Consider the following 60,941-nt stretch of genomic DNA (forward strand, 5'->3'; position numbering starts at 1 on the left):
GGTCCAACGATATTTTGTAACAGTAAAACCTAACGGTTGGTCAGTAACGTTTTGCGATGATAAAACCTGACGGTTGGTCAGTAACGTTTTGCGATGATAAAACCTGGCAGGTGGTCCAGCGATATTTTGTGTTGATAAAACCTGGCGGGTGGTCCAGCGATGTTTTGTGGTGATAGAACTAGTGGGAGCCCTGTGGTGATTTTAATGTGGTGATTAAGATAGGCAAACCCTAGTTATGGTCTGGGCATGACTAGATTTTCCTTGTTGTTAGGTTATCGATCAATAGTGAATAGATTTATGGGTGTTTTACTTTTCTGCATTGATGATATATTGTTACCTGCTAGCTGTAACTTAAGGAGGGTGATTGAGTTGGATTATATTACGGGGTGAACTCTTTCACTCAAACACGGATTTGTCTGGCATCCGTGTCAGATTTTGCAAAAAATCTGGTGGAGACTCAGGACCCTGAAGGAGGGCAATACTATCCAAGGATGAACCCAGAGATGGAGACAGAACCCGAGTATGCTTGGGATCCGTATCAAGCTTGGGAATCAGCTTTAAGTTTTGTCAACATTCAATACCACAGTCAAATTTAGTATTTTCACATTTGGTTGTAATAAACAATTTCTTATGTCGAATTATCTATTTTAGTCATTATTAAAGCAAACTTTTCTTTATATTAATATTTAATGCCTCCGAAAGTTATTTGAAAAATCGGAGCGTTACACAGAGAGAGAGAGAGAGAGAGAGAGAGAGAGAGAGAAAGAGAGAGAGAATTTGGGAATTTACTCACAAAGAGGATAGGTTTAATTTTTAGTCTTCATATAGAGCAATGCTCCACACCAATCTCAACACATCATTTTGTTCTCTTATTTACCAACGCAAAATTATGGGTCTCGTAGTATTTACCAATAGCAACACATGTGTAGTACCACTTGCCCTTGCTCCGAGAGAAAATAATATTGTCCACAAAAAGCCCATAAAGTTTGACTCTAATTGTAACATGTCGAATCAAATCCTAGGCTTCTAAACCCTTCAAATGAAAATACAAACTCTTATAGGGCGTTTAGGAGCTTATTTTATTTTACGTTTTGCATGTTGGATATAAGTTTAGGCATGGACAATTCCTAGTTTCATACTCCCCCCATCCCCTTTTCATTGTCCATTTTTGAATTACGTGTCATTTTTTAATTGCTTATATCTTTCAATTTAAAATATTTTTTGTAACGCCCCGATTTTCCAAATAATTTCAAAAGCATTAACCCTAAAATACACTGAATTTTATAAACTACTAGGCCCCTATTTGTCGTTATACAAAATGTACATAAAAAAAAATACAACAAAAAGAATCCAACATTTTATTTAAATATCTTCAGAGCAACTCTAGTCTTGATTCAGATCTCAAGCATACTTGGTCTCCGCTCTTGGTATTCTTCCTGTGTCAAACAGCTCCACCATTGAACCCTGCACCCTCTGGTAAATTGATCGCCGAAGCAAACGATTTACCAGGATACAAACGTATCCGTGAGTGATAATTCACCCAGTAGAATAATCCCAATCCTACCAACCCCTTACTCTACATTTAGTAGATCAACAATATATCAATTCATAGAAGGTACAAAATAATAACACATCGCCCTTTCCTTTACTATCCATTATCTTACATGAAATCTAAGGATCCTTTTCATAAGGTCATTTCCTTCCATATCCACTAACTTTGACCGTCCCATGGAATAACTCTCCCTTTATTTGTCCTGCACCAGGGTTCTAAGCGAATACTACTAAATTATGTATCCAGTCTGGATTCGATTACAACCATAATAAAGGAATAACTCACCATGACAACTCAGCATTAGCGGTCGCACTATCTCATTGTCAGGGTCCTTTACCGTCTCCCAACTCTACACACTGGGTACTTTACCATACCCCTAATCTATACACTGGGTACTATACCGTATTTAAGGATCCTTTACCGTTTTCCAACATACTGTACCCGGAGTCCTTTACCGTTCTCCACACACACACTGGGTACTGTACCGTATTTAGGATCATTTACCGTATCCCAAATAATGTACTCGGAGTCCTTTACCATCCTCCACACACACACTGGGTACTGTACCGTATTTAGGATCCTTTACCGTATCTCAAATACTGTATCCGGAGTCCTTTACCTTCCTGCACACACACACTGGGTACTGTACCGTATTTAGGATCCTTTACTATATCTCAAATACTGTATCCGGAGTCCTTTACCTTTCTGCACACACACTGGGTACTGTACCGTATTTAGGATCCTTTACTGTATCCCAAATACTGTACCCGGAGTCCTTTACCGTCCTCCACACACTCTGAGTACTTTACCGTACTTGGAGTCTTTTACCGTTCCCCAACTCAACTAAAAGTACTTTACCGTACTAGGGTCCTTTACCGGCACCCAACATCCTCAATCAACTTTACCATTTTATATTTTACTTAACAATGTCTACGTGTTCACTACTCGAAATCACCATGAACCCAAACCCATTCCAACATAAACAACATGATACAATGAATAACAGCTCGATTCATAACATAATACATTTCAATGAGATAAAAAGTACATATCAAATAATATTGTGCGAGTAAGTAAACACATAATATTTTATGATTGGACCAATGCCCTTAAGATTCGTTGAACAAGTAAATTAATTAATTATAGCATGCGCTTATTCTACTAAAAATAAATCAACCACATAGTTTAGGTTCAAATTGAGAGCTAAAGTATATTCAGGGGGCAAACTGCAATTTCATAATATCTCACTTTAAAAGAAAAACATGCATGCTACAGTAGCCTTCGGTTTTCAGTTTTTTAGAAAACGGAGTACTTCTGGTTTGATTCGCGAGTATGATAAATTCCATTATAATTTTTCAAATTCATCATATAGAAATTATTTAATACTTAGGAGAAAATAGGGAAGCAATTATTCTACCTTAAATTCGGCCGGAAGAGCGGGTACTACTTTGCGGACGATTTCGGTAAAATGAAAAAGATGGCGGCGGCAGCATAGAAATCTCTCTCTCTCTCTCTCTCTATATTCTAGACTCAATAATAGAATTGAAAGTGAAATAATATACTGGTGTTCAATTTTTGGATTTATGTGGGTATGTGTAATGGGAGAGAATAAGGTAGTGAGAATGTGAAAAGATAAGTGTGGAAGTGGTAGAATGGGGAAGGAAAGTGAATGAGAAAGATACTGATAATGATAAGAGAGATAGAGGACAAGTGCCACATTTGGTAGGATTTTCTTTAATCTAATGTATGTGGACGCGTATATGTATAAGATAAGAATATATGTGGACGCGTTTATGTATAATGTGAGAATGTATGTGGACGCATATATGTATAGGATGAGAGAGGAGTGGAGAGTTAGTTTGAATAGAGTTCTAGTTAGGATTTAGATAGGAAAGATAAGAGATGAATATGAATCCTTAATTTCCTGTATATCTAAAGTTTAAATATATATCTTAAACAATAACGCAAATAATATCAATTGTACACGTAATAATATATTTTAATTATTCAATCTAATTAATTATTAAATTAGAAATTTAACAATATAAATTTGTATTAAAAAAAATTAGGTCAAAAATTCGGATCGTTACATTCTATCCTCCTTAAAATAATTTCGTCCTCGAAATTGTGTGTTTACGAATTTCAAACTAAAACAATAATTTTTTTTTTCAAAATAAAGAATATACGGGTTGTTGCATTCTATCCCCTTTAAAATAAAAATACGAACATCAATCTATTCCTAATATGATGTCGAGATTTGTCATGTTGGTTAGATCATATACGGATGTTGTTAAGCTTTAAAAAAAAATTATAACTCATTTACGTTGATAAAAGATATTTTCAAAGTTTATATATATATATATATATATATATATATATATATATATATATTTTTTTTTTTTTTTTTTTTTTTTTTTTGAAAAAGAATCCATTTTAAGAATCCCTGAAAGATATATTTAGATTCCAAAAATACATTTGTTCAAAGAGATTAAGGATGATAAGTAACCGTATGTCAAATAAAAGTTTTTCATAAAAATTAATTTTGATCACAAACATGAAATTATAGTTTTCAAATTATTATTTTTTGATCTTAAAACCATTGGAGTCAAACGACAGCACTGCACTCATTTCATTAGAAAAATTCCTGAAAAGTTAATTTTTTTTTTTTTAAGATTATAAAGTAACAAAACTTGTATTCGCTTGGTGGATTTATGCAAAACTAATCGAATGAGGCTAACATAATAGGGTCCATTTTAACGAGGGGTCCTACCATTTTTTTTGTTTGTTTCACATCATACTCTCCGACTTATAGTACAAGTAGTTGATTACATATATAGAATCATACTAATATTTAACTATACAAGTAACCTCACAAAAGTAGGTAACGTATCACATAAAAGTCAAGCAAGTAAGACCTATGTTTCTCTCAGTGCGCTCTCGAAGTCTAAGTTGAACAACGGCTAAATAGTACTTATAGTTTAGATTTAAAATAAGTAATAACCACAACTAGTAACTCAGGTTGACGCTCTCGGAAAGTGATCTACCCAATCTACCCAAAGCCGAGAGTTGAACCTATTCTCTGATACTATTCTGTAACGCCCCGATTTTTTAAAGAATTTCGAAAGCATTAACCCTAAAATACATTGAATTTTATAAACTACTAGGTCCCTATTTGTCGTTATACAAAATGTACATTAAAAAAAAAATACAACAAAAAAAATCCAACATTTTATTTAAATATCTTCAGAGCAACTCTAGTCTTGATTCAGATCTCAAGCATACTTGGTCTTCGCTCTTGGTATTCTTCCTGTGTCAAACAGCTCCACCATTGAACCCTGCACCCTCTAGCAAATTGATCGCCGAAGCAAACGATTTACCAGGATACAAACGTATCCGTGAGCGATAATTCACCCAGTAGAATAATCCCAATCCTACCTACCCCTTACTCTATATTTAGCAGATCAACAATATATCAATTCATAAGAGGTACAGAATAATAACGCATCGCCCTTTCCTTTACTATCCATTATCTTACATGAAATCTAAGGATCCTTTCCATAAGGTCCTTTCCTCCCATATCCATTAACTTTGACCGTCCCATGGAATAACTCTCCCTTTATTTGTCCTGCACCAGGGTTCTAAGCGAATACTACTAAATTATGTATTCAGTTTGGATTCGCTTACAATCATAATAAAGGAACACCTCACCATGACAACTCAGCATTAGCGGTCGCACTATCTCATTGTCAGGATCCTTTACCGTCTCCCAACTCTACGCACTGGGTACTTTACCATACCCCTAATCTATACACTGGGTACTATACCGTATTTAAGGATCCTTTACCATTTTCCAAAATACTGTACCCCGAGTCCTTTACCGTCCTCCACACACACTGGGTACTGTACCGTATTTAGGATCATTTACCGTATCTCAAATACTGTACCCGGAGTCCTTTATCGTCCTCCACACACACACTGGGTACTGTACCGTATTTAGGATCCTTTACCGTATCCCAAATACTGTACCCGGAGTCCTTTACCGTCCTCCACACACATACTGGGTACTGTACCGTATTTAGGATCCTTTACCGTATCCCAAATACTGTATCCGGAGTCCTTTACCTTCCTCCACACACACATTGGGTACTGTACCGTATTTAGGATCCTTTACCGTATCCCAAATACTGTACCCGGAGTCCTTTACCGTCCTCCACACACTCTGAGTACTTTACCGTACTCGGGGTCTTTTACCGTTCCCCAACTCAACTAAAAGTACTTTACCGTACTAGGGTCCTTTACCGGCACCCAACATCCTCAATCAACTTTACCATTTTATCCTTTACTTAACCATGCCTACGTGTTCACTACTCGAAACCACCATGAACCCAAACCCATTCCAACATAAACAACATGATACAATGAATAACAACTCGATTCATAACATAGTACATTTCAATGATATAAAAAGTACATATCAAATAATATTGTACGAGTAAGTAAACACATAATATTTTATGATTGAACCAATGCCCTTAAGATTCGTTGAACAAGTAAATTAATTAATTATAGCATGCGCTTATTCTACTAAAAATAAATCAACCACATAGTTTAGGTTCAAATTGAGAGCTAAAGTATATTCAGGGGGCAAACTGCAATTTCATAATATCTCACTTTAAAAGAAAAACATGCATGCTACAGTAGCCTTCGGTTTTCAATTTTTTAGAAAACAGAGTACTTCTGGTTTGATTCGTGAGTATGATAAATTCCATTATAACTTTTCAAATTCATCATATAGAAATTATTTAAAACTTAGGAGAAAATAGAAAGCAATTATTCTACCTTAAATCCGGCTGGAAGAGCGGGTACTAGTTTGCGGACGATTTCGGTAAAATGAAAAAGACGGCGGCGGCAGCATAGAAATCCGTCTCTCTCTCTCTCTCTCTCTCTCTCTCTCTCTCTCTCTCTCTCTATTCTAGACTCAATAATAGAATTGAAAGTGAAATAATATACTAGTGTTCAATTTTTGAATTTATGTGGGTATGTATAATGGGAGAGAATAAGGTAGTGAGAATGTGAGGATAAGTGTGGAGGTGGTAGAATGGGGAAGGAGAGTGAATGAGGAAGATACTGATAATGATAAGAGAGATAGAGGAGAAGTGCCACATTTGGTGGGATTTTCTTTAATCTAATGTATGTGGATGCGTATATGTATAAGATAAGAATATATGTGGACGCGTTTATGTATAATGTGAGAATGTATGTGGACGCTGTTACCAAAAATTCTTGTTTTCTTTCCAATCGACGTATAATCGACGGGAAATCGTATTGTAAAGCTTGCTGGAATGTGGATGTGAAAAGTGGAGTTTGGTTCCTTGCCGTATTTCAGGACTTCTTTGGAAACAAACAATGAAGTGGATGAAGTATGGAAGAAGATTAACAAAATGGACTTTATTAACCCTCAAAGTAGAAGAACAATCAATCGAGAAGATTGAGTGAACAATTACAAGTTAATTCTACTCCTAGAAAAGAAAAGATAAAGGCCTGATTGGCGTTGTTTGTGTGTCCTTACAATGAAACCTAAAAAGGCTATTTATAGAAAAACAAAGATGTGCAGGAAATAACTTCCAAACTTCCCACTACTCTTTATTCTTTTCTTTGCTTCCACTTGTCCAAATAACTTCCCACTTCCCTTCAAATGTGTAGGAGCATGACAAGTGTCATTTTAACTTCCAAATGTGTAAGAACAAGCCAAGTGTCTTTTTAACCTCCAAGTAAATAGAGATACGCCAAGTGTCCTGCACATGTTATTTAAAATACAAATACAAATACCAATTCTAATAATAATAAAATAGGTTGCATTTCCATAATCGCCACCCTTCGGTCGATTATCGACGGGCGGTGAATATATGGTCCAAACAATGCCCCCCTTATTCATTTGGGTGAAGTGCTAACGTAACCCAAGTGAATAATGAACTAGTACGTTTTAAATCACCCCTCTGTCTATATCGACGGGTATTTACTCTATACGGTGTAAACATTTGCCCCCCAACTCTCGAAGCGTTTTTAGATAAATTTTACACCAATCTTTTTACTTTTTGGCTGAACAAAGCCTTCAAGGCTGAATTCTGCCGTCGAAAACCAAGTTTGACTTTTAAGAGGCAATATTCCCTCTGTCGATAATGATGAGATAATATTGCTTCCGTCGATTAGTTTGCTTCACCTATATATCCTACTGATTACTGAAGGAAAACAGGAAATATGGTCTAAGCATATCATAGACATACTATTAGGCATCAACTTCCTTAGCCTTGTCCATTATCGACGTAAGAGTATTCCCATCAACGGTAACAAAAACCATGGGTAACTGGGTCTAATTACAGAATTTAATAGCACGTGGATTGAATACATTTACTCAACGAAGCCTATATGCATGCCAATTGATGAGAATCTGCTTTTATAATATCCATGCATGAACCCATAGTGGATCATTTTGTACATCGACTATTTATGGTCTAAATTAAAAACTCTAGTCTAATTATCCTCATAACTTGACTTGCTTTGAGTTTCACACTTTCGAGCCACATTGGCTCTTCGAAAGATGAGTTTGCCCCTCATGCAAACTCGATATCAAAAGAGGATTATTTCTCATTTCAATCATACTTACTAAAATCTGGATGAAGATGTAGATGCCAACAAGACCTTTCAAAATTTTCCAATCTCTAATGATAAACCATGGCCTCTTTTAAAACAGTACAATCATAAACTAGAAGGCCTTTTAAGATCATGAGTAGCGCCCAAAATCATAATCCCTACTTTTGTTTTCTGGCATTCTTTTGAGTATTCTGCCTTTCCAAACAAAGCCATGAGGGCCTTTAAAAGATAACCGTCTACATCTTGCCGTGTACGTAATTGATTAAGAACCTTTTTTTTGTGTACAGATTTAAGGCCAAACATCTACATACCACACATGGCTTCGACTCATTCCCATTGGACCTTTGTCGATTCCAAAATTTTCCAACCCAGAATGGTCCAATAAATGGCCAATGCATGGCCGACGTAACCCTTTTGTCTTTTATTCATATTAACAACAGATAGAAGGCAATCGATAGAACGGCTGAGGTTGGGGAGGATTCTCTGTCGATTCGTTTTTAATCGGAGAAGATATCCGTATGGGATAGGCCGTAATGGTCTTATCCTTCTTCCGAGCATTGAACAGGCCAACAAATGGCTTTCTTTGCCCATAAATTGTTCAAGCCTTGCAAGACTTTTCTGTCGAATTATATTCAACTCCCGTTGAGTTTCAACACCAAAGCCATTTACATTGCGTAATTTGGCTTGAGTTTGCCCCCCATGCAAATTCCATATCAAAAGAGGGCTATTTCTCATTTCATAATTGGCCACATGTGTTCTGATTTTCTTGTAAAATCTGGACCGAAAAATTTATTGAGTAGCCATTGGCCTATCTTTGGCCAAATATAAGAGCGAGCCATTTTCATTATTGGCTTCTGTTTCTCCTCCACATCCTTAAACAATATAGACGTGTGTATAAATATAAGCCATTATTATTTTGTTTTATCGGAAAACGAATTGTTCAAAAGATGAACTTGAAGAATTTTTTGCCTCATTCAAAGGCAAAACTTTTCAGAACCACAGTTATGGCTTTCTATATTTTAATGTTCATGGCTATAAAGCCCACAGGTTGCTTGAATTAATGTTCAACCTTTATAAACGACAAATCTTAGCAAGAGGCAAAGACAACATTGATCACGCTTTCAATTAAATAGTCACAGTTTCTGTCGAAATTTTTCAATGCACGACGGTAAACAGTTTTGGTTCTTTTCTGATGTAAACCACTGAGAATTAGCCAACGAATGGCTTTTCTTTGCATGAATAAATTGTCAAGCCTTGTGAGGCTTTTATTAATATTTGATCTTGCTTTTTCCAGAAATCAACCATATATGCAAACAGAGTTAAGAATTGGCCATTATTTAATCAAGCCATTATCCATTTCTGTTGGCTCTTTTCCTTTTTCCAGAGCGATCCCAAAATTGGCCAACACATGGCCGTTATTCCGTTTTCGCAAATTACTCAAGCCTTATGTGCAAGGCTTTCATTTTCACATCGATCTCCACCATTACTTCAGATTTAGTAATGACACAGACAAAACTGTAGCCAAATTGGCCACTTATATTTGCCAAAAATTGTAGAAAAGCAATGAACATTATCTATACCTTTTAACCAAAATTGGGCATGTTTCAACCAAAACCAATACGGATACCAATATAGATGGCTTCTAAAAAATCCATACCTCTTCCGAATATTGTTGATCAATAATTGTACAAATAATTTTTGGGTTCTTGTGGTTGATGTGTAGTGTGCCATAAGAGGCACATATTGACTTTGATTAGTACCAAATCCATGCGGTACTTTGAAACCAATGGGAATGGTTTCATTTTGGTCATTACCACATTGACTTCCAACCCCATTACTTCCACTAGTATTTGGAAGTGGTTGATAAAAATCCGTTGGCCTTGTTGGGCTAGGCCTAGGTTCAAAAATTGAATTTTCAAATACTTGAGAAAAATGTAACTCAGTAACATGATTTGGACATCCACTGCTTTGTCCAAGGTTAACGTTTACGTTAATTGGTACTTCCATTATTGGCTGATTTCGAGCCATTGCAACTTTAAACATAGCCATCAATGTTTTGGCTATTTCACTCTCTAGATCATTTAAAACCCTCGCAAATCGTTGAATCAAGTCAGACGATTCAATCTCTGAGCCATTTGGTGCCATTGCTCACTTCCAAATTAGTAATGAGCCCTCCTTCTAGCGCCAAAATTGTTACCAAAAATTCTTGTTTTCTTTCCAATCGACGTATAATCGACGGGAAATCGTATTGTAAAGCTTGCTGGAATGTGGATGTGAAAAGTGGAGTTTGGTTCCTTGCCGTATTTCAGGACTTCTTTGGAAACAAACAATGAAGTGGATGAAGTATGGAAGAAGATTAACAAAATGGACTTTATTAACCCTCAAAGTAGAAGAACAATCAATCGAGAAGATTGAGTGAACAATTACAAGTTAATTCTACTCCTAGAAAAGAAAAGATAAAGGCCTGATTGGCGTTGTTTGTGTGTCCTTACAATGAAGCCTAAAAAGGCTATTTATAGAAAAACAAAGATGTGCAGGAAATAACTTCCAAACTTCCCACTACTCTTTATTCTTTTCTTTGCTTCCACTTGTCCAAATAACTTTCCACTTCCCTTCAAATGTGTAGGAGCATGACAAGTGTCATTTTAACTTCCAAATGTGTAAGAACAAGCCAAGTGTCTTTTTAACCTCCAAGTAAATAGAGTACGCCAAGTGTCCTGCACATGTTATTTAAAATACAAATACAAATACCAATTCTAATAATAATAAAATAGGTTGCATTTCCATAATCGCCACCCTTCGGTCGATTATCGACGGGCGGTGAATATATGGTCCAAACAGACGCATATATGTATAGGATGAGAGAGGAGTGGAGAGTTAGTTTGAATAGAGTTCTAGTTAGGATTTAGATAGGAAAGATAAGAGATGAATATGAATTCCTAATTTCCTATATATCTAAAGTTTAAATATATATCTTAAACAATAACTCAAATAATATCAATTGTACACGTAATAATATATTTTAATTATTCAATCTAATTAATTATTAAATTAAAATTTTAATAATATAAATTTGTATTAAAAAAATTATGTCAAAAATCCGGGTCGTTACATTTTTCATAATTTTAAAAATTTTGTATTATAGAACTAATTGAGATATATCAAACAAGATTCTTATTGCATATTTTCTAAGATCCGCACTAAAAGATATAGGCAAAAGATATAAAAAAAAACAAAAAAACAAACAGAATAATAGACAATAAAAATGGAAAGATGGGAGTATAAATTTTGACAGTTCTGGACATTTCAAGCCAAGTAGCAGTATCCAATTTCCACTTGTATATATGGTAGAGTGTGGTCCTAACTTGTTTTTTTTGTTTTGTTTTTATAAGCCCTAACTTGTTTGTTAATCCAGAGAAGCATTACAAAAGTACAAACAGAACTCTTCACTGTTCTGGCTTTTTTCCCGACGGTTATCTGACTCAGTTTACACATACCGTAATTAATTCTTTCTCCAATAAGATCGAAGGTAGACTATTCATGTCGTGACCAAGAAATTGAAAAGAAAATAATTTCTCCAGACCTAAATCCAAAAACTGAACACGGGTCGATCGTATAAAGAGGAAACCTTCTAACCAACCGGACTAACCCGGGGCTACTGTTTTGGATCTAGACCGTTCAAAACACATTTTGATGGCCCGGATTTTCTGCCCGATACCATGTATACAATATCCTATTTTGGATCTAGACTGACCCGGGGCTACTATTTTGGATTTGGACAATCCAAAACGCATTTGGACGGCCAGAATTCTCCGCTGAGTACCACGTATACAATACCCTATTTGCATTCAAAAATTTCTCGCTCATTAGATAGTGACATTCAGTTTTGGACTCTAATGGTAGTGGGGTGGGCTCAAGTTGCGCCCCTTTGCCCTCCCATCAGCTAATTGGCTCCTGGCCTTCGGCACACTCACGCCTGAACAACTTGTCTTTTGTTCTTTACACTTTTTAATTTTTTTCTGCCCAAAAATCAACTACGGCCCCCACACTGTAAATAAACGGAAAGAATATAGGTACAGCAAACGCTGTACGGACAGTGCGCGTAGTACGCTTTTGAGCCTATTTTGGGTCGGTAAAGATTGAGGTACAGCAGTGGGTGTACAGCAGCCCCGTACAGATGGGTTTTGCGCCCGTCTCGGGTCCCGCAAAGATGATCGGAGCCGCTCATTTTGTTCAAAACATATTGTTTACGGTCCCTGTAAAAAATCATCTCAATCCGATATCGGAAAAGGCGTTTACGAATCATCCAACTTTGCTTCAGAATTTAGCCTAAACAATATGTTTTGAACAAAATGAGCGGCTCCGATCATCTTTGCGGGACCCGAGACGGGCGCAAAACTCATCTGTACGGGGCTGCTGTACACCCACTGCTGTACCATTAGCAGCTCTCATTTTGGGTTTTATAAATAATCGGAATCGTTCATTTTGTTTGAAATATTTTGTTTATAGTTCCCATAATTAAAATATTCCATCCGATATCAGTCTTCGTGTTTACAAAACGTTCAACTTTGCTTTAGAATTCCAGCCAAATTTTGTTGGATGTTTTGTAGACATCCTTACAGATATCGGATGCAAATGATTTTTCTCAAGAACAAGTAAAATATTTCCAATAAAATAAGGGACTCTGATCATTTTTGTGGAATCCAATATGAGCCCAAAAGTGCGTTTCGCATGCTGTCTGTACAGAGCTTGATGTACCCAGAGCAGCTCCCAATTATTTCTCTTTCTTTTTTATTTTTATAAGAAAAAGAAATTCCTATTCCTTGTTAAAGTAGGAGTATTTTTTAAATGTGCGTTACAACGTCATCTAAACGTCACATGTGACCTCTTGTTTTTGGTGGCTTCCCTAGCCGTCTCACCCTTTTGCGACTAACCCCTTGATAAAATAATATTCTTATTCTTATTATTCAAGTGAATAAATTTAATGTATACTGGGTTTTAAAAAAAAAAGTCTTTGTCGTTTAACATCTGAATTCTTCCGTCTTTGATAAACTATTTTCTAATATGATTTATTTTTTCTTTTTTAGAAAATAACTTTTTAATCGCTCAGCGTCTAAATTACTCCCTTTGTTCCTAAATGAGAGTCTATGTTACTATTTCGGACACTTCAAAAATTTGTTTATATGTTTTAATCTGTACTGCTAAAATATTCAATATGGATCTCCATCAGTTCTATTAGAAAAAAAAATTAATTATAAAAAATGTTACTCCCTCCGTTCCTTATTTATAGTCCGGTATTTCATTTTGGGCTGTCCCTTAATAAGTGTCCATTTTGTAAAGTTAGTGAGTAAAAGTTGGTGAATTATCTATTTTGTCCCTAAAAGTAGATTCCATTTTGAAAAGTAAGTAAGTAAAAATATAATGATGATGGGTAAGTAGGGAAAGTTGAGGAAAAAGTTGATGTGAAAGGTATAATGATGATGTCTTTTTAATAAGTTGGAATTACGAAGCAGTACACTTAAAAAGGGACGGAAGGAGTATAAATTAAAAGATATAAACAAGATAAAAATAGCAGGAAGAAGTGACAGTGGACTCTCATTTAGAAATGGGAGGAGTAAATTATAATGTAAGTTTCTTATTTGATATGTCTTTTAATAGTAGTACAATGAACTCAATAGTCACAAAATCAGATTTTATGTTTCCAAAAGTTTTTTGACCTTTTTGATGTATGTCTCTCATTTCTTGTTTATTACTAGTATTTATTAAAATACTTTGTTATTACTTTGGAATTATCTCCGAATAACTTAAGGGTATGTTTAGTTTGATAGAATCAACGTTGAAATGGAATGGTCATTCCATGAAAAATTCTCATGTTTGGTTCACCATTAAATGATGGAATGATCATTCCAAATGGAATCACTATGCATCTTAGTAAAAGAATTGCTATTCCACTCAAAAAATTAAGAAATTGTCATTCTATTTCTTTGCCACACCAAAATTATTAATGTCACTCCAAAATTCACTATTGTCACACCGAAAATTACTATTGCCACTCCAAAAATCACTATCATCACTCCAAAATTACTATTGCCACTCCCAAAACTACTGTTGTCACACATTTCCATTGTGGATGAGAATGGCTATTCCTAAGTACAACCAAACTTAAGAATGGAAAGGATATTCCAATTCCATTTCAACCTCAATTCCATTCCATTGTCAATTTCATTCCCCATCAAACCAAACATACCCTAAAAGGATTTGCGCGCATCAATGGCATCGACAAAAGTTGAAACTTTAGATGGAACTTCGAAAAATTGTAGCATGTCTAGACAAAAAAATAAGGCATTCAGGCAAGAACGTAACGTATTGGAACAGAGAATTAATAGTTGATTTGGGGGATTGAAGACCGTAAAACCTTTAGGAAAGGACTAACACTTGTGGATTTCAAGATCAATTTGTAAAGATCTAGCAGTCGTCCGGTCCTAAGGGAACGCGATACATTCGATTTGAAGGCCTTAAGAGTGGGACAAAGTGAGGAACACTTTGAGGCAAATAATATTCAGAGGATATGGGGGAATAGTGAGGTTGAATATGCAGTTTCTGAGGCTGAAGGTTCATCTGGAGGATTGCTTATGATGTGGGACAAAGTTGTCTTGCATTTGTCCTGAGTCTATTTCTGGCTCCCTTGCTGGCTCAGGTGCTTCTGTGATTTTATCGATCTCTTTTGCAACTCCTAGTTTTGGAGGGCGAAGAGATCTTTGAGCTGTTTTCTGGTGTTATGGGATGCTGTAAAAATTTGAAGAGCTTTGTTGTTGCTGGAAATCTTTCAACTTCTATGTTTTTGAGGGCTTTGAATCTTTTCAGGATTATTAGTCTATGAGTTATGTCATCTCTTTCAACTCCTAATCTGTGGAGGGCTAAGAGATCATTGGGTTGCAACTTGTTTTTCTGTTGCAAATTTCTGTTCATCTTTCAACTCCAAATCTTGGAGGGCTAAGAGCTGGTTTTTGGGCTGCTGTTTCCAGGATTAAACTAGTTGGGGCTGTTCATGCTCGAAGGTTGGTCTGTTTCTTTCCCCCTCTGAGTAGTAACTGATGGTTTCTGTCAGCAACTTGAATAGTTTTACTCTCTTGTCAACTCCTAATCTATGGAGGGCTAAGAGAAGGTGATATATAATGCTGTGATATGCTTGTGGTTCTGCGGATATTGTGTGCTGCTGTTTTTTCCCATCTTATTGCTGATGACTGAGGAAACGGATTCATGTAGCCGACCCCAAGTGATTGGGACGTAAGGCTCGGTTTGGTTTGATTTATTGCTGATGACTGAGGATATTGATGATACTGGATGTCCATCGAATTTATTGAAGTATGCTGTATAAGTTTTTGATGACTGAATAATGAGGTAATGAGGTGGTTATGCTGGTTTTGGCCTCACATAAAAGTTTCAATCAATCTTAGAATAGAAGGATGGTTTGGAGGCGACTGAAATCCTTATGGTTTCTGGATGTTTGAATTGGTATACTGTACCAAGTTTTGTTGTTTCTCTTCTCAACTTCTAGTTGGAAGTCCCTCCCCCCTTCTCTTCTTTCTTCCTCGATGTACCCATTATCGAGTTTATCCTTAATAATATTTTTGCCATTTCAAAAAAAAAAAAAATATATATATATATATATATATAGGACAACTGTAGACAATCCGATTTGGTTCTAGAAATGTTTAAGTTCTGCCTCGAGCAATTCTCGATCACGAAAGATTACTCAAAGATCAAATGATAAAGCTTAGGAAAGAAAAAGGATAACCAGAATACCTTAGTACTACTAAGTCTGCATTGTGGTTCTGAGCATGACACGATTCCACGTTAAGCTTAGCGGCAAAGTTAGAGCAAAAATGTACGAATGTAGATAGAATACGTTAGTAGATAGGTTTTGAAACTTGATAGGGTCCAGTGACACCTACAAATGCATGCGGTGACGCTGCTGCATAAGCTACCGATCCAGGTCTTGACTCTCGACAATGTTGTGGTTGTTGATCTAGAAGGGAAAAAAAGACAATGTTGGAATGGCATCGTATGTTATTGTCGTTCGATCACAATCGTCTTATTCTAGCACTAGTTAATTGCTTCATTTTGGTTTCAACTCGTTTGCTTCGTGTCTGATCGGATTGATATTGCTGCGGCTGCATAGGGAGGGACGTCCTTGTTAGGTTTTTAGGTAGCGAATCACCAATTTACGCGGATGTAAAGGAATATGTCGCTATTCAGTAAAAAAAACACAAGAAGCAGACGCAGAAACAGCAATCGCATTTTATTACCTCTTCCATGGAAACGTTCCAGCGTACGTATCGTTTAAAGTGAACTACAAAATGCATAGTTAAACCCGTAAATAAGGAGAAAAAAGAGTATAGAGTATACAAAAAACGAAATACAAAAAATGTCAAAGCAGGTTGACAGTGGGGAGCCTTCCTAGCTAATTAGCTAGCAGGCTCAGTTGTTCCCAAAAAAAATATAGTGGTTGGCTTATATCTATAATGCCTGGGGGTGCGCGCGAGATGAAACGAATGGTTTCGCTAGATGGAGTAAGGCGCGGGCTTGGGCAAGTGTTGAACGATTCCGCACAGCAGGGCGGTGTCAGGGATGTTATATTCGTCGCGAAGAGAGTGTTCAGGGGAGAGGACGCTGATGTAGAGCTGCTGCCCCAAGTAATGCCTATCCAATGCCATGGACCTCAAGTTCCACATTCCTGCGTTGTCGAATGTTGTCATGATGGCTGCCCACGAGTTCGGGTACACTTGGATCGTGTTCCTGCTCACCGCGTCCAACAGGTTGTAGTTCTTCCTCTTCTCTGGGCTCCACGTCCCCGGTTCGATACTGCACAACAAAAGTATGCTACGTTCTTGTCATCTATAATTCAAGATCCTGAGAAAACAGAACTACTATCTTTTGTACTTTCGCGGAAAGGTCAAGTAATATACTCCATCAGTCCCAATTTGTTTGTCTGATTTGGAAAACCGTTGGGGAGATAATCAGTACACTTCGCAAAATTGAACTTTCCAAAAATGTCCTCCAATTCAATTTGCAGTTATCGCATCGGATCAAGAGACCAGAAAGGTAGAAGGGTATTTTCGTATGACTTTGTTCTTGAACTTTTTAAAACAGAAACAATTTGGGACGTTAAAAAGTCAAAAAGTGGACATCCAAAATGGGACGGATGGTGTTCATAAATTAATAGTACATACATACAGAGAGAGAGCCAACTTACGCGACGGGAAAGAAGGAATAACCGGACAAGTGCCATGACTGGATGCTCTTCTCATGGTTCTCGAATATGATCTCTACAAAATTTCGGAATGTGGCATCAATCACGTTGGTTGCCACTGTGGTAATCTTGCTACCATCGGCAGCTGGCTGATCTTCGATGATGTTATATTTGAAAACCTTATCTGCAACGCCATAGTACTCAGCAAGCTTCATGGGAGTTTCCGAAACAGGGTCCGTGTGGGAGACTCCGTTTATGGCGTACCGTAGCTTGCCGTCCACACTCGTAGCCGAGTTTACAAGCTTGATGGTACGGGTTATGTTGATTTGCCCGTAGTGGTAGGAGCCCTGCGGGTTAGGCCGTGCAGCGCTGGCAGTGAGATTCCAGCGGAACGAGCGGAACTGGTTGAGAGACCAGGCCCAGCCGACCGGTGCCTCAGGCAGCACCGGTGAGGCTGGGGCCCCCTTGCCATTACCCGTGGCGTAGGTGATGGTGGCCGTTGCGGTTAGTACTGTCTTGGTGAATCGAGTCGAAGCCACCATGTAGTAATCTTGTTTCGGGTCCTGGTCAGCGGTTACCAGCACCGAGAAGCATTGCCCCAGGTGCACATCGAGGGAATCGTACACGTTCTGGATCGTGTGCGAACCCTCTATCTCCACCAATTTCATCGAGTGGCCTTGGATTCGGACATTGATCGAGTTTTTCAATCCCACGTTACAGAACCTGTACCTATAGGTCTTCCCTGGCTTCATGGTGAACGTGGCGCCACCATCGTCATTGTTCTTGCCATTAATAAGCACTCCACTGGGCTTTCCAATGGATCGGCGGCCTGTGTCCAGGGTCTTCTTCAAGGCCGAAAGGCTCGTGTTATACCAATCACCTATGAGGACGTCGTACTCGTCTTCAGGGTCCGGGAAAGGGACCGGGATGAGTAAGCGGCTGTGGACGCGGATGCTGCCGAAACCACCAGCAGCCCTGTGGATGGAAGTGGTGGGGTAGTAAAAGTAGGTCCCGATCTGGTCCTTGACCTGGAAGTGGTAGGTGTAATTGCTCCCCGCCGGGATCGGGCAGCTGGTTCCGGGCAAGCCTTCTTCCCAAGAGTTCTTCCTCTGCTGGATACCGTTCCACGTGAGAAGGAACGGCTCGTCCAGGTTGTTAAAGACGTTGACAACGATGTTGTTGTTGGACGAGCAGTTTATGGTCGGTCCCGGAAGCTGACCGTTGATGAGGATGACTTGTTGAGGGACGCCGAGCGGGGAGAGGGTGCCATAAGTCACGTTCCATGTGAAGAACAAGTATGGGTCCTCTCCTTGAACCACGACCGTCGCGGCAAAGAGGCAGGATAACAATGTCACAAGAGCCAACGGCAACCTAGCATTGCTAGTACTGCTCATTATCTCTCTCTCTCTCTCTCTCTCAACAATGTTTGTTTCGATCCGTTCGAGTTTCAATTCCTTCTCCCAACAAGATTACTACTTGGGTGTTCTGTGGAAGGGATGCCCAGGAGGATGTGATTGTGGGTGGTGGATTACTGATCTTTCAGACCTCTTTATATAAAAGATATTCTTCCATTTGAGGGTGAAGAAAATGAGAGCCGTTTATTCCCTACCATTCATGTCTGTCGTTCTTCTCGACGGTTCCTTGCCATACGCTCTCTCTTTCATTTCTCGCGCTTCTATATATGTCCCCCTCTTTTGACGGACACTCTCTCTCTCTCTCCCAAATTCTTGCGCACTAATGGATATAAAGGAAAGACAAGGATTCATTGCCGTTTCCTTCTTTTCTATTTTTAGTACATATTATGTTTTCAAGCGCGTTAATCGTTGCCTTAAAACTCATTCTTGCCTAGCCTCTTGACCTGAAGGTTTTAGCAGACACTGATGACTTGAAGATCCAACAAAATGTTCGCAGCCTCGCCCTCGAGGAGGTAAAGAACCGTTCCGGTCGAAATTGCCCATAAATCATGTCGAAAATACAGAAAAGTCCACTTTCACCCCCACGTTGTTATCCTCATGTGCGGATACCCTCCTCATAATTCAAAATTGATCACATAAGCTACATGTAATTTAGAAAATGTACAAATAGACTTCATGCCGTCATGTTTTTCATTCATATTAACGGAGGTGTATCTCACACGCCTCTAGAATGTAACATGAGTCGTTCATAATGTATTAATAAAGAATAGAGTATCTCTATAAAAAAATCATCTCGATCAGGCATCAATAACCCAGTAATCTAATTTTTAGTAAATTCAAATTTAAAATTTTAATTTCATAACAAAATCGATTCGACCATGAGCTTTTCAGTTTTTGATTGACTTGAATTTTGGCATAGATGTAATACTCGTCAAAATTTACAATATCAACGGTTTGGATTCAATATTTGGTATAAGGGATGGTGTGGTTAGATTTAAAAAATAAGAAGAATCAAGGGACATGATGAGGGTATATCGGTCTTTTAATGTTGTATCAATTACTATGGATGGAAAACATGACGGCAGGGAGTCTATCCGCATATTTTCAAAACCACAGGTAGGTTATGTGGTCAATTTTGAACCATGAGGAGAATATTCACACATGACGATAACCACATGGGGTCAAAATAGACTTTGCCCATCAAAAAATATGTTCATAGGAACTCTATCCTCAATGGCGAAGCCAGGATTTTTGATAAGTGGGGTCGAAAATTTAAACTATGTGTACTGTGTAGTTCACTTTTCTAGTTGCTAATTGAAAGAAACAATTAGGATTAATAAGTTAATCAAAAAATAGATATATATTAATAACAAAATGTAGCTTCGATTTACAATTGATTTCAACGATTTTTCATACTTTGAAAACGATGAATGATAGCCTCTTTTGTAATAGTTTCAAAAACATCTTTCTCTATGTACACAACCAAACTATCATGCATCCATTGGTCATACATACGATTTCAAAGCCTACTCTTTACAATCTTTATAGCGGAAAATGCTCTCTCTACTGCCAAAGTAAGAAGCCTATAAACCGAGGAACTATAAATCGAGGAATATGCCATATCTCTTCTGCGCAAGGTCACTAATTCCTTTCAAATTGGAAAACTCTTCACTAGAACGCACATCCATGATGAAATTTTGTGGGTGGAGATTCCATTTTGACTCATTTTGTTTCCTTAAGAACAAAACCCTTATATGGGCTGGAGAAAAAAAATTCAAAGTGGGGTCAAATTAGTAAAAATTGGATAAAAATTATACTTATCTCTATGAAAATTTGGCAACCAGTAGAGTCGACTGTCTACTCTTGTCTCTATATCCCTCCGCCTATGTCTATCCTCTCTAGGAGGTAACAGACCAATAATAAAACGGCTATTATGGCCAATATAATGAGGTTGGAGAAACATCAAATCTATAACAGACCAATAGTAAAACGGCTATTATGGCCAATATAATGAGGTTGCAGAAATATGCATAACCTCCCAAATCATAATGAACAATAAACTCAATAACGAGGCATGAATATATTGTAGCATGACAATATCAATTTTGGAAACTTTTAATAATAATAATATTCCAACAATTCGCAGCACCTCCATCGAATCATGCACTTGGTTGTGGCCCAAAATAATACTCAACCATCCCAATTTGTTTATCCAATTTTGGAAATTCAACTTCTTCTTTTTTCTTTTTAAGGGAACGTAATAGTGGTTACACCCAAAAAAATACTAATTTCCAACTTTTACCCTTCAACTTTTTCGAAAAGTTACTCACATTCAAAAAAGAAAGGGTAAAAAAGGAATTTGGTTCATCCAACAAGTTATCGGGACAAACATTTTGAGACATTCAAAAGTCTAAAAGCGGACAAACAAATCGAAACAAAGAAAGTAGGTGAAAGAAAGAAAAAGGTTAGTACACATTTGAGGTGGTCGTGATTCGAGAGAATTGAGATCCTTTGGTTGATGATTTTCCTGGCAAAAGAACATGTAACTAACGATAACTGTGGAACTAGATGGATATTGCATAAATATTTTGAATTACACACATAGTTATATGAGTATTAGCTTCGAAATCTTTAAAATATATCTACAGTTTTTTCGTCCTTCATTGAACATTGATTATGTACCACTGATTAAATAGTGCATCTCCCCAAACATAACGTGAACTATTTGCTGCATTTACCGATTTGGCCTTAAAAAAAGCCTTTTGCTTTTGACAAAGAAAGTTATCACCATCATTTCTTGTGGGTATTCTGGGAAAACCCAAGAAATGGGCAATGGACAAGTTTTTGCCGAGAACTTGACCTTCACTGACCGAGGAGATTCTTAAACTTCACTAAATATTTTAGTATTAGACAATACTACCACTAATGTACAGTATAAATATTTTCTTTTTGGTCAAGGTTTTTTTTTTTCCCCTACTATAAAGGTAATTGATAGCAAAAGTAAGACAACTCAATTTAATTAGCCTCATTGTAAGTTGTATAAAAATAGAAAGTCAGTTTTCCCACAGAAACCTAACAATTCCAATATCATTGTATTGGGTACTAGCTCGCGCGCCCAAAAAAATACGCTCTACTCTCTTGTATCATTGTATTGAGCACAAGAACTACTGTCTAGTAAAAAATTAGACGTAAAAAAAATTTCTTATTTCCACAAAATCCAGATCAAATTGGTCCCATCTTCTTCGATCACTTTTTGGCCCAAAAGTTTACTACTTCATCGATCCCATATGTCTTGGTTCTTTTCTTTTTGGAATGTTCCAAAAATATTGACTAGTATTTTATAAAATCAAAGCAAATTTATTCATTCACCATGAATAGCTAGAAAGGAAATTGAAAGTTGCTATCCATTCATTATAAATAAATAGCTATAAAGGAAATTGAAGGTGAAAAAAAAGGTGAAGGCCAAACATGAAATAATGCGTTGAAATTTTGAATTCTATTATAAATCAGAGGGAGCAATAAATAAACCATTCACGCAGTCATCCCGCCAAAATAGAGAAACCCCATAAAGACACAAATAAGACAACTCCAAATGAGTTGGTAAAGAATTCATACCTAAAAACGTGGGAGCTGTAGTTCAACTCCTCTCAATCTCTTGAGACCCCTCTTGCACAAGTTAACCATGGTTCTCACGGATCTGGCTTTACCTGGTCTCTGTGTGTGGTGAGACGTACATAGATGTACGGTTTCCTCATGATAACGATACATGTAAGATTGTCTTACATAAGCAGACAAGCCACCGCAGGGAGAAGAAGCCACTGCCTCAACGCCACCCCCCAGCACCATCACTGTTACAGTCGTTCACTGCCGCCAACAAGCATGCAACACCAGGCCGATGCAGGAATTTATCACTAGAGATGCACATCTGACTTTCATTTCAAATTTGAAAGAAAGGTTAAACAGAGACGAGCTGACTGACTTGGGCGATGACTGATGATGTGAAGCTCTTACGGTTATCAAATAGAGAATCAATAAGTACGAGCCATGAGGGATACAGACACCATAAATTTGCAGAATCCTCAATCCTTCACTTTGTCAATAAGGTCACCAGACATGGCAGAAGGTATTCTATGACGCTTCAAAATTCGGGAAGTGGCTATTTTTGCCAATTCATAGTTCAACACAATCACTCTCTCGTCGTCCAAATCAAACCTCAAACACTCTTCCGTACAGCCTTCCACAAGGCTGCACAACTGTTTCAAGTTTTCTACTTCCACCCCATTCACTTTCTTTACCTGCTCAATATACAGTTGTTAAGATTTGCAAGACAGAAAGTATGAATAAGTTGGAACTCCAAGTCAGTTATAGTGTGACACGCAGAATTTTTTAACTATGACGGATAATTAGATAAGAATCAACATACTATTTTAACTATAGTACTGCATAAAAACAATGGTACCTGTAGTTCAGCAAGACGCTCGTAACCCATGTTGATGTCATCCATCAAAAGCTGTAAACCGGGAAACCAAAAAGCAAACCACCATAGCTAAGGTTTAAGTACTCAGTCTCAAATTATTGCTCCTCTAGTGCATCCAGAATTTATAAGCCTAATATTAAAACCCAAACTCTCAAATCAAACTAATACAACGCAACTAGCCAGATATTGTTAAAGAGAGTAGCCATTGTACTTATCACAACAGATTCCACAGGGTGGCACTAAAGGACCGATAGCCAGGTAATTTAAGCAATATTAATATGACTAATAATGATGCAAGGAGTGGGCAGCAAGATGTGTCCTGCAATGATAAAACTCAATTTATGACAGGCTTTTCACCTGTTTTGAAGACATTGTACCTACCATGTCTTCACAGTATGAGGTCAAAATTGTACTCAATTTAAGCGTTTTGAAAAGTACAAACGTGCTGTGGTGACCACATTTAAGTACGACATTGAACATATAATCCAGTGATACCCACGTAGGTAGGCACATGATTTGACCTTGTTAACTAAAGGCAGTTACTATAGCACTACATCTTTGTTAAGTTTTGAGTTCAAAAGTATGGTACAATCAGAATGTTGGAGAGTGATTCAGGAATCTCACATGCTTGGCAAATATGGGGACACTGAATTTGGTACAAAATCTATGTCTATGTCAATGAAACTCAATTATAACATCCAAGGTGAAAATTTTGGAGCAAGTTTATAGAGCAGCATGAAGAGTATTAGAATGCATTACATGATTATGATTGGCGCCTTCATTCTAGCATGAACCCACAAGTCCAGCCCAACATTTTGTAAGCCCACAAGTCCACACGCGTAACCTAAACCCTAGGGTACTTGGCCTATGAAAGTGCCTAAAACCCTAAACCCTATAAAAGTGCCTAAACCACTAAAACCCTATAATAAGAAAGTGCACCCTAAAACCCTATGAAAGTGCCTAAACCCTGGGGTACCCTACACTCTAGGGTAACCTACCCTATAATAGGAAAGTGCACTCCAAAACCCTATAAAAGTGCCTTAACCCTATGGTACCCTACCCTACTATGAACTTTTTAAAGTGGACTTGACACCTTACAAAACTAATAGATGGACTTGTGGGCTTATGAAATTCACATAATGGACCTAAGACCAACTTTTTAATAATTAAAACTGATATAGAATTGTTACAAGACATCAATTCAAGGTATAAACATCCCTGAAGAACTTTCAAAGAGGATAGCCAATACTTAAGTGGAGTTTTCCTTCTTTTCATTTTTTAACATCGGAAATTTCATTCAAGAAGCCAAACGACACTTACAAAGTAAATACATCACAGCAGTATGGAAAGAACTACAACCACCTACACCTAGAAGACAAATATCAACAATGTTGCAGTAAGCTTCTCAAGCAGCAAGTTCTCCACAAATTACTAGATCTCTGGATTTACATATTAATTTTCTTGTGGATCAGTACATTAACATTTGGAAATTATCCATCAAGATCACCCAACTGTAAAAACTTCAAATTCAAATTATCCACCACGCACCAAGTAAATGGGAAGAACTATTGCACATATACAACAACAACAACATAACATAACCCATCTAGTCCCCAATCATTGGGGGTATGGGCGGGGAATGATTAGAGACAGACCTAACCTTTGGCAATATATACACAAAGTGACTGCTCTCATAATACCACTAAAACAATGGCCCCCCTAAACCTCCAAGAACCGAGGAGCTACAAGTACGTTTTGTTGTAAAACCGTGCCCCCAAATCAAAGCCAAATGGCATCAGAGAGGGCAGGCCTAGAGACCTAAATCAATTTATGTGCACATGACCATGCTTCCTTCATTGATAGTCCAAAGCATCGGTATGCACAAGAACTATTGCACATATAAAATGGAAAATTAGCTCAAAAGGAAGATGAAGGACCTGAGACAGAATGACAAGTTGTTCACCAGCCTTCTTAGGAAGTTCTCTCAGTGCTCGTTCACACAATCGGCGGGGTGAAGTATTATACCAGTCTTCTCCATACTCATGAAGGTATGGCTGTGTCAATGGTACAAATACCAGGCCCGCAAAAATAAAATAAGAAGGAAGTTTATCAAATTGATGTACTGGAACAAGTTGCTGCAACTGCAATATAGCGGATGGAAAATAATCGTTAGTATTCGAATAATATGTATTCAGTAAAGGTCCATGAACCATAGATATTGTTTTCATGAATAAGATAAAGGTAGTAAATGCTTCAATTGCAATAAACTAAGTGTGCTGGGACACGACAATTGTAACACATTGGACACTGACACGGCCAGAAATCTAAAAAATACAACTATGTGTTGAATGAATGTGACATCCAAACAAATGGAAAATAACCCTTAGCAAGAAATTGAAAACTAGCACTAATTCTTCATAACTAGTCGATGAACCATCAAAACGAAAAACCACAAAAACTAAGTGACAAGTCGGGCTACAAACGAACCGAGCCAAGTCGAGCTTCGGAGTGTTCACACTTGGCTCGCCAAAAAAAAAAGGGTTGGCTTGAGCTCTGATCGACCTGCAAAAGTTAGGCTCAAGCTCGACTCGAGAAATTACACGCTCGGATGAAGCTTCATGCACAAGTGCTGTGAGACAGGTAAACCTCTTGGGCTCCTGTTATAAAACAAACGTGGCTTCATCATGTGGGGTAAACGTCCGATGTGGGACTAAGAGCATCTCCAATGGGAGATGTCAAACATGACGTGGACGATGCAACGGCTACTTTCGGCATCAACTCACCTTCCAACCCATTTGCCTTCACTCATGTCAAAGCTGATGTGGCTTTGGCATGAACCTCCTGCATGCCAATTTTGGCAGCATCCCTCTCTCATGCCAAATTTCAAAAAGTAACCGTCGAAGATCAAAAGCTATTGTTAGAAAGTTTAAAACCACTCCGTACTACTTGTTTGAGTTTTTTTTTTTTTTTTAAATAAATAGAATTTGGCTTAAGGGTTGGAGAGGTGGTTTTAATGTCAAATTTGAGATGCCAAAATGCCACATAAGCCTTCAAAAAAAATTTGACATCTCCAATTTGAAGTCAAGCGTTGGAGATGCTCTAAAGGGGAAGAGCAATGCATTTTGCTGGTGTTTCAATTTGGAAAAAAAATGCCTTTGTCCCACATCCGAAAGGCATCCCTTTTCTTTATAAATCATCTTCTTGCTCTAGACTTTAAAGCTGGTGGAATGAGCCAGAACGCTTAAGCACTGATAATACTACAATTATATACCGAAATTGCAATACTAAAAAGTAACAAGCCTAATAAATAAACTTGGCTCGCGAGCTAACCCGAGCCGAGCCTCTAGTGGCTCGAGCTTGGCTTGTTTACGAAGCAAGCTAAGAATTTTAGCTCAAGCGTTGTTCTGTTAGGTCACGACTCATGAGCCAAGCTTGAACGAGCATTTTTCGAGTCAAGCCACAAGCAGCTTTGTTCGTTTGCAGCCCTGGTGACAAGTTTGTCATGCTTAACCAAAAATTATTTTCATTATACACCGAAGTGACCTGACACTGTCTCACTTGAGGCGCGCGTCCCCCACAAGTTTGAAAAGATACGACTAGTCCATAGCTGTCAAAGGTGCACCTAGGCAAAGGCAAGGCAAGACGCACCCCCAGTGCCTTGCTGACCCAGGCAAGGCGACTTGAAAAAGGCGAGCAAAAAGCGAAAAAAAACTCGCTTCTTTCAAATCGATCAAAAAAGTGCACATAACACAATTATTTGCAGAAATGAATATTTTTTAGCATAGGTGCACCTCTCTTCAGAAAGGATTGCACCTCTCGCCTCAAGCCCAACAGAACTTTGTGCCTCAGTGCACCTTTTGCCCTTGACAACTATGGGCTAGTTGGCTACCTATCAGTAGTGTCCGTTTATCATACACAATATAGGTACAGTTTTTTATTTCGGGAAGTTTCCACAATAACAACCATGCATGTAGATAAGAAGCTCAAGAAAGAACATTAAAGAAGCTTTCTCATTTGGAAAATGCCAGGTTTCAAAGTCGAAACTGATAAAAATGAAGTGAAAACTATCATTCTCACGATTTCTACGTAGGTCCTATGACATCTACAAAGAAATAAAAAAATATCATTGATCATTTTGTATGTTCCTTGTGAGGTTATGAGCCAAGCCATGGGATATGGTGCATGGGAGCCTCAAAAGTTGTCCCATCTTGACACTACATAGTAGGACTTGAAGTTTATTTATGTAATACCTTTTTCCCATGGAAACAAGCAGCCCAGCATGTGAACTTGAGTCAGTGAGTGTATAGGTGCAAGGGTTGGGCATGGCAGGAAAGGCGGACAATCTTACTATGGACTGGATCGGTTGCACAAAGCTGACATTGTGGTGCCCTTGTTTGGTCCATGGGAATCACAAGGACATGACCAACTCTAGTGGGGTGATAGTCATGTCTTGTGCTAGACCATGAGGGAGGGGAATTGAATCCCGAAAAAATTTCCCCCATCACTTGGAGGGGAGAAATCTTGGCATTACATCAGGAAGATCACCAACCTTATACAAGGCATTTTCCCCAAGGAAACTTGACAAAACTGTACACTTACCACATTTTACAGTATTTTTTATGCAATATAGACCCGAAGATATCCAAGGTGATGACCTTTAGTTTATAAATCAAATAATCTTCAATTCAATTTCTTGAGGTTTACATTATACACTTTGCTCATCAGTCATATGCTAGTCGGATCCTATAGGTGACCCTTTACATAATTAGTACAGCATAGATTCACGACATTTTGAAGGTACCGACTTTACTCCAGGATGTAGAGTGTAGGTACAAAATTACAATGCAACCTTGCTAGAATGATGTGCCAATTAATCATTTATTGCAGTACTCAAAATCTACACCTCAAAAGAATGTTAATCTTCTCTTTACATTTTTTTATTTATTTGGTCCCATTTCCCGTTCTTATTTTAAATGATACCTCTTGTCAATAGCTGAATTTTCAGAAACCAAAGGAACGGAAAGGGGAGAAATTAATTAGTAGACAACAATTTAAATTACTGAATCTTGAGAAAGTAAAGGAAAGGAAAGGGGAGAAAATAACTTACCGGACGAATAGTTATACTGAACTCATGTTCTTCACCATTCCTTAACACTCTAACTTTAGCTATTTCATTCGGTCTTTTCATAGAGACTAGATGGTCAAAAGTAATCCGCTCTCTATTTCTGAAAGGAACTGCAGAGTACATAATGCAATTCAGTCAGATAAAAAAAAACCCAGAAAGATCTTTAAATCAACCAGCAGCTGTTGATGAAAAGACTAGCCGACCCCATCTGATATTTCCTGTCAACTCAAGGATACTCCTTTTTGTGCACTACCAACGCAACAATATTAACTCTGTTAAACTAATATTCATTTTTGACCCCATGGAGGAAAGGAAATAATTCTCTATTTTTTGCTAAAACTTAGCAGAAAAAAGCACAGTTGTGAAGTACAAGAGAAGGAGAGTACGTACCAGTTCCATCATTTGCTATGGGAACACCGTCAAACATAAGGAGAATATCATCTTTCTTCAACACTCTCTGAGCATCAGAAAGCGGGTTAATTTTGCTGACAAGTACACCAGTCATGTCACCACGCATCCGGAAGTGTTCTCGAAGCTGAACATTTTCAGTAGGCTGGCAGGACAATCCTAGAGAGCAGAACCCAACATAATCTCCACTTTCTTCAACACCAGCTAGAAAATGTTTTATTACGGGCACAGGAATTATATAACTGCAAAGCAAAATCATTAGATAAATCACGGAAACAACTCTCCAACACAGTGGTTGGAGCCATGGAAGACTATACTTTCACATCACAAGAAACATTAGTTATCAAATCAGACACGCAACCTGAAAAACGCCAATTTTAAATACAGACAGGAATTAATAAGACAGTCAAATGTTGGGAGTAGTTGGTGGTGAGATGGTCAGAATGGGACCATCTAGGAAGATGGAAGGCCACCACGTTAACACGGTGACCACCGGATAATGGTGATCCTGAGTGAGTCTCTAGGCTCCACTCTCGACCTAGATTAGTGTAAAAGCATCAGCAAGTCTGGAGAACGAGCATGGATGTTAGTTCGAGTAGGGCCGATTGAAAGAAATGGCGTGGCAGAGATGTGAATTTCTCTTGCAATGAGTGGCAATGTTTGATCTAATTGCAGGAGAGCTACACCTAACTGGAGAATGGTGTCCTTGTCCTTGGGGATGATAATAGAGGAGATGAAAGCGAGCAATAGAGCGACCACCTTGTTCCTAGTGCCTATATTCTAACAAATGTGGCAGCATTTTACTGTCCATGTGTAACCTCATGAGGCTAACATGCGCAGCCTCCGTCTCTGCCACGTTGACGTGGACAAGGCTACATTGCAGGTGTAAGCCCACTACCCATAAGGATCACACATCAAAAATCATTGACGTCCAAAAAAAAAAAAGGCTTGGTAGTTACTAGACTTTGTTCTGTAATTTTTTCAGATAAAAAAGCCATCACCTCATCCTGCCAATCAGTGTACAAATTTATTCTCCAGTGCTTCAACGCTGGGATCCCACAGGGCCACAGCCAGATGATTCGGTCCTTTGTACCATGTTGGTGTTCCAATTATGGAGTATGGACCTTGCCTGTTAGGTATCTTGGAGTCCCATCATATTTTCAAAGCTCACACTTGCACATTATTCCCTATAGGTAGAGAAGCTAACTGCAAAGGTTAAATGATGGTCTTCTAAATCTCTATATTATGCTTGGAGTTTGACAACAACTTATTAGTGCTGTCTTATTCAGTGTTCATGTTTATTGGAGCATGCATTTCATTCTTTCTTCATTTGACATGCCAACATATTGACAAATTCTTGGGAATTTTCTTTGGCCTGGCTCTGATACCTATAGTCCCACAGATAAAGTTCCATACGAAATTACTTGTAAACCTCAGAAAGGAGGTCTTGGTATTAGAACTGTAGATAGAATCATGCTGCAATGATGAAACATGCACATACGGTCTATTTGTTCCAATAAAACTCACTCTGGGTGAAGTGGACCTATAAGTATGTTATCAAGAACAATTTTTTTTTTTTTTTTAAATTACGACTCCCCCTTCTGTTCCTGGACTTTGAAGGAACTAGGAAGCTATTTGTGGGTATCTTGAAGGCCTCTGCCACGGGACACGTACTAGTGGCCCCATGACCCACTGGTGTAGAGCAGACAAGGGAGCTCGGTTCTTCATCAAAGAAACCCAAGGAAGATTAAAAAACTCTAAAGAACTTAATAAACTAGAACAACCACAAAGTGTCATATGAACCTCAAGATTTTGAAAGGGTGAATCCACAAAACAAAAAATTAACCAATTTTGAATGCAAAAACCATTTACATTCAAGTAAAACACATAGAAAGACCTAACAAAAATATCTTGATCTGTACAACTGGCTCATTCCAATTAAGAATCTGAAGAGAGAAAAAAACTCTGATCTAACAAAGTAGATATACCAGAATGTTAGGACAGTTCATTACTCCGTATATATCTCTGTTTTTTCAGTTACCACACTAACTCAGACTGAGTTGTGAGAACATCTCAGAAACAACTTGATACTGAATCATAAAATCAGACACGGTCGAAAGAGCAAAACTAAATTGTTTAGGGGCTTGAATAAGAAATTCTGCCAGTTAAGTTGAGTACTCGTCATTCAAAGTAATATGCATGCCCAAAAAAAGGCACATTGAAACCAGATCAAAACTCACCCAATATTCTCTGCACCAGAAAGGTTTTGAAAGGCTACCCCAGCAACCTTGTCCCCCCTGATTGCTGGGCCTCCACTATTCCCTGGATTTATAGCCGCATCAATCTGTATTGCCATCAGCTGCGTAGCACCATGTACGTATTGTGTAGGCTCGACTCGGGACACAACTCCTTGAGTAACAGAAATGTTGTCCCCTCCTACAACCAAGCAATAAATGGCCCATATTTGTTAGTTGAATTAGCATACAAACAATTTTTATGAGAAAACAACTGAAAATTAACAAAGTACACACACACCAGCCACCCAGCCCAACCCACCCAGCAGAACTGAAGAAAACAAGTAACCACATGGCCAACAGTTGCAGTTTGCATTAGACCAGTGAAGACTTTAAGGGGTTTGTTTGGTTTTGTTCTGAATTTTGGTTTTTAATTTTTTCATGGTTAATATGTGTTCATTGCTTCTGCAGTTTTCATTGTTCTAAAGTGGGTGGTTTTGTTTCGTTTGGGGGTTCATGGTTTTTTTTTTTGGTTTTGCCAAGTATGAAACTTTGTTGGGCTAGTTGCTTGGAAGTTTTTTTAATGACAATAAAATTTGGGAAGGGAAAGGCTGTGGAAGGGAAATATGGCAGTTCTGGGGGGAATTTTCACGGGCAAATGTTGTTAGCCAGCCCTTGAGTGGGTAATCAAAAAGGCATTATGAAGGTATGGAATGAGTTTACAGTGAGGTTTCACGGGCAAATGTTGTTAACCGGCCCTTGAGTGGGTAATCAGAAAGGCATTATGAAGGTATGGAATGAGTTTACAGAGAGGTTACTTTTCAAAGTAGCTAATGGTAGAATCGTCATATTTTTTTCCTTGATCCTTGGTGTGGCAACTTGCAATATACCTCTTCAGGAGGTTTTCCCTTGATTCATTTGGATATAAATGTGGGTGGCTAGTATTGAATTGTGTGGAATCCTCAGCTCAAGAAGGTGTGGAGGACTTGGCAATTCCCTCGATGGATGACATTTTTGGTTTAATATGCAAAACAGGGATTCATATGTGAGAGCTTGATTCTCCAGCAGGCCTGCTAAGAATTAAGTTTTTGTGGTTTGATTCTCATATCGGGATCTTTGCAGGCAATGATTCTCACTTTGCCACTTGGAAAGGCATTTGGAGAACTAAAGCTACACCTAAGGTAACTTTTTTCCTTGGACAAAATCTCCCGAAGCTATCTTAAGATTCTTAACTATGAACAGGCTCAAAGATAAAAGGTGGATATATAGTGTTGTTGAATGTGTAAAAAGTTTGATTTTCCGCTTGACCAAAAAAAAAAGAATGTGTAAAAAGTCAAGGTAATCCATAAACCACCTTCTCATTCACCACTCCTTGGCTTTTGAACTGCAGAATCTCTTATGTTTTGTTTTGGGGGTGGTGTGGGTCATACCTAAGTGAGTTAGTGCTCTTAAGTCTTAACTACTTGAACTCACGGATGCCTGAGAAGGTCTGCTAGGTCAGTAGGACAAATAGGAGCATTACACTATTTTGCATCGTTTGGTTGGAGAGGAATAGAAGCTCTTTTGTATGGATTGAACTCCTGATTGATTTCTTGAAAGGTTATGTGTTCCTTTCCATGTTTTTTGGTTGAGAAAGGAGAGTAATTTTGCAATTGACTCTTTTTTGGTTTCTTGTTTTTGTACATGTTCACCCACTTTAAGGCCATTTTCTTAAGGAATCCATGCTTATCAACAGTTAAATAAATACTAGATAAATCATAGGCCTCTCCTTTTCAACTTTTGTATACAATTCATTATACGATTTTCGATTGGACATGCCAATATACAATATAAGTACAACTAGATAGAATACTAAAGCTGACTTGCATTATCGCTTATATTTTTACCTTGAGGATAACCAACTACAGCAACAGCCTCTTGGAGAAAAGGAATGTCACCAAGCTCCAAAAAGGTCATACCCTCCCAGAATTCGTCACTTTCAACAGTCAGAATAGCCAGGTCACATTCATGTCCAACAGCTTGGACCTCTGCCCTATACTTGGTAGGAGAACCATGCTTTCTTACAAGCACAAATGTACAATCAGCCACCACATGTGCATTTGTCAGGATCCTCTTACCAGCAACAACAAATCCTACATGGTTGTCATAAGACATTGAAATTAGAGAACACAAAAGCAGAATGAACGATAGCTAGTATCTTACATATAAGGCATGGATAAAGTCCACCACACAAAAATCAACCAAGATAGGTGCATTAGCACTATTATATTTGTAAATTATCTGCAGCTTGCTTGTTCTGTCAATGATTTTTCTTTTTTTAATCAACCAAAATGAGTGCATGAAAACAAATATTGCTTCTACCGATGATCCATAAAAAAGACAAATTATGCAGCACAATGACAAGATTGTTATCAATTTTAATCCTTGAAATAAGTTTTTATATTATGAAGTGACACCACATCGTGTTTCTGCAAAATTGAACTATAAATAATTGGATATGCCACTAAAGATGGAAAAAGATCTAAAACGATGAAAAGGCAATGTTCTAAAAATCGCTAGGTGATAGACAGGCGGAAGAGGGGCACCAACAAATTGGGCGCCTAGCCCAATTTTAATCTAGGTGTTGGACCCCCGCCTGGCAGTGGTGGAGCCAAGATTTTAACCCCAGGGTGCCAGCTTTGTAGACATATTTTCTATCGGAACGTATACTTATTATATCATAAAATTTTTGTTTTCCAGTACATTACATTTGTACATTGAAATGATTCTAGCCTAATGCAATTAAAGTATACCAATCATTTTGTTTTTTTTAAGCTACTTCAACTGTCACGTGCTTATTTTTCATTATGAAAGACATTGAAATATGAGAATGTAAAATAACCGGTTTTTTATAATCAAACAAAAATTATTAAGTTTATAAGTAGTTGTACACATTTATCAATAATATTCAAAATAAGGTATACACAATAAAATTCTTAAAACTAGGGAGTTCGGGGGACTGGGCCCCCCGAGCTTCAATATAGCTCCGCCACTGCCCGCCTGGACCAACTTTTAAACACTATGAAAAAGGCAATCTTTTAGTGTCGCATTATTTGAAATTTTTTTTACTTTTTGTTTAATATTTTTATACTTTTCTGATTCACCTCGACAACGAACAAGCCTTGACCACATGATGTAAAAATTACGACAAAAAGCAAAAATAAAGTAGTAACTAAGAAGTTTCAACCTGTTCAGTTTGGGTTTTGAGGGAGGTTTTCGAGATAGAAAAAATTTATTGGAGACCATGCCTAAGGGTTTTGAGACCCAAAACGAACAAGGCCAAATGTCTTTAAAAATTCAATTTTTTTTTTCAAACTCAACCTAAGCAAGCATGTAAGCAATTGCCTAGATGAGTTGGTACGTGTAATTGCCCTCTTGCCCTCTTTCAAAGCAACCTAAGTAGGCATGTACATACATAGTCATAAGTGGTCTTCTTGGTTTGAATGCCGATGGAACTGAACTATTGACGCAAAGCCACATATAAATAAACCGAAAGCAAATTTACGGAAAAGGACACGAACCGGAACCCATAGAATCGCGCTGGGACTTGTTCTGCCAGGGAAGGGCATAATTAGGGCTGCTGGAGATCGTGAATATCTTAACCACAGAGTCCAGTGCCAGCTCTATCGCCGAATACGCGTCTATGGACGCGTTGTTCGCGGGCGTAGTAGTGTTTCTGGCCTGTACAACCTGTGTACATTCTCCAGCACAGTCACCATCAGTCACCGCTTCTTCTTCTTCCGGTACAGGCGCCGTTGAGGCGGTAAACGACGCGGCGGCTGCATGATCGTGATGGTAACGGGCTATGTGGGTGTTAGAGAAGGATGAGAGGAGAGAAGGGTAGGGGTTGGTGGATGGGGAGAGGGAGGATAGGGTTTTGATGGGGCGGCGGGGGGGGCGGGGGTGGATGGTGGACAAGGACCGAGAAGAAGATGAAGAGAGCCTGCGTAAGGCATGGCTGGCGGAGCGTAGCATTGGGTTTGTTTACAGTTTTCTCTCTCTAGCTATGGGTTTATGTTGTGTGTGTTGTGACGAGAGAGACTGAGAGAGAGAGAGAGAGAGAGCCGTCCCGCCGGTTTCGGTTTTGGAAAACTGGAGTATTGTTCTTGACCTAGACACTTTGGGTCGGTGGGAGATTCCTTATGATTTTGGGGAAATTTACGGGACAGTGGTCTTGAGTAGGAAAATTTTCAATTTAATAATGTGAAGTTTTTAAATAATTGAAAACATTGTAAGAGCATCTTTAATAGATGCCCACCTCAAAAATAATTTATGTTTAGGTATAAAAAATTCAAAGTAATTTTCAACAAGTAAGGTGTGGTTCGATGGCAATGGGGACGGATCGGGGCGGAAGGTACTATTTTCATTTTTTATTCTCAAACCACTTCCCCTTTTCCATCCCCGACTCGATCCCCAACGGAGATTTGTTTCTTCATTCTATCCCTGCCCCAAACGAGGAACGGAAAATCCCCACAGAGATTCGAAGATCCAAAGTTAACTTGAAAAAAAATCATAGATTTCCTATAAATTCTTTCTGCCAAGTTTCAAATAACAACGTCCATTGAGGCGCCTGTGGCTGAGAGGAGAAAACGGGAGAAGCGGCTGCGGCTGTGTTGTTTGTAATATATTATTTGTTAACCCTAGAACAAATATACGTGTAGGGTTAGGCACACAACGGGGATTCGGGGACGGGGCGGGGTCAGATACACAACAGGGAACGGGTTCGAGTACGGTAGGATTCAGGGCAGGGATATGTCTATCCCCGCCTCCAACCCGTCCCCAAATTTTTTTTTAAAAAAAATTTCCCATATCCTACCCAATCCCTGAATGGATCTCCAAAATTTCCCTCGGTTCGAGGCAGTGATCGGATCAGGGCAGTCAAATCAAATGAAATTGCCATCCATAAGTGTGGACACCCCCTTTGAGAGACATCTACACATAGTGATCTTGCTACACGTTTGACTGATTTAGATCAACACTATAACCAAAAACATACATATATTAACTTCTTGACTGTCAATTAAACCAATGAGCATACGGAAACGTGCAAAGCACGAGCATATTGCACTAGTAAAGATAAACAAAAACAGATCATGTGACAACTAAGCATAAGCAAATCAATCACTTTGTCTCATTAATCCAAACTCAACTTATAAAGGATGGCAAGACATCTCTTATTTTCGGTGAGCACAAAGTCACATAAGCGATACAGAATTTCTATTTCATCATTTAGTTTGTATTTATGTCGACAAGCTTGTCAAAAGTGCTTACTAAAATTCTGCGCATTCTCGTGGGGGACTTTTTTACATTGAAACCCTGAAAAACATTAATCTGAGCAATCATCAAATATATATATATATATAACCAATTGTTTAGTGGCCGTCATATGATCAAGATTCAAGACTATATATTTTTGGGATGTTGAATGGATTTAGAGTATTATGTTATTTTGGGAAGGATTATTAAATTTGAAATATTAGTAATTTATGTTTAAGGTTTGCTTAAAATGGATATTACATGTGATTAAATACACGGTATAAATTTGGACCTTTGGATCAAATGATGTGGCTTAACCTATAGGACAAAATTACCAACAGCACGGGGGAGCTGTGTATCCTACTCCTATTGACCAAACAAACGGGACCTCGGGGGTACGAAAAAATATTGAAAAGCACACAGCTAAGTACCACACTAGGGATGGAGTTTTCTTTGAAAGTGAAAGGATAGCTTTTGACGATATACTCCTGATCTGAAAATTAATAACGATTTGTCTAACTGGTGCCATATAGCGTTTGCTAAGTCATTACTAGCCCCACGTGTTCCTACTATTAGTCTTTTTTGCTTTATCTTTGACAAGAGTCACAGGACATTATTCAAGTCTGTCTCATTTTTGCAATTGACAATTTTTAGCCTTTTGTCTTTCCTTTTGCTTTGATAGAACATTCTCTCTCTCCAATATATCCAACAATTGTTGGAAAGTATGGATGTGGGAGTCTCATCTTTTTTACTTTTTGTATTTTGCCTTTAATATTTTTGGCTTTTTAGTTTATGAAAAAAAAAATTACTATGAATCTGATAGAGTGTTTGGGAGATTTGTGCACAATGCATTTTGCAACAAAAATACTGTTAGGGAGATAGGTGCAGAATGCATTTTTTAGGTCTTTTATGTTAAACCATAGTGCATTTTGCAACAGAAATTTTGTTTGGGAGATAGTGGCACCCAGTTCCTACACCAGGATTAGTATGTAAAAATGCCCTAATTTTCAATTCATTTGAACTAGTGCGAATGCCTCAATGCATAGTTGCAAAGGTCGTATTACGAATTTATTCTTCAAACACCCGACTTGAACGTCAAACTTCTCTACTTACTAATGTTGAAAACTATGCCCCCATCGATTGAAATTGGGATATTGCACATCCCTCAAGTGTTCAACATATCGATTGTCCATTAAAAAATAGAAAAATTACAACATTTTTTCCTAAATAAGAGGTTATATGAAAGTAAAACATATTCATGATTACTTACTCTGACAAATTCATTCAAAACTTCATTTTTCATCACCAGTCTATTTTCATTTGGATGCCAATCAAATCTAGGTTTTCGAAGCATGTCCTAGAGAGTATAGTAAGTCCGCTTCAACTTCTTAATCTTTTCCTGAATATGATTTTTTATAATACCACCTCGGGGGGAAGAAGCTCTCATGTAATATTCTAAGACATCGAAGGAGGAGGGATGAAACCCTCGTGCTGAACTTGTCAATCCCCCGCATCTACAAGAACGATAAGATTTTGTTGCAACATTTCTTCATCCTGCTCACTCCAATCCCGGCGTGCCATTGTGGGGCAAATAACAAAAATATTAAAACTACTTATTTCATAAGAGATGAGATATGAGATACTACTTCCAAATGAGTGAATTTTATAGGGTAATTTTCTAAGTTGTTGGACATGTGATCGACAAATATTACCTAATAAGTAGTTGAACATGTGCTTTCACCAGCAATTTCATTGTTTATTATGTGAGAGCCTTCATTTGTTTTACGTTTAAATTACCACGATATATTATTTAGTTGCCTACCACATGGATTTTGCTATGACCAGTACATTGAAAAACTGAACTCACATGGTATATGGTTTAATGAGTGGTGTTGCTTTGCTCTGGGGGAGAGAGAGAGAGAGATCAAAATCAAGTTCTTATAGATTTATCGATTACATTGACAACATAAAAGTTGCAAGCAATTAACTCATAAGTAGCTATACATTGACCAAAACCATAAGAACACAGATTAGAGTTAATATATAAGAACACAAATCAGCATGCACAACAAAGGTAAAACAAACATCACCACCGTCCCACATTGTAATACATTATAGAAAATACTAATGTCATTACATAATACCAACTGCCATTGAATTACATTACGAAAAAGCCATTAAAATGGTTTAGTAGACAAAAGATTGCCAAAATACACCGAATACTTAAAATAAAACAAAGAAAAGCGCAAAGACCTAAAAAAGGAGACATCAACCTTGACCATTCACATACGCATTCCACATTGGACCAGCAATTCCATCTCGGACCTGACCCATTGCTTCTACACCCTTACGAGACATGTTCAGACGATTTTCAGCAATGTGACCATGGTTTTGACCAACATCCCAATTCTCCATAATTGTTCAAAATGTTCATCCCTCCCATGTTGAATTATAGTCAAGTTGTGTACGACACAACAATGATGACCAATGGCTGTGCACCGCCTTATACATTGGTATGGCTTTAAGACCTTTGAACCGAGCCTTCCCCACACCAAAGCATTTTTCAATTACATTTCGTAACATAGCATGTCGGTGATTGAACAAGTCCATGAATGACTGGTAAATGGTGTCGGGCTCGTCAAAGTCATTATTGTGATAGCGTTGTCCACGATACGGGGCAAGATGTTCGATGGTGTTAGTGTAGCCAGCATCAACTAGATAATATTTATCTGAACGAACGACAGTTTAACAATCAATCTCATACTTAGTTTTGCATTTCCATTATCAACAATTGAGGTATGACAAACTAAAACTTACTTTTTTGTTTGGGCGGGTGGGTGCGGGAGGGAAGGGGAAGTTTTGGTTCTCCACCATAACTCTAGCTACAAATATGCGTGAGTCGTGGGCACTACCTTTCCATCCTGGGTACACAAAAGTAAACTTACCGTCAAACGAGCACGTTGTCATCACGTTTTGGGTTTTCGTCATTTTTCTACCTCAATACAGTGACTCACACAAAGTGGGCACAAGCATTTCTATCTATGTCCCATCAATTGCCCCAACGCAATTCTATGATAAATGGGAAGTTAATTAATAATTTTGTCATCTTCTAATTAGGTATTAAAAATAATGTTGTCAAGTGGATAATGAAATACTAACTAGGAACCAAGGGGGTCGGTATCCATTAGAACAAATCACATGAGGGCCCCAGGAACATTTGACAAACCACAAAAGGAAAAGCAACAAAGGATAAAACAATCACCATTAAGGCTAAATCCAGTAAATGGTCCTCATGGAAAAAAACTACCAACAAACAAGAAACACAAGCATAACCAAATTAAGTATCACATAATAACTGTGAACAAAAAAGGTAGTCTCTTAGTTCAACCAACCCACTTACCACACCTATTAAAAATACCATTTCAAATACTAGCAAAATCGAGTTGCAGACGAACAAAACCAGTTTTTCCAAACACTTTGGATTGATACTCCTAAACAATAGCATTCACAGCACTAGCTATCCTTGGCCACAAGTCAACACACTCCTTTCCAATCGGACCTGTTATTGCAGATCCTGCGAATAACAAAGCAGAAAAGAAATGTGAATAACTCACCAATAAATCCAGCACTTCATGACGATATAGGGTGTGTGGATGCAAATCGTAAATGATTTAAAACCCTAGAGTATGCAATTTTACCTAAGACGTGACAAAACTCCGAACTTATAAATGTCTAAACACCATCTAACTCACGGAATAACTCTTGGAAAGAAATAAGATTCCAACATTTTCCCTATCTGCCAACTTTGAGTAATATAATCGAGATGATTCCTGGCACTCATAAACTTTCATGGGTCGAAGGAGCTATTCGTTTGGTAGCCTGTTTCTCGGTCAATCCGAAATGTCAATAATTACTAAGATAGGAGATTACAAGTTTAGAGATTACCAAACAAACAATAAAACCCCAACTACAAACCCAAACTACACAAAGAACTGTCCCAACAGTCAAGATGAAACAAAAAGATGGAGGTGAAATGACATGAAATTGCGCCAAGGAAATAGCCCAGAGGTTGGACAAGTGAATTTGCTGCTCATCAACTCAAGGGTTCAAGCTCTCATAACCCCTTCCCTCCACCTCTTAATGGATTGAAAACAAATAAAAAAAAGTTACCTTTTTCTTAAGGACTTGGTGGTATTATGCAAAAGCTTGAGCAAAAAAAGATTGTACAAAAGTATTGAGGAAAATGACGGCCAATGACGTACTTAGATAATGAATATCTGTTAAGGACAAGCTAAGAATATTTGTTAATGTTGAAAATGTCTTTGGTGGGTATTAATTATTCAAACACGTCCTGGGCCGTCATTTTCCCAAAGTATTGAGAACATTGAAAATCTGGCTTTATTTCAGTAAGAAAGTATGAACATCACAGTCACAGACTCAAGTATAGTGATAAAAAATCCAGCAAGAAAACTATTTCATGTCATATAAAGACAAACACCTCAGCAAATTTTGTTGCCAGTTCCAATTGTTTCCATTTCCACTGGCACATTATAACTACTACCGATTAAATGAGTACAAATGAGCTCAAATGAAGTGTGTCCCATTCACTTTAAACATTATGAATTTGGCCATTATCTGAAACTCAGAGATGTTCCATTTACTCCACGGTTGGTGGGATTGGTTCAACAAAAAAATATAAAAAATATAATAATAATTACCTTTCATTTCACCTTTTGGATTCACAATGACACCAGCATTATCTGCACATACGAGAAACAGAAGATCAGCAGCAAGTCTCCACTACAAAGATCTTAACCTAACATTACTTTAAAGATCACATTTGGAGAAACGCCAATAAATTGCTAGTTCAAAATCCTAATGTCTCACTACAACGAAATATACAATACCAACTGGAATCAAATAAACAAGTTGTTTCTCAATTACCTGATAAGTTGTAGATCATTAACAAATAAATTTCCTTAATTACAAGGAGTATCAGAAAATAAGGAGTGCTACGTGAAAATGCATGTTCGTAAAACAGCATCAGAAAAATCAAACAAATTGAAAAGATAAGATATAACACAATCAGCGGGAGCCTAAATGACATGTATTTCTTTATAAATTAAAAAAGTATATTCCATAGAACGAGACGATTGTGCGTATACACAGAGCTGCAGCCACTTCATTTTTACATGTGACTACAAAATAGTTGATAACTTGGAATTTTAGGCGGTTTTCCGCACATATATAGAAAATTTAAGAATTTCATAGAACGTTTCCAAATTAACTTTCAAAACTGCAACAATTAGAACATCTCCGGCCCTTACCCTTTTAATTGACTAAGAACCAAATTCTGTGTAAATCCCCTCTAGACTTACTGAAGTCCTCGACCCAAACTCATACCAAATTGAGTTTTACTCAAAATTTTAAAGGCTTGTACAACTACCTACCCCATTATTAATGAAGCTTTTACTCAAATTTGCCCCTATATTTGGATTTTTCCATTGAAGTGCTTTGTACCAAATGAAGCAGGGTCGGAGATGCTCTTATAGAAGTGGCTCCCAAACACTCAAAATTGAAAATGCATAATCTACAATCTCATAATTAAGCTCCAAAACGGGATCTAAGAAGAAGTAATATACGAATAGTGAAATAAATGACCTTTGAAGTACATGAAGACGCCCTCCTTTCGGCGCCACGGCTTGCGCTGCCGCACAATGACGACAGGCATGGCCTTCTTCCTCAGATCGGGCTTCCCCTTCTTAACCGTGGCCATCACCATGTCCCCAATGCACGCCGACGGTAATCGATTGAGCCTCCCCTTAATCCCCTTCACTGATATGATGTAGAGGTTCTTCGCCCCCGTGTTGTTGGCGCAGTTCACCATCGCCGTCACCGGTAGACAGTATCTATTGTCATTGAGAATTTTTTTTTTTTTTTGGGGGGGGGGGGGAAGACTTCGTTCATATCAAATGGGTGAATTATTACCAGGGCAACATTGCAAAGTCCACGCACCATATACTTGAAGTGTCTGCATACAGTGTCCGTTGAACATTGGAATTTATCTGCGGTATCCCTCATTCAGTAGCTCATACCGCAAGTATATAAGAACATTGCTAGTGACATTTCGACCGACACACACTTATGATTCCAATCTATGCCACCTCTTTGCATTAAAAGACTGACCAATGACCAAAATATAAATTTATCAACACGTAACAGATCATGGATGGTATTGTCATTTCCATCCGATAAGAAATTTGTATACCTTTGTCCATCTACTGAAAAATTGTGTTGTGGACATCTCGGTATTCGGACAACTTGTTCTTCTTCAGAAGAAGAAGTAGATTCCAACAAGAGCACAACTACTACCACAATATCATCATCCTCACTACTACCTCTGCGATGTGTTCTATTTGTTGCCATTTTTATCACCCGTGAATTGACGGACATGTCGTTGTCCGATATGGCAATAACCCAACAATCAACTAAAAGTCAATAATCTAAACATGAAAAAAAAAATAGCATCGAATAACCCATACTAAAAATTTGTTTCCACTAATTCCCTATCTCAGCAAACAATTTAGTAATCAAATTCAAAAAGAATAGAGAGAACCAACCATGTGTTCATGGAGATCTTGAATTCGTAAGTTAGTTTTAGGTTCATGCTTGACCGACCCGGTGTTAATAAATAAAGACTAAAAACGCGTCCCAAGCGTAGGACTCTCGACCAATGTAGCACAATAATTCCGGAAGTACCGGAGTCGAACCACAGAGACGGACGGACGGTGTTGACTCAATTGTGATGAACTTTAGTTTAATCTGGCTCTTAGGTAGCCACCCTTTGTTTGATTGATTGATTTACTACCTAAATCACTGAATTGATTTAATTAACTATAAATTTAAAGGAGAGTACAGCCGTGGGAACCCAGCGTTTGCAACTAGCCTAACCAATATTTACTCGGGACACAATTATTCAATTCACTGATCTCAGAATAAGAAAAAAGGGTTCCTAATAAATGCCCACCACTTGTCACCAGCTCTCATGCGCATTTAAAATCTGATGATGCCTGGGTTTTGTTTATTAGAAAGGGATTTTCTTTCATATCCCAAAACTGTTGGAAAAACGAATTAATTCGTACCCGAGGTAAAACATTGATTAAACTAGTCACAGGACGCCTTCGTCCCGTGGCTGCACCCTGGGGAACTACTCACGCATGCTTGAAATAACAGAAAATAAAACCCTAGATCGAAACATGATCATCTATTGCAGAAGAGACGGAAAAAAAAAATAAAAGAAAGATCCACGTAGAATAGATAATAACGAACAATTTTAATTAACGAAGAAATTCGACAAACGTTACCAGAATCCAAGCGATTGAAAGAAATAGTGCAGAAAACTTAAGAACTGAGAGAAAACAAAACAACGTTAGTGAAAAAGCTGCTACGTAAAAGTCTGGAATGAAAAATCTACCCTAAAACTAACTTAAAACGAGGTATTTATATTAATCCCCGTTAAAAACAATAAAAATCCTAAAATTAATCGGAATCGGACCCGCAACGACCCAAAACGCCACCGTTTTAGGCCCTTTTAAGCCCCTAGGTAGCGCTACACCACTTTCCTTGTAGCGCTACCGAACCCCTTAAAATGCTGACGTCCGTTGACCAGTGCTGGAGCGCGTTGACCTCGTACCCGCTAGGTAGCGCTACACCAGAAATGGTGTAGCGCTCTCGGATCCTCTGATTGCCTCGCGAGCCCTTTTGTTCACTTTTGAGCGCTGTACCACTTCTTCTGTAGCGCTCACGAAATCTCTGTTGAGCTCTTCACGAATTATTGCTCCAACACTTAGTCTTCACGGCCCTCCTTGCTCTCAAACCTCATCTCGGCTTTCCAGGCACCTCAAATTCGTACCAAATCATCCCAATTTCCTGCAATCCAAACGTAAACACAAAATCCGACCACGTGCACACATTAAATGAAAAAATGAGGATTAAATGCACGTCTAACGCGCCAATTTCCCTACTTAGGCGCTTAAATTCACGAATTCCACGCGCCTATCACATCCCCCAACTTGAGCGTTGCTAGTCCCTAGCAACGGACGAAATAAAAATAACAAGACAAGAAATAAAAACTTAACAGGGGATACGAAGGTTATGCAACCTGTACAAAAATTAAGTGAACACAAAATTTCCTCCTCATTGCCACCTTTAACTCAGTCACATGCATGCCCTAACTATTACTTGAACAATTCCGCACCAAAACAAACTAGAGATAGAATTGCCCCCTTAAGTCACAATGCCACTCTGACTTACCGGAACACTCAACATCCCATGCGAGGCGCTTGGCGACCAACGTGGGATGGAATTAAAAGTCACCACGTGCCAAACAAAATAACGCCAATTATGACAATGAAAGCTCAACGAAATAAAGATATCACACATCCATAGCGAAATATAAAACATGCATGCAAGAGAGTTAAAAACGTGCATTGGATCAACTAAGGACTTAAACAGGCTTATAACGACCGTGGTTTATAAACAGAAAAAAAAAAGAACATGCAAAGGGTGGCGGCCTATAGAAACGCATGGACATACTACCCTGACTGGCCGCCACCTTGACACTGGCACCACACCGGTGCTCAACACAAAACATTAATAATATAATATAACGATGTACGGGTTATTACATGAAATGACACGACTCTAACCACCGACTCACAAACCACATAAAATAACACCAAAAACTGACATGACTCGACAAGACACGTAAAATAACACCACCAGTAGCCCAGCTCGATGCTCAATCACCATCCCCAGCATCCGAATGCTCCTCCTCCTCAGGTGCATCCGCAAAGTCGTCGCTCACCTCCAACGCTGGCCACTGTCGAGGTCGGAAAGGCCCTGGATTTTGCCCAGAAATCTGTGCCTGCAGGTGACGCTGCCTATCAAGTAAATCCGACTGATTCCTAGCCAACAGCCTCTGCTCCCTCTTCAACTTCCGCTGGCTCTTAGCAATGCCTGTTACACAACCAAATATTTTTTCCAACCAAACCGACCCCTCAATCCCTCTCAACTGAGCCATACTCCGCTTAATGATCGAGGAGTCTATATACCCAGGCAGTAAATCATCATTACTATAGAATCGCCTTCCCTGAACATTTTTGCTCCTAAGAATTTTGGTAACCAGGCATGGGAAAGGCATCCTCAAAGTAGTCGGGGCATCCCTAAAATCACACATCTGCCCAAAAACATATAGGGCCCAATCACAGACCGTATCCTCATCCATGAATGCAAACATCAAGTTCCCAACTGATCTCTGGGGTGCACCCTCCCGTCCCCTAGGATACAAATTATAACAAACCACTTGGTTAAGGAACCTATATTCCGCTGTGAGTTTACCAGGCCAATGGGGAATCCTTGCATTCCTGCGGTTTTCATACAAATATTCAGCCACCTGATCCTGACTAAACGTCTCATCCAGCCTAGGGTAATTTGTAGGTTCTGTAGGCCTTGGATAGTCCCAAGCAGTGGCTATCTCAGCCGCATTAATAAACACTGGGGTATTACCTATTCTTGAAGTAATACGAGCATCCGGAGCCAAAAAGTGACCCGGCTCCGGCACAACCATATTCTTATAAAATTCTTCAACTAACGCATTATTAAACCCAGGGTTAGGTTCGAACCAATACCTCAAACCTTGGTCTCGAATGGCGAGAAAAGGGGGATAGTCCACTGGCCACAACCCGTCATCAATAATGTGCCTCTCATTCTTTACTCCCCGCTCCTTAATGGATGCCTCCCATGCTTCCTGATTATCCCTCTCGATCTGCTCACGGTCCCTACGCTTAGCCCGACCCCTTGGAACTTCCTCTTCCGTGCCAGAGGTTTCAGCCACTGCCTTCCCTTTCCCCTTGCCAATGTTTTTCTTTTTAGGTGCCATGACTTGGTGGGTTTTGGGCTTAAAAAGTGGGTTTTTGAATTTTCGGATCTGGAATTTTTGGGAGGTTAGAGGAAATTTGGTTTGGGTATTATGGTAGAGGAGGGTGAAAGGAGTGTTTATGTGAATTTTGGTGAAGATTGGTGAAGTTTTGAGGGAGTAATGGAGTTTTAGGGTTTTAGGTTTTGGGTGGTTATGGAGGATGGAGAGTCTGGTATAAAAAGAAGAAAAGGAAGAAGATGATGGTGATGGAAGGGAGAGAGAGAGAAAGATTCGTGGGTTTGTGGGGAAGTGGAAAGGCTGAGAGGAATTAAGAGGGGACCTACCCTTTGACCGTTCAAAGCCCCCTTTTTTTTTTTTTAAACCGGGCATACTCTAGCGCTACACCACTTTTGGTGTAGCGCTACCGAACTGCTATTTTTTTTTTTTTTTTTTTAAAAGAAAGGTCAAAGGGGTCAGTTGGCTTCTCTCTTTTTTTTTTAAAAAAAAAAAAACTCTCTCTCTTATTAAGATGGGATTAAAAATGGTTTAAGGGTTGGGGTTTTGGCTGAATATTAAGGTTTTCGGTTTACCAAGACACAGCACCCAAAAAGCAGTAAAAATTACGATGCTCCTCTATCTCAACAATTCGAGGCCTCTAAAATGCGCACAGAGCTGGACTACCAAACTACACACCATCCAAACACCGGTTTTCTAAGCTGACACAGGTTGACTGACACGGACGGGTTTAAACTGGGATCAACTGGACTCATATAGTGGTTAAATCACGCAAAGATTGCCTTGTTTCATCCCCTAAGCCCGTTTTCAATTCTCACAGCATGCATGCAAAAATATTCAGACTACGACGAGTGGTACAAATGCCTACTATTTTGTGCAAGTGCAGAAATTGATGAACAAAGGAACATGGAAATGTTTTAGGAACTCATTGTGAACTAAGTGGGGGCACCTACTCATCGTCGCTTAAAGTGCGAAAGTATGCAAACAGAGATGCCAGATATATGCATGTAAATGAGTTAAACAGGCCACCAATGAGATAAAAATCTACATGCTCACTTAACTCATACTAACAGGCATAACCATCGTATCCCAAAACAAAAATTTAAAATCAAAACTGAAAATGAAACAGAAATTGACTAACAACGCTCAAAACAGAATTACACGTGTACAAAGTACACCCCTTCCCCCAACTTGAAATGCGCATGGTCCCCAAAGCATGGAGACACGGAAAAATAAGGAAAAAGAGAAGGAAAGAGTGAACCTGGGGTGGCAGCCAACCACCTTGACCTCGGCCGATGTTCGAGGAGTTTGTCGCCTTTGCATTTCCCGGCATTGCAGCTGCTCCAGGGCTTGCTCCTTCGGTCCCAAAGAATAGGACCACAGCTAGTCACACAAGGCCGCGCTGGGGGCTTCGGGCTTACAACCGCCACACACAATGGCACTCATGACTTAGAGCTCCTGAATGCCTCCATCACCCCAGCGGTGAGGCCTAATCTACCAAGGCTGGTGTGGTAGCACGCGTACCCTGCCAAAAGACTGAAACCACAACTACCGAAAATATGCAAATGGCGTTAGTCCTGCCCGGCTCGTGTTATCCGGGCCACAAACAAATAAAACCAAAATAACAGAACATCAACAGACATTCACGCAGTCTCACGTGTCATACTTTTCTCCCCGTTCAAGCGGATGAGCAAGAAACGGGTGGCTATACAAGACCAAAAAGTCAAAAGCCCAAAACTTAAAACAAAAAAAAAAAAAAAAATCTTTTTTTTTTTTTTTTTTTTTTGGTGTTTTCAATTTTCTGATTTGTTTGTATTTTTGGATTAAGACTATACAAAGAAAAGGAAATAAAAAATAAAAAAAAAAGCAGAGATATTTATTCAACTGGGTCATCCGAATACACAGGATCGACCAACTCCTCATCCGGTTCACCTACCTCTAAAAATTCCAAATAGGGTTTTAGACGCTGCCCATTAACTTTAAATACATGGTCATCCTTAGAATCGCGGACATCGACTGAACCATTCGGATACACTTGAACCACCACATAGGGACCGTCCCATCGTGACCTCAACTTCCCTGGAAATAGATGGAGACGCGAATTATAGAGTAATACTTTCTGACCAACCCTAAAGGTTTTGCGCTGGATATTCCTATCATGATACGCCTTAACCTTAGCCTTATAGATGCTAGCATTCTCATACGCGTCATTTCTAAGCTCCTCTAGCTCACACAACTGCAATTTCCTATGCTCACCCACCTCGCTCAAACTAGAATTCACTTTCTTTATGGCCCAATAGGCCTTCTTCTCTAACTCAACTGGCAAGTGGCAGGCCTTACCGTAAACGAGCCGATAGGGTGAAGCACCCAATACGGTCTTGTAAGCTGTGCGGTAAGCCCACAATGCATTATTCAACCTGGTGGACCATTCTTTCCTAGTCACACCCACCGTCTTCTCTAAAATCCTCTTAATCTCTCTATTAGCTAATTCGGCCTGGCCATTGGTCTGGGGGTGGTAAGATGTAGACACCCTATGAGTAACTCTAAACTCCCCCATCAATTTCGCAAATGATCGACTCGTGAAGTGCGTGCCCTGATCCGATATAATGGCGCGAGGCACGCCAAACCTGGACAAAATATTGGCCCTAAGAAACTCTAGGACAACTCTGGACTCCATTGACTTGGTGGGAATCGCCTCCACCCACTTTGACACATAATCTACTGCTAACAGAATGTACTCAAAACCATGAGACTTGGGAAATGGACCCATAAAATCGATGCCCCAGCAATCAAACACCTCTAGAACAAGAATGGGCTGGAGGGGCATCTCCTGACGTGAAGATAATTTGCCAAGCCGTTGGCAACGGTCACATGACCTACAGAACGCCTGCACATACTTAAACATATCGGGCCACCAGAACCCGCACTGCATGATCTTTGCGGTGGTCTTCTTCGCAGAGAAGTGACCCCCACATGCCTCCCCATGACAAAAATCTATGACCCCCTTCTGATCAGACTCGGGGACACATCTACGCACAATTTGATCCGCACAGTACTTGGACAAATATGGGTCATCGAAGATGTACTGGCGGATACTCCTTAAGAAACGCTGCTTCTCCTGGGTAGACCAATGGGAAGGGATCTGCCCAGTTACCAAATAATTGGCAATATCAGCATACCACGGGCACTCGTTAGCAGCGAACAACTGCTCGTCCGGGAAAGAATCTCTAATGGGAAGATCCGAAGTGGGATCCTCGAACTCCAGACGAGATAGATGATCAGCTACTACATTCTCTACCCCTTTCTTATCCTTAATAATGAGATGGAATTCTTGCAGCAACAGAATCCACCGAATAAGGCGAGCTTTCGCATCCTGTTTGGTCATTAAGTACTTCAGGGCCGCATGATCGGTGAATACTGTGATCTGCGAACCTACTAGATAGGATCGAAACTTATCCAAGGCGAACACCACCGCTAACAACTCTTTCTCAGTAGTGGTGTAATTCATTTGTGCCTCATTGAGCGTCTTACTCGCATAGTAAATCACGAATGGATCTTTCCCTCTCCTTTGTCCTAAAACAGCTCCGACTGCATAGTCAGATGCATCACACATTAACTCAAAAGGAAGACTCCAATCAGGAGACTGCACAATAGGCGGAGTAGTGAGACTCCGCTTCAGCTTTTGGAATGCCTCCTCACACGCATCGGACCACACAAAGGGTGCGTCCTTCGCCAACAACTGACACATCGGACGGGAGATAGCACTAAAGTCTTTAATGAACCGCCGGTAGAAACCAGCGTGTCCAAGAAATGAACGCACATCCTTGACAGACTTGGGAGTAGGAAGTTTACGAATTAAGTCTATCTTAGCCTTGTCCACCTCGATACCCTTGGAGGACACAATGTGTCCCAAGACAATCCCTTGGGTTACCATAAAGTGGCATTTTTCCCAATTCAGCACTAGGTGCTTCTCCTCACATCTCTGCAACACCTTTCCTAAGTTCTCGAGGCATCCATCAAATGAGTCCCCGAAGACCGAGAAATCATCCATAAACACCTCTAATATCCTCTCTACCATGTCGCTAAAAATTCCCATCATGCACCTGGAAAAAGTACCAGGTGCATTGCACAACCCAAAAGGCATGCGACGGTAGGCATATGTACCATACGGACACGTGAAAGTGGTCTTTCCCTGGTCTTCTAACGCAACCTCTATCTGATTGTACCCCGAATACCCATCCAGGAAACAATAAAAAGCTCGACCAGCGACCCTCTCCAGAATTTGATCAATGAAAGGGAGAGGGAAATGGTCTTTCCGGGTGCTCGCATTGAGCTTCCGGTAATCTATGCATACTCTCCATCCTGTGGGAATCCGGGTCGGCACTAACTCACTTCGCTCATTGGTGACAACTGTCACCCCAGCCTTTTTAGGCACTACCTGAACCGGACTCACCCACTGACTATGGGCAATTGGGTAAATAATACCCGCATCTAAGAGCTTCAAAACCTCAGCTCGAACCACCTCTTTCATGTGAGGATTCAAGCGCCGCTGAGGCTGCCTAGAAGGTTTCACGCTATCCTCAAGATCGATTCGGTGTGTACACACCGTTGGGCTTATACCATGTAAATCAGCTATAGTCCAGCCAAGCGCGCCTATATGCTCTCTCAACAACTCAAGCAACTTCCTCTCTTGATTCTCCTCAAGGGATGAGGAGATCACAACCGGATAAGTATCATCGCCCTTTAAAAAGGCGTACTTTAGTGTGTCCGGCAGAGGTTTTAACTCTGGTTTAGGCGGGTGGACCGAAGATGGAAGAACCTTAGGCGAAGGGTCGCCTAGAGGCTCGAACATTGGGTCATAAGAGACCCCACACACATCCTTCACTGAATCCTCGACACTCAATAGTTCTAACAAACTTCCTACCTCTGGAGAATCTAAAAATGACGCCTCCTCGGCGGTAAGCGCAATCTCCAGAGGATCCTTATACAAGACTGTATCGATATGCTCCTGTACTAACGCGTTGATCAGGCTCACCTCTTCTACCTCCTCATCATCCTCCTCAAGAGTATTCACATTATAGACATCTACTTCCATCATCTCCTCGCCCACAGACAACTGGACTCTGCCAGTTTTACAATTCATGACGGCATTAGAAGTAGCTAGGAAAGGGCGACCGAGAATGATGGGAGTCTTCTCTAAAATCTCAGGATTCTGGCAAGTGTCCAGAACAATGAAGTCTGCAGGGAAATGGAACTCACCTACCCGAATCATCACATCCTCTACCACACCCTTGGGTACTCTCACACTCTTGTTCGCTAACTGCAGCGTGACCGGAGTAGCTCTCAGATCGCCTAGACCTAGCCTCATGTATACTGAATAGGGGAGTAAGTTAACACTTGCTCCTAAGTCCAGCAATGCCTTATCAAATGTCTGGCCAGCGATATCTATGGTAATGGTTGGACACCCAGGGTCCTTGCACTTTGCAGGAATCTCAGTCTGAAGAATTGAACTCACCTGCTCAGTCAGAACTATATTGTTTTGGCTCTTGTGTTTTTTCGTGCAAAGGTCTTTCAATACCTTCGCGCACTGGGGAAAAGACTCAATTGCCTCCATCAAAGTGATAGGGAATTGCACTTTCTTTAAAAGTTCTACCATCTTATGGTTCATGTTCTGTTTAGGTTTCACTACCAGCCTTTGGGGATATGGAGCTACTGGCACAGCTGGCGGCGTTGGAGTCGTGGGGACTGCAGCTGCAGGCACCACCACCTCAGGAGACTCCACAACAATATCAGGAGTTGCTTTCGGTGCAACAACCGGCTCCGGGGGTGGAGCTGGGTTTTGCTTTAGCGGAATTGACTTTTCGATCTCCTTTCCACTCCTAAGAATGGTGACAGACTTAGCCTCCTCCTGATTAGGGCCTGAAGAATTTCCCAAATAATGGGCCCCTGCTGTACTACCTTGGACTGGAAACTTACCCTTCTCCTGCTGCAATTGACTGATAACTGCAGTGAGTTATGACATTTGGGTTGTAAGGGCCCCAATTTGCTGTCTTGATTCCGTCTGAAAAGTCATCTGTGACTGCATCAGGGAATTGACAATATCCTCTAACTTATGATCACGCTGGGCCATCTGCGAATAACCTGGGGGAGGACCACGAGTGGATGGACCTGCCCCCCTTCCAGGCTGTGGCTGGAAGTGGAATGGGATGACCTGACCCTGAGGAGGCCTAGATGATTCGGCCTGTTGGAACTGTTGGGGCGGAGGTAGCGCAAAGGGTTGAGCTTGGCCTCCACCTACGGGTCTGGAATCCGACCACCCAAAATTGGGGTGATCCTTCCATCCCGAATTATATGTGCTCGAATACGGATCCCAAGTCCTAACTGCATTTACTTCTTCCTGAGTAAATTGGCTCGCCCCCTTGGCGGCAATAAACCCAGGGCAAACAGGTGCGGTGTGCCCTTTACACTCGCACCACACACAAACTTCCTCCACTGACACCTCATTGACTGGTCGAACCTGCCTAACCTCTAGGTCCTCTAACCTCTGGGCCATTTTCTCAACCTGAGCCTGGAGTCGCTGGTCACGAATGGTGACCGGGATAACGTTGGACCCAGAAGGTCCGGATCGCTCAAAATCTGATGGCTCTAAAGCCCTCTGCCTATCAGCTAGGTCATCTAAGAAATCCCAAGCCTCATCTGCTGTTTTAGACAAGAAATCGTCCCCTTTGCAAGAATATTCTATGTGCTGGACTGACTCAGCGTTAAGTCCCAAATGAAAGAAACCGACCAACTGAAGCCTATCAAAGCCATGGTGTGGTAACCTTAGGAGCAACTCTTTAAAACGCTCCCACGCCTTGAGAAATGACTCGTCTCTCTCTTGTCTAAAACCTTGGATTTGACGCCTAAAAATCTTAGTCTTAGCCTCAGAAAAATACTTCCTATAAAAGGCATCACGCACTTGCGTCCAAGTGGTGAAGGACTGAGACTTTTGCATTCGAAACCACAATAGCTCGCCATCCCTCAATGTTGCCTCAAACAGCTTGAGGCATGCGTTCTCATATTGGGTATTAGACGCTAGGTTACGCACCAATCCCTCAAATGTCCGCACATGCTCGTACGGATCATCGCACTCCCTCCCGTGGAAATTAGGGAGGCTATTAAGGACACCGGGTTTGACGGTGAAGGCATTACGTGCCTCCTGTGTCTCTTGTGGAAACACAATGGGTCCGGGAGGAGTAGTCCTCTCAGGATGTAGGTGCTGCCTCAGAGACGGCTGAACAACTACCTGCCGATCCCCCATCTCTACTAATTCTGATTCTGACTCTATCTCCGACTGGTAAAGCGGATTGCTGACACTAACTGACTCAAAAGGTAACTCTATATGAAGACCACTAATGGGGATAGACTCTGACTGGTAATCAGCTGAGTCTGACTCTAAACTAGAAGAGGAAAAACTAGAAAGCACAGGCTGACTCGACTCCAGTTCTTTTCGAACTAAACGATGTGTCGGGTCGCGATAATAAAGAGGGTCCTGTTTAAAGGACACCTTCCTCTCTCTACCTATGGTGACTCAACTAAAAGACAAAAATTACGAAAACTCACACTCTAGAACACACGTCGCCGTCCCCGGCAACGGCGCCAAAAATGCTTGACCGACCGGGTGTTAATAAATAAAGACTAAAAACGCGTCCCAAGCGTAGGACTCTCGACCAATGTAGCACAATAATTCCGGAAGTACCGGAGTCGAACCACAGAGACGGACGGACGGTGTTGACTCAATTGTGATGAACTTTAGTTTAATCTGGCTCTTAGGTAGCCACCCTTTGTTTGATTGATTGATTTACTACCTAAATCACTGAATTGATTTAATTAACTATAAATTTAAAGGAGAGTACAGCCGTGGGAACCCAGCGTCTGCAACTAGCCTAACCAATATTTACTCGGGACACAATTATTCAATTCACTGATCTCAGAATAAGAAAAAAGGGTTCCTAATAAATGCCCACCACTTGTCACCAGCTCTCATGCGCATTTAAAATCTGATGATGCCTGGGTTTTGTTTATTAGAAAGGGATTTTCTTTCATATCCCAAAGCTGTTGGAAAAACGAATTAATTCGTACCCGAGGTAAAACATTGATTAAACTAGTCACAGGACGCCTTCGTCCCGTGGCTGCACCCTGGGGAACTACTCACGCATGCTTGAAATAACAGAAAATAAAACCCTAGATCGAAACATGATCATCTATTGCAGAAGAGACGGAAAAAAAAAATAAAAGAAAGATCCACGTAGAATAGATAATAACGAACAATTTTAATTAACGAAGAAATTCGACAAACGTTACCAGAATCCAAGCGATTGAAAGAAATAGTGCAGAAAACTTAAGAACTGAAAGAAAACAAAACAACGTTAGTGAAAAAGCTGCTACGTAAAAGTCTGGAATGAAAAATCTACCCTAAAACTAACTTAAAACGAGGTATTTATATTAATCCCCGTTAAAAACAATAAAAATCCTAAAATTAATCGGAATCGGACCCGCAACGACCCAAAACGCCACCGTTTTAGGCCCTTTTAAGCCCCTAGGTAGCGCTACACCACTTTCCTTGTAGCGCTACCGAACCCCTTAAAATGCTGACGTCCGTTGACCAGTGCTGGAGCGCGTTGACCTCGTACCCGCTAGGTAGCGCTACACCAGAAATGGTGTAGCGCTCTCGGATCCTCTGATTGCCTCGCGAGCCCTTTTGTTCACTTTTAAGCGCTGTACCACTTCTTCTGTAGCGCTCACGAAATCTCTGTTGAGCTCTTCACGAATTATTGCTCCAACACTTAGTCTTCACGGCCCTCCTTGCTCTCAAACCTCATCTCGGCTTTCCAGGCACCTCAAATTCGTACCAAATCATCCCAATTTCCTGCAATCCAAACGTAAACACAAAATCCGACCACGTGCACACATTAAATGAAAAAATGAGGATTAAATGCACGTCTAACGCGCCAATTTCCCTACTTAGGCGCTTAAATTCACGAATTCCACGCGCCTATCAGTTCACAAGTTTAGAAACCTAAGTAATAAACAGGAGGTCCTTTTTTTACATAATCGATTCCAGAAAAATCAACACACTTGACCAAGTAATTACTAAACTAGAATGCATCACAAGAACACATATAAATCCAATCAAATATCAAGTTCAATACTAGAAGAGACAAAAATTGCAATCACAAACGAAACCTAAATCAAACTGAGAATCCACACCCCATGGTAAACGAAATCCCCAATTTCACTAAAAAAGGAAACCCGAATTTTTTAGATTGAACTAGTTCTACGATGAAGTTTTAGTGGGAAACCAATTTTCTCTTCATATAAGCATGAGAGAGAGAGAGAGAGAGAGCGAGAGAGAGAGAGAGAGAGAGAGAGAGAGAGAGAGAGAGAGAATTCTAAGTATACCATATTCTTCCAAATACAGCCAAACATTACAACCAAATTCTAAATATAGCAATAAGAGAATTTAAAAAATTACAACTATTTATATAGTTGAAAAAAAGAAATTGATCATATCAATTGGACAATTGTTTATCAAAAGAATTATCTTTTATTTCATTAAGGTAACCAACTAAGGGATTCGACTGGCCTGCCAATGGATTCCTTGATGAAGTTGTTCTAGATTTTCAGGGTATTTTATACAACAATCAAACAAGAAGAACAAGAAGTTCTCAAATCTAGTGAAATTGAAACAAGTTTTGTTCAGCATTAACCTTAATCCGAGGGAAATCAAAATCGAAACAAGTTCTGAAATCCCCAATTTCAATTCAGACTTAACCCTAATCAAAGTGAAATCCCCAATTTCAGAAAGAAATCCCCAATTTTTAGGGCTATGGCTAAGTGAGAGAAAGAGAGACCTTGGTGGTGGGTTATGGTCAGGTGGTCACCAAAGGTGGAGATGGTGCTGGTGCTGGTGGTCGTTGCCTAAAGAAGAGGTTGTCGGGTTCTGGTTCTTCCTCCGACTGGCTCTCTCTCTCTGTTTCATGCTATTGTTCACTCTCCCTCTCTCTCTTTCCATTTTTTATTTTACCCTCAAAATTGCTCGGGTACAATAGGATCACCACTCATTTTTATTATTATATAAAGTTAAGGTGGTGTACAACCCTGACCCACAATAAACATTACTTTAAGTCCATTTTGTAAACAAATGTCTCAAAATCCAAATTTGGATCCCTGAAACAAACAGTCCTTATGATTAAATTAAAGAAATGAACGAAAAGCTAAGCTTGCTTTGTGGAGGAAGATTCTCTATTGCATTAATTTTGGATTTAGTTAGAATGTAGGAGTTACTGATGACTCACGTATCGAATTTCGATGGTCGTTTTATAAGATACGTGAAAACTTCACTTTCTTCCTTGTTGTACTTGGATTCTTTCACCTCTGGATGAGCAACATATGGTGTCTTTCTGGATTTACTGCGTTTCAACGCCCTCTTAGGCCGTCTCTTTGATGGTTTACTCAGAGCGACAAGTTCTTCATCCAAACGTGGAGATTGTTGTTCACCTTCAACCCCGACTTGGTCATCTACCAATTTTTGTTTTTGTTCGTCTACCTCCCCTTTGTCTTGTTCGTCTACTTCTTCCTCCATGTTTGATTCTTTCTATGTTCGCCTTGTCCTTCACCTTCAACCCGACTTTTTCATCTATCAAATCATCTTTTTCTTCGTCCACCTCCCCTTTGTTTTGTTCATTCAGTTGTTCCTCCCCTATGTCCATGAATTTGTGTTCATCTTTGCCTCATCCACTTTGTTCACTGTGGCCCGCATGCCTCTCATTTGCATGACCACATATAGCCTCTTGCGCAATGTTGTGGATGGTCATATGCTCTGACATGTACATTGGCATATCTTTATGATTGGCAATTTCCTGGAAAGGAGCTATGGGTTCGCCATTCTTGGGTTCCACATCCTTTTCTACACAGTCAGTTTCTTTACCACCCTTATTTTCTTCACCCCGTCAGTTTCTTCACCTTCTTCACCCCCGTCAGTTTCTTCACACTCACTTTGCTTTCCATTTGATTTATTTTGCACATCGCCTTTTGCATCACGTTCACTTGGTGTATTTTCCACAGCTTCCATAAGGATGTCGTCCATTTTCTTAATGTGTTCCACCTGCTGAAGAAATATTCTCTTTGCCAACTAAAAACCTTCAATAGAGCTCTGCAGAAGAGAGATATATAAGATTTACTTGAATGAAATAGCTTGTATCAGAGTTGTAAATAAATACAACATTGACATAAAGTGGGGTCCAAAAGATCCAAATTCTCCTCCTTTCTAATGCATTCCTATAAAAGATGTTGCATCCAGCACTCAATCAATAAAACACCATTTGGACCAACACTTATACCCATCGGCTCTTTTTATCGAAATATATAAGTTGCAAAAAAATTCAAAAATACATTAACACATTTATATCGCAGCATTCATGCAGTTTCTAAATGTGAAGGCAACAAAGTAAATACAATGCACATTACCATGAGGAGTAGAACACAACCACCAATGCCCGGTGCCTCAATCTTCCCTATTTTTTTTAGTGCTCTATTCCTGTACATGGTAATTTGATGAACCAACCAGTCAACAACAAACTGAGGCAATGCATATTGTGGAATTGCATCCAAATCCATAACACCCGGGAATAATTTAGGACTTGCTTCATCCTTTGTCGTAGGACAGAGGAAGCAGCACAAGGCAAAAAGAATGTAAGCAGTTTTAAACTTATTCCCAGATGTCTTCTTCTTAAACACTGCATCCATCATCTTCACAATCCCTTTCTCTAAAAAGAGTGACTCAATGTGCTTGACATGTTTGTCTTCACACTTGGTCGGAACTGGTACGCTTCCAAGATCGAGATCTAGGGCCCGTGCCATCTTAGCAGTACTTATTTCATACGCCCTCAGCCTCCCAAATTCCAACTTTCTCGTCTTGGGGTTGAAGTGTTCAACCAACTTTCATATGAAATCCCGGGGGAACATATTGCATTGGACATTTAAAGCGATCCAAAACCAAGTCCTTGAACAACTTTTCTTTGAATATAGGTCAACTTCTTATTTACCTCCACCAATTTCTTGGGCAAACCCCTACTCTAAAATACGGGCTGTACATGCAATGATTATAAATTTTGGTCATAAAGATTTGAACTTAAAGAAAATGTTAGATAAGAGCATGACTTTCACATGCATATTACTTTAAAAAAATATACATTTAACTTTAACAAATACTCCATGCACAAAGCCATACCAATGCAGTCTTCCTTTATTTGTTGGGTTTTTTGGCCTTTGCTTCATTGGCAAGGTTAATGTATGGCGCTTTGTCCACCTCAAGCATTTGACTCCACCTCTTCCTAGCTCTTTCGGTAAGTTACATAATTGAGACGAAGATTAGTAACACAACATTGAGTAAGTATTACTTCTTATCAATAGCACCTAACCTTTTTTAGAATGTGTTTAGTAGTAGGGTCTGTCTCTCTTACACCTTTTATGAACTCTTTCCTGCATTTGTAAAAGTAAAAATTGCATTACTTAATGTGAACAGAATAGAAGATGAAATTCAACACATTTACCAACCAATAAACAATATTGGACTAACAAATACATTCTTGAAAATGAAAAAGAGATTGGTCATTGTACATTCCTTGGATGCCTTACTCAATTTTGTAGTCCGGGGTCGCTTTTGCTGTAACATTCGCCTCGAGTAATTAGCATAATTTATATTTTTAATTGAGTTATGTGCTTAAACATAATTGACATGCCGATCGTGATTTAGTTGTTAATGTGACTGGTGGAGATGAGATAGAACGTGAGAGTGCATGCACTTGCATACATTTTATTAATTCTTTTATGGCCTGATAAAACAAAAGAGAGGGTTATGTGGGATGTCCACACTGGATAATTTCCTAGGGAACACTTTTACCTTCCACGTTTGTTCTTGTTGTACTTATCGTCACCGTTTGAGAGAGAGAGAGAGAGAGAGAGAGAGAGAGAGAGCAGCCGTGGAGAAGAAGGAAAAGAAGAAAGGGAAATTAGGGTTAGGTTGAATTGAAGACTTTGTATGATAATTCATGCTCTTCTATACTTGAATCTATGATTTTATTGTTCAATTCCATACTTGGCATGTAGCTAGCACTGAATTGAATCCATAGGAGAGGGTTTTAGAAGTTGGAATTGGGTTTTATTTTAGAAAATTCGTATATCTTATGAATATGCCTAACTGTGTTTTGAACAAGTTGAATCTGTCTTGTGTTTGATGGATTTTTTGCATAAACGTACCAACCTTGTAAATTTTTGGATTTTTATTGTAGATGCCTCTATGTGTGTAGCTTATGTTGTAAAAATTTCAGAATTTTATATGAAGTGTGAAAAAAGATAAAAATCACACACCAAACTACTGTCAGATTCGTGTATGTGCTGACAGCACCGACACGTCTTGAAGAAACAAACATATCTCCTAACTCGGGTATCGGTTTTACGCACCGTTTCTTGATTTTGAAACTAGACTTGCATACCTTTCTGAATATGTAAGGTTTGTGCCTTAATTCCTTCTAGGCAAAATCAATTTTTGTTCAGAAGTTAATGGTTTGATAATTCTAAAAATCTGGGCAGCTTTTGGAGCTATGTTTTTCATCAATTTTATCATAGTTGAATGTGTTACTGACTATGGGTCTTAAATCTTGATCAATTGGTGATATTTTGGTGTTAAAATCATTAAAAAATATTGAGTAGGTGATTTTTAATGAGCTTTTGAACACAAACCGTTATGCTGAAAACTATAAGTTCTACTTTAGATGTGTAAATTCAGTTGAGCGTATCTTCGTCATTCGGACTCTGATTAGGCAAATTTCATATCAAGATTGATGTTCTAAGAGTCTACTTTCTAATGGTTATAGTCTCAAAATCTAACTCTAAACCTATAGAATACTATAGTCAGAATTCGATCATTCGTTATGTTGGATAGTGTGTGTGTTTGTGAGATTCTTGGTTTGGGATGCCAATTGGTGAACTTAGTTATGTTTTAAGTTTGTTAAGCCTTTCAAGTATTTCTATACTAAAATGTTTGGCATGTGGATAGGTGACGAGTCAGTGAATCAAGAAGCACCAAAACCATAAGTTGTATTTTCTTTTGGAGTACAAGGTGAATGTTTGATTCATAGATATTGTTCTATATTGAATTGAACTTAAATGTTGGCTTAGTGCCCAGTGATTGGCTTTTATGCCAAAAGGCTTTTATGCCTTAAGTTATTGGTTGTATGTGTGGTGTTGCTTTAAATTTCTTGATAAACTATTGACAAGTTGAAATTATCTTTTAGTTGTACCTTTAATATGGATTACATCCATGTCTCAAAAACACTCCCAGATTTCATTCTGGAATCCAGTTTTACAGGTACTGTAGATATCCACTGCTAATCGTTGTGTGGTTGTACCCTCGCTTAGGGTAGCGTGTCGGGGAGGTATGACAAATTTTGGCGAGATACTATAGAAAAGAAATCTAGTTGCAGCTCATGTTGATATTAGTTTGTTGTGTAGTTTAATGTTTTTTGAGATTTTCGTTGTGTTTGTAAGAACGTTAT

At 39.3% G+C, this 60,941-nt stretch overlaps 3 protein-coding genes and 1 non-coding gene across 4 annotated transcripts; all 4 read right to left on the reverse strand.

Annotated features, from left to right (window-relative positions):
* Positions 1-16,482: 16,482 nt before the first annotated feature.
* Positions 16,483-19,173, reverse strand: LOC131326994 (L-ascorbate oxidase homolog). Its single transcript, XM_058359937.1, has 2 exons — positions 17,460-19,173; positions 16,483-17,068 (listed from the first exon to the last, which is right to left on the reverse strand). The coding sequence occupies exons 1-2, from the start codon at positions 18,848-18,850 to the stop codon at positions 16,768-16,770; spliced, it is 1,692 nt and encodes a 563-aa protein (XP_058215920.1). The 5' UTR covers positions 18,851-19,173; the 3' UTR covers positions 16,483-16,767.
* Positions 19,174-22,348: 3,175 nt separating this feature from the next.
* On the reverse strand, positions 22,349-35,279 carry LOC131326721 (protease Do-like 10, mitochondrial). The gene is made up of 8 exons (XM_058359579.1): positions 34,676-35,279; positions 33,002-33,247; positions 31,122-31,317; positions 28,864-29,123; positions 28,456-28,583; positions 25,286-25,489; positions 23,331-23,381; positions 22,349-23,166 (listed from the first exon to the last, which is right to left on the reverse strand). Exons 1-8 carry the CDS (start codon positions 35,127-35,129, stop codon positions 22,951-22,953), a joined length of 1,755 nt encoding a protein of 584 aa, XP_058215562.1. The 5' UTR covers positions 35,130-35,279; the 3' UTR covers positions 22,349-22,950.
* LOC131328118 (small nucleolar RNA snoR100) lies at positions 25,100-25,207 on the reverse strand. Its single transcript, XR_009200399.1, has one exon. It is a non-coding gene; the product is annotated as a small nucleolar RNA snoR100 (small nucleolar RNA).
* A 4,409-nt stretch (positions 35,280-39,688) lies between the features above and the next one.
* Positions 39,689-42,308, reverse strand: LOC131326295 (large ribosomal subunit protein uL14x/uL14z/uL14y-like). Its single transcript, XM_058359034.1, has 3 exons — positions 42,072-42,308; positions 41,129-41,170; positions 39,689-39,984 (listed from the first exon to the last, which is right to left on the reverse strand). Exons 1-3 carry the CDS (start codon positions 42,295-42,297, stop codon positions 39,902-39,904), a joined length of 351 nt encoding a protein of 116 aa, XP_058215017.1. The 5' UTR covers positions 42,298-42,308; the 3' UTR covers positions 39,689-39,901.
* Between the last annotated feature and the right edge of the window lie 18,633 nt (positions 42,309-60,941).

The sequence above is a fragment of the Rhododendron vialii genome, chromosome 5a (genome assembly GCF_030253575.1).
Source record: "Rhododendron vialii isolate Sample 1 chromosome 5a, ASM3025357v1".
Lineage (NCBI taxonomy): Eukaryota > Viridiplantae > Streptophyta > Magnoliopsida > Ericales > Ericaceae > Rhododendron > Rhododendron vialii.

Coding starts and splice junctions, on each gene's coding strand:
- LOC131326994 (XM_058359937.1), bottom strand. CDS start 18,850: ATGAGCAGTACTAGCAATGCTAGGTTGCCGTTGGCTCTTGTGACATTG. Junction 17,069..17,459: donor TATTCCTTCTTTCCCGTCGC/GTAAGTTGGCTC, acceptor TTTGTTGTGCAG/TATCGAACCGGGGACGTGGA.
- LOC131326721 (XM_058359579.1), bottom strand. CDS start 35,129: ATGCTACGCTCCGCCAGCCATGCCTTACGCAGGCTCTCTTCATCTTCT. Junction 23,382..25,285: donor AACTTGTCATTCTGTCTCAG/GTCCTTCATCTT, acceptor CCCGGTTTACAG/CTTTTGATGGATGACATCAA. Junction 23,167..23,330: donor AGCGTCTTGCTGAACTACAG/GTACCATTGTTT, acceptor TATATTGAGCAG/GTAAAGAAAGTGAATGGGGT.
- LOC131326295 (XM_058359034.1), bottom strand. CDS start 42,297: ATGGTGAACTGCGCCAACAACACGGGGGCGAAGAACCTCTACATCATA. Junction 41,171..42,071: donor CGTCTTCATGTACTTCAAAG/GTCATTTATTTC, acceptor TCGTATGTGCAG/ATAATGCTGGTGTCATTGTG. Junction 39,985..41,128: donor TCCAAAAGGTGAAATGAAAG/GTAATTATTATT, acceptor TGTTATTCGCAG/GATCTGCAATAACAGGTCCG.